This window comes from Furipterus horrens, unplaced genomic scaffold (assembly GCF_987537825.1).
Source record: "Furipterus horrens unplaced genomic scaffold, mFurHor1.1.pri manual_scaffold_10, whole genome shotgun sequence".
Taxonomy (NCBI): Eukaryota; Metazoa; Chordata; class Mammalia; order Chiroptera; family Furipteridae; genus Furipterus; species Furipterus horrens.
In genome coordinates, this window is record NW_028327180.1 from 21,755,094 (window position 1) to 21,827,182 (window position 72,089).

Genomic DNA, 72,089 nt, shown 5'->3' on the forward strand with positions numbered 1-72,089 from the left:
AAGTAATTACTGGTTCTTCTGTTTGTAACAAAATTGTTTCTTGTTGACAAATATAATATACTAGACCAAATCAGAATTCAAAATCTTTCTCTCTGAAAATCCATCCTCTTGGTTTCTGTGATGTTCCCTATCTCCCCACCCTCCATGCGCTCTCCCATCTGAATTTTCATCCCTCTTCTTTCTGTTCTTGGTCTTCTCTGGCAACATCTTTTAATGTCCCTGTTGGTGTTTCTGGACTCCATTCTCCTTTTTCTTATTATATATAATCCCACTCTCTCTCTATAATATATATAATTGTATAATATATGTAATAGATATATAATTATGTATAACCCCTACAAAGCCTTCACTTAGTACACATATACTTTCTTAAGACATTCCTGAGCTGCCGGTACTGCTGGAAGTCCTCACCTGGGTATTCAGAATGCCTCAAAGAGGACTCATCGTGGTGCCCTTGCTTGCCACATCTCCCTTTCTTCCTCATTCTGTTCTGTCTCTTACTGGATAGCACCGTCTTTCCTAATTTCTCAGTCCTCTTCCTTGAGGGCAAGGGTGGAAACAGGTAGACTTTCTGAAGACAAGGTGAGGCAATTCCTTTTCTGTGGTTTATACATGTTGTGAACGTGGTAAGGAAGGTGTGTTTGATATTGCAGGGGGAGGAAAGGCATCACATAGTGAATGCAGAGAGTGGGTAAATGAAATTACTAAGTAAGAAAAGTAGACTTTGGGGGCAATATTGAATGCTATTTGAATTTTTTTTTTCCCCCAGTGTAGGAATGGAAAGATCAGTGGAACAGTATAGAAGGAGTAGCAGTACACCTAATTAAGCAAACTAGTATATCACGAAGGTGGCATTTCAGATTGGTGGAGAGAAATGAATTATTCAAGAAAAGGTGTAGAAACAACTGGCTAACCATTTGGAAAAAGAATAACATCGGTTCATTACTTGTGACATAAACCAAAATAAACTCCAGATGGATTATAGATTCATGTTCAAATATTGAAACCACATTTATTGTACATGTCAACTTAACCCAGAAAATAGCAGGCTGGATGGTTTTCACAAATTTTTGTACATTTCAGGAACAGGTATAAGGCCCTTTAAGGTATAAATTCAGACATCTGTTTTCATTGTTTTTTAAAAATTTTCCCATATTATTTGACCCATTATGGTAAGTGATTAAATAGTGGGGAAGATACTGGATAAAACCAGAACAAATATTTATATTTTCTTACTTTTGAATTTATTCTACTTATATATGAAGATATTTGCTGTAAATTTTGTAGTCCTTAAAATTTCCCTATTACTATTGGAACAAAAACTGGTAATTACTGGGAGAGTCATTGAGCAATTACATAATACACGGGGGAAGAAAGAGAATACTGAATGGGACGTCTTCTAAAAGAGCATTTATGTTTCAGGACAATGTGGAAAAACACATAGATTATAATCAACTTGAATCCTCAGGAGAAATCTTGATTCAGATGTCTCTCAATGTCTTCATTATATTCTTATATCTATTGTGGTGTGTAATCTCTAGGCATAGAGGCATCATTTATTGTGTAGCAAAAATACGTGAATAACATAGAGTAGTGAGATCAATCACCTGAAATATTCAAGTAGAAGCCTGATTGTGTCAGGCCTTTTTAATTTGTCCCATTCATTCATGCCATATACATAAGTATTGAATAACTACCACATGTCTTTCCTTTTGAGGGCTTGATATACAAGTGATAAAGTCAAAGATGATGCAGTGTAGTAATGCTCTAATAGGAATAAATGATATGGGAGCACTAATATAATACTGGAGAGTAAAAGAGGGCTTCCCTGATGAGGTACCAAAGTTGAATCATCAAGGATGACCACAGTTGTCCCCCCAAAACAGGTGGGTGGAATGGGAGGAAAAAATACGTATTAAAATATGTATTTTAATTCATTCTGAAAAGATGAACTATTTTTAAATTTCCAGAATAACACATACTTAGTTGGGTATTTGATTTAAGCTGGTTTAAATTTGATAATTTTCTATTTAGAATTTAAAAATTTTATTCAAAATTACAATCAGTCTGTGGAATTTTGACTTTGTTTCCTTTGTCATATTTAGTATTGAGGTAATTTTAGTTACAATGATTAGGGAAGTGTTCCATATTCTTCCGCATTCTAGAATAGTTTTAGATCTTTATTGGAGTTTGATAAGACAAAACAGCTTTCAGTGTGAAAAAATATTTTTGGTGGTATTTTTGACAAAACTTTTTATTATTTCTAGTATATTTTATCTATTTTGGTTTTTATTTCTTCCTGTATATTTATCTAAAAATGTTCTACTTATGAACATATAATTTTATTACAGAATGAATTTCTCTTGTTTTGAAAAATGTTCACTTATATATGTAACACCTTTGTTTTATTTCATAGTATTTTTGACAGAAGTGCTGTACTTTATTGTTCTTTCAAAAGAGCCCATTTTTTAAAAATCAATTCCACTGTTTTTCTTTGTTTTCTAGTATATTAATTTATGCACTTAAAAATTCCTATACTTTGTTTTCTTTCTATATTTTAATCACTGATTAGTTCAGTTAATTATTTTGTTAAAATATTTTAAATCTTGTATAATTTTTTTTCAGGTTAGTAATTTAGCTGCATTTATTAATTTTTATATATTCTAACATTTGGCTTTTTTCTCTGACCTAAGAGGTATATATATATATGAGGTCTGTCTGGAAAAAGTCCAGCCATTGTTATTATAACAAGGAAGGTATGTGTGACATTAATGTAACTTGGTGGCCAAGGAGAGTGGACTGGAATGTGCATCTGTGAACAATGATGACTTCACTGTACTAGTCAGTGGGGGCAGTAGATGTCGTTGAGTGAGCATGTGTACTGTGTGGCTGTCACATTCAAAATGACTGAACAAGTAGAGCAACAAATTTGCATCCAATTTTGCATTAAGCTTGAACATTGCTTTGCAGAAACTATTTGGATGATTCAGAAGGCCGCAGCTATGGGGAACTGGTGATTGGCAGCTTCGTCATGACAATGCACCCACTCATGCATCACACCTGTCGTGCAGAGTGTTTTTGTGAAACATCAAGTCACCCAGGTGACTCAGTCCCCTACAGCCCAGATTTGGTGCCCTGCGACTTATGGCTTTTCCCCAAACTAAAATCACCTCTGAAAGGGAAGAGATTTCAGACCATCGATGAGATTCAGGAAAATATGATGGGGCAGCTGATGGCGACTGGGAGAACTGTGTGAGGTCCCAGGGTGCCTACTTTGAAGGGGACTGAGGCGTCATTGTTCTATGTATGATGTTTCTTACATCTCGTATCTTCTTCAATAAGTGTCTGTTATTCATATCACATGGCTGGATACCTTCTGGACAGACCTCAATATATGTTGCATTTAAAATTATATACAATTTTATTAAACACTTAAAAAACACTTTAATTTTCAGGTAAAGTAGAAAACTGATCTATGTTGACAAAAACTATAAATGGGCTAATATAATACTAGCTGTGTATATATACATATGCATGTGAAGATTTTGGTAAATCTGTGTACATGTAGTTTTTGTGTGGGTGGGGGGTGGGGGTGGGTCAATTTTACCCTTCCCACCTCATTGCTTACTCTAAATCCTGGGGGGTGGGGGGGAGGTTGGGAATACAGCAACCAGATTGTGTGAATAAAATGTTGCTCTGGGTAGAGAGCCAAGCAACTGTTTAGTTTTAACTGCTCCATGTCCACATTTTTTTTTTTTTGTATAACAGATTGACTCCCCAAAGGAGTTCTTCCATGTTGGGTTTTGTCGTATTGGCTAGGGTTTCAAAATCTCTCGCTAACAAAAGAGAGACAGAAGAGTAATTTTGTCTGCTGCTACTCAGATACATTGTATTTCAAAAAGCATGCACTGAGGCATTGCTGATAGGTGCTTATGAAAACATATCATATGTAACTTCCAATCACACTCAGTCACTTTTAGAAGATTTTCAAGGATAAGTCTGGCATAAGCTAACATACCATTTAATTCAAGAATTTCTTAGTCTTTGATTAATGGGTGTGTGTTTGACATATAATTAATTTTGTGAATGCTAAAATAAATCACAACTTAATTAGGTTCATTTAGTGGCCTGGGAGAAAGCATTTAAATTTTTTTCTTCTAATTTGTTGCATTTCTTCATATTTTTAATTTATTTTACTTACTAATTTAGAGTCTTCCTTTTTAATGATGGTTCCCCTTAATTGGGAACTAATGTGAATGGACTATAGCAATTTGGCCAGTTTTCTATAAATGATCCCTGCCATCCTGGTTTAAAGGTATATCACTGCTTTTTTTTTTATCATTCATTCCACAAACCCTATTAACTACACCCAAGTGCTAGGCACTGCATTAGACACTGGACAGATCAATGATGAGCAAAACTAACTCCCTGCTTTCAGTCTAAAATGTAAAAGTTGCAGTTGTGATACATGTGACATGAAATACCTGTTGATATATGTGAACATACTGTGAATAAGCTGGGTGGCCAGGGAAGGGTTTCGGGGGGAATGGATCTTCTACTGAGATTGCAAGTTGATTAGGGATCCACTAGGACAAGTTTCAAGAAGGTCCTTCTAGGCAGGGCGTATGCGCCCTGAGATGGGATGAAATGGGAGTATATAAAGAAATGAAGAAAAGTTTAATGTGGCTTGCATGCTGAAAGGCAGTCACAGAGTCAAAAAGAGGCTGGGGAGGGAGAAGAAGGTTTCTACGTTCTGTTGGGTCTTACAAGAGAAGGTGTGTTCTCTATTCGGAGTGCAATATGAAGCCAAAGAAGTGCTTTCAACGGGTAGTGTAATCTGATGTAAACTTACTACTTCCTTTACCAAGTATTCACCAAGTGCTGCTGTCTGTCAGACATTGCTCTAGGCTCTGGAGATACAGAGGGACTAAAACAGTTGAAAAACTGTCCTTTGTGTGGCTGATAATGTGATGCAGTGTGTTTAATGGATCAGAGAAGTCCTCGCAGGGGAAGTGATATGTAAACAAGTCTGAGGAAAGTGAGGAGATCCAGGAAAGAACCAGTGATGCAAAAAGCCCCATGAGTGCAAGCCCACCAGATAAGAAGATTGTACTTGTCCTGACTCTGATCAGTCTGCTGCTCAGAGGAGATTGATAGGCAGACACGCTCATGTACACACCTGTGCACACATGCACGTGTCTGTGTGTGTATAATGTACAGCTGCTTAAGCAGTGGGCGTGGGTAAAATAGGCTACAGAGATACTGTAGCGTGTAAGGCAAGATTTTTATTGCTGAATGGAGGAAGATGAAGTAGATCTGAAAGAAAAAACCCACAAGTGTGCTGAGTGACAGAATTCAAGGAACAAAGAAGGTAGTGGTTACAGCATTAAATGCTGCTGAGAGGTAAGGAAGGATGAAAACTTCACCATATTTTGGGTTTAGTGAGCATTTGACTTCAGTGATTCACTGCCTCAGTCTTGCTTCACCAAAGATAAATTAAACCTACATATTATATACCTTTACAACACATGACAGTTTATAAATAGCTACATTTTAGGACCTAATATGGAGTACCTGAGTGGAATTTAATCAACCATTAATCTCTTTCTTATTTCTGGGTTATTTATCAACTCGATGTCAAGGGACAAGAAAAATTACCCAAACATTGTTTAGTACAATTATCATTAATTAGTTAACACTCATCCAGAAGGGTTTTTAACCTTTTGCTTCCCCAAGGATTGTTTCAATGTCAGAGTATAATACAAATATCTATAGCAACCCTTAACTCTTCCAGGCTTAACATTTATCATAAGTCAATTAATTCTCTAATAGAAGCCAGGGGGTGAAGGGCTGGTTGTGGGAGTATGTGCACCAACAACAGAATAGCAGTAGAAAAGGAATACAAGCTTCTAGGAAAATCCTCCCTAATGCCTCTTTTATAATTTTTAATTTTCGATGTGTTTAATAACCTATACTTTATATTTCCATTTATTTTTTCAGAACTCTGTTGATATTAAGTTAATATATTTAGATTAAAGGCAAATAAGCATCATCTCTTATCATAGTTTTACAGCTTTTCAGAATATCACCTACTCTTAACAGTGGGCTCCAAGGCCCACGCTGTGTGTCAAGGAGAGAGTAATATATCCTGGCCAAATGGTGATATTTGAACCTAATCAACACTGGTGTTCTTTACTTGCACAAATAGCCGTGAATGACAGGGGATTTGAAAACGATCTTCTCACATCTAATATAACTTTCAAATTGATTATCCTTTTAATAATGTTTTTCCTGGCTGATCGATATGAAACCCTCTTCTTGAGAAAAATAAACAACCCAGGACTCACTAAATAATCAAATAACATCTTATTAATTGTTCAGGGAAATGTTGTAGGCTTAAGCAATTTTAGATGCAGCTCATGAACCTACTATTTGCTATGAGCAAATTTTAAAATTCGGACAAAGCCCTATGAGTCACCCTCACGAGCTGAAAGGATGGTTCAGGTGCATGCACACAAAAATGATGATGTGATATGCACTTGCTCACCAGTAAGGACAAGCTCCAGATAAAATAGAACCTGAATAAACAGGACACTTGTTTCTTTCATTAGAAAATAATTTACCATCACTGTCTAGTTAGTTTTAGGTGAGGTAAACATAGTTTTATGTTTAAATGCCGAAGATACGTAAAGTCTCACGTCAAAAGGAGTGATTGTAAGGGGTTGGAGGCCTTTTGTAAATTACTTGCAGATCTGGCAGTTTGAGCTCAATATTGATTTTTTCTATTCATCTTTTTAGAACATTTTATTTATTACTTTTTCAAAAAAAAGCCTTTGAAATAGCTCTCATTTGCCTTTTTCCCCCTGTGGTTTTAGTGGTCTGGCTTATTCCTATGAATAAACTGACACATCTTCAGAAATTGTCGTATTAAAAAGCACCACCAATGGAGACTTATTAAATATTTTTATTATATAAGTTTTCAGGTATGCAGCATTATAATCTGACATCTGTTTGACTACAAAGTGACCAGCACCCGAGGTGTAGCTACTCTGTATTACCCTACAATTGACCTTCTTCACCCCTTTGCTTTCTTCTAACCTCTTTCTCTCTGCTAATCACTAGTCTGTTCTCAGTATCTCTGAGTTTGTTTTCATTTTATTTGAGTTGTTTGTTTTTCAGATTCTACGTATGAGTGAAATTATATGGTATTTGTCTTTTCTCCTTCTGACTTATTTCCCTTAGCATTGTATACTCAAGTTTCATCCACATTGTCTCACATGGCAAGATTTCACTTTTTTTATGGCTGAGTTGTATTCCATTGTGTGTATCACATTTTTCTTCATCTGTTAATTTTGTGAACGCTGTCCATACTGTCTTGCATAGTAGTTGCATCAATTTACAATCCTACCAACAGTGTATGAGGAAGAAGAACAAAGCTGGAGCTATTTCACTCCCTGACTCAAAGTATCCTATGAAGTATAGTAATCAAAAGTGTATGATATTAGGGGAGAAAAACCCAGTTGCGCAGACCATGGAACAGAATTGAGAGCCCCAGAAATAAACCTGCACGCATGTGGACAATTTATTTACAATTTAATTACTGATTAAAATATAAATCACAGACTTGTCTTCAAAATATGAATGAGATTTCCAAAAGGAGCGTGAGAGTATATTCTGTTGTGGTGCTGTATAAAATAGTAATGATGAATAGGGTACTAATCAATTTATCAAGTACAAAGCTATGAAATAAGTCAGAATTGGCAACAGTTCTACAATATTAAAACTGGATTTAAGTGTAGCTCTGAACTCCACAACAGTGGTGAAATTCGCAAAATGACGGTGACAGATCTTAATCACCACTTTGACACTAATTCTTCTTTAGTTTCCTTATCAGTAGAAAGGAATGAATAAAAATAAAATATTTTTCATATTATCCCATAGATGATAAGAAGATTTTAATTTTTTATAAGTTTGTATTATTAATTTGAGTGGCCTCATTCTAATCTTGGTATTTAAAAAATTTTAAATATATAAAGATACATGCATTTTAAACATTTATATATTTGCAAATACCAAATATAGTTTCGTGGCTTATATTCACAACACACAGTGAAACTTATTTACTTCTTCACTTTTGCTCATTGCTTTCCATTTCCGTAAGTATAGGAGTTTCTTCTGCCTCAAGTTTTCTCTGATTAAGATGCAGAGCTGCAATAAATATTAGGCAGAGAACAGATCAGCAGTTTACACTATCAAGTTTCCTGCTTTTTTGAAGAATGGTGAATTTTTGTGACTCTTGATGTAGGTATGTATATGTAAATTCTATGTGATCCTTGAAACAAGTGCATGGACATAACTCCTGGCATTTGCATGGATTTAGTTATTCTAAAGTAACTAGTAGGTTTCAGATGTTCAGCTCATTGGAGATAAGCTAGGCCATTTTTACTTGCCGTTCTGTAATATGTGTAACTTGCAGCTATTACTACCCTGATTGCCACGGGGAAAATCTCTGATATAACAATGGTCCTCAGCCTTGGCTGCCATTGTTCTTGGCCTTATTTTGTTGATTCATATTTTCTTAAAAAGTTATCTATATAAACTAGACTTCAAAATTATTTTAATTATATTTTCAATGACTTTTTACATTGCTTAAAGGTTTTCTCAATCTCTCTAGTTGTCTCCTTTTTTTCACAGTGCCTGTTTTTGCCTTTTCCCCTGTTTGTATTATTCTTGTCTATTCACTTAGTTTTTTGAAAAACCTTGTGCTTTTTATTTTGTCAGTCAACTCATCATTATTTTTGTTTTTATTATAGTCTTCTTCTCTTTTTGTTTTATCTCCTAGCTTCTTGTATTATAAGTAAGTGCATATTTTCAGTCTTTTTGTTTTCACCTAAATGTATTTAACAGTATAAATTTTATTTTGAGCATTACTTTGGATATATTTAAAGTTTTGGGAAATAGTGATATTATTTTCATTCAACTCTTAAGTAGTTTATAATTCTCTTTTATTTCATATTTACATTATACAATTTCCAAAACTTGGATTTTTTTGACTCATAAGTTCTTTTTTAAGTATTTTGTTGTGGTCAATGATCATATAATGTCTTTTATGATATATTTAAAATTATTTTTCTTTGGAAATGCCTTTGTAGTCTATTAGTCAAATTTTATAAATATTCCTTTAACATATGATTAGAAGATTTACTCTATCTGTTGGAGGAGGCATGAAGCAATTAGGTCCTTTGTTAATTATGTCATTTACAACCTCAATGCATCATTGTAGTTTTATGTATTTGGTCTATCAGTTGTTTAGAGTTAAAGTGTTCCCTCACTTACCGCAGGTGTTACGTTCTAGACGCCCCCGCGACAGGTGAAAGTCCGCGAAGTAGGAACCTTACATTTATTTTAGTATTTATATACATTTTAAGTCTTTATAAACCCTTCCCACACACTTATAAACTGTTCCCAGTCCCTTATTAACCTTTCCCACTCCCTTATTAACCTTTCCCACACTTTTATAAACACTACTTATGTTCTTAAACATATTCTACACTCTTAAACCTACGTAACTTTAACAACATACATATACAGTACCACAAAATCCCACGATATAGTGAAAAATCCGTGATAAATAATTAAATATAATATTTAAAAAAATCCCACGATACAGTGAGGCCACAATAAGTGAACCGCGATATAGAGAGGGACTACATCAAGTTACCAAATATAGTTTATAATTAATGACACTTTTCTGAAGTTATTAGTTTTTCTTTATATATTTTAAGGCTGTTCTATAAGGTGCACAAATATTTGGGACTCGTATCTTTATTTGTTAATCACGACTTTCTCTCCCATCTCTGGCTACCACGAGTCTGCTTTCTACCTCTACAATTGTGTGATTAATGGAATAGAAATGAAATCATACAGTTTAGGTTTAATCAATATTCTATTCTCCCCCAAACAAATCAATATCCTGAGTATACTAAAGACAATTTTTGTTGTAATCCACAAACACTCTTTTTGGAATTTTAGTTTCAACTTCTTATTAAAAACATATTTGGTACCTATTTAACTATTTAAATAGATTATATTAACTTAGTTGCTTTAATTTTTTTGCATCTTATTATATCCTTCCAGATTCTTTTTCTCCTTGGTGGGATATAGTTTTATTGAGAAAACATTTTGTGCATGCTCTATATTTCAAGTCCTCAAAAGTCTGAAGATGCCTTTACTGAGCCCAATTCTCTTGAATGAAAGTAGGACTATTAGAAATTTCTAGATTTAAATGATCTTCCACAGCATTTTAAAGATATTGTTTCAATCATTCTTGTATTTAATTTTGCAAATTATAAGATTGAAGTAATATATTTTCTTCATTTAGGATAATCTATCATGTCTGTTTGAATCCTTTCAGATTTTTTTTCTTCATTGTTTTCAAGTTTTATCTAGATTCTATTATAATGCCTTCTTGTTTTGTTTTAATCTTTTCCATTATACAGTGGCCTTGATCAATTGAGGACTAGGCCTTCCCTTTCCCCCCTGCTTCTGGCTTTGGAAAATTCTCAGGCATTATCCCTTCAAAATAGGTTAATTTACATTCTCACTTACATGATCTTTTCCGAAGTTACTAAGAGAGAGATTTGGGAAACTTCCGAATCTGTATTCACTATTTTCTTTTTTAGTCATTTATTTTTTATTAAAAACAATTATATATTTTTTATTTTTAATAATTTTTATTACTTAGATTTTTATTGTATTACCTTCTATGCTTATTTTATGTAAGTATTTTCTTCCTTTTTCTGATGGTATGAACTTATTTAATAAGTTAATTTTTTGTTGTTACTAGAAAAATGTTAATTTTTTTTAATATGCTTTATTGATTATGCTGTTACAGTTGTCCAAGTTTCTTTTCCCTTTGTTCCCGTCTACCCAGTGACCCCCTTCCCTCCAGTTGTCCCCCCACTTAGTCCATGCCAATTGGTTGTGCATATAGTTCTTCTCAACATCTTCCTGTCTATTCTACTCCCTCATACTATGCTTCTTAATTCCTGTATCAACTCCCTTCCTTCCCCCTTTCCCCCTCCCTGCTGACCTCCCCCCCAAATGTTCCCCATACATATAATTCTTTTCCTACTCTCGTTGCCTGCTTAGTTTGCCTTTGTTTCAGTTCCCTAGCTTCTGTTCTTGGTTGTTGTGATACAGTTTTTATTTTAATGTTCATAGTTTTGATCCTCTTTCTCCTAAACAAGTCCCTTTAACATTTCATATAACAGTGGTTTGGATCTGATGAACTTCTTCAGTTTTACTTTGTCCTGTCCTTCTATTCTGAATGACAGCTTCGCTGGATAGAGTAATCGTGGTTGTAGGTTTTTGTTTTCATTACTTTGAATATTTCTTGCCAGTCCCTTCTTGCCTGCAGAGTTTCTTTTGAGAAATCAGCTATAGTCTTATTGGGACCCCTTTGTATGTAATTTTCTTCTTCTCTCTTGCTACTTTTAAGAGTCTCTCTTTATCCTTAATTTTTGACATTTTGATTATAATGTTTCTTGGTGTGGTTCTCCCTGGGTCCAGTTTTATTGGAACTCTCTGCTTTCTGGACCTGTAAGTCTATTTCCTTCCCCAAGTTAGGGAAGTTCTGCTTCATTATTTTTTCACATAATTTTTCAATTTCTAGTTCTTCTTCTTCACCTTCTGGCAACCTTTGATTCAGATGTTGGCCCGCTTATAGCTGTCTCATAGGTTTCTGAGCCTCTCCTTATTTTCCTCACTTCTCGTTTCCTCTTTCTGCACTAGTTGACTGTTTGTTCCTTCCCTATGTTCCGATTTGTTGATTTGATCCCTGGTTTTCTTTCCCTCACCACTAGTTTCGTACGTGTTTTTGTTCATTTCAGCAGGACTAGCCTTCACTCCTTCCCCATCTTGTTTAAGATCTGCTGTTATGTCTGTAAGCATTTTTATAACCAAAGCTCTGAACTGTGCCTCAGAAAGATTTTTTATCTGCTGCTTCGTTAGATTAGACATTTGCTCTCTGTTTAGCTGCATCACCGGGATCTCTATCATGGTCTGTGCCATCCTGACAGTTTTGTGTTTACCTTTGCTTTCTGGGCAGGGCTGTTACACCTCCTACGGTATAGGGGACAGAGCCCCATGTACTCGTCACAATCGGGCGACCCTTCTCACCACACTGTGGCATTTTCTGTGGCGGTGGGGGTTCAAGATGGCCTCCTGCCATTTACTCTCCACTGAGAGACTGGTGACATCCTTTTCTGTCCCCACCCCCTCCGGGCCTCACAGCCTAAGGCAATGGGGGTCTGCCTTCCATGGCATTGGAATCGCAAGCTGACAGGTCTCGCCTGCACCTAGGGGTGCTCCCCAGGCTCTTCTAGTCTTCCCTTAAATACAGGTGTCTGTGCTTACTGCCATCCTACTGCCATCACCATTGCTGCTGCCACCAGCATAGCTTGACCTCTCTGCCCCAGCTCCGCCCCTCCTATCCGTCCGGACGAGTACCACTTCTTTATAACTTCATATGTTGGACTTCATTTATTTTCTGGAACTTCTGGTTATTTCTGGTTTTGCAGTAGTTTTATTCCTTCTTAGTTGTGCATGGAGATGGAGCATGTCAGTCTAGGCCTCCATCTTGGTCAGAAGTCTCCTGTGTGTTAATAAGTTAATATTTATTGGTTTATTAATTCTATTGTGTTACATCTAAGTCTTATGATGTGTAAAATTTGTTGATTCTTTTTGATAGTGTTGGTCTTTCTCAGGTGATTGACCTCCCAAATGGCATGGCTTTGGGCCATGACCACACAACCAGGGCTGTTTCTCAGTACAGATGCAGGTGCTAAGCATGAGCACAGCATTGGGGAGTGAGGTACTCTCAAGAAGAGATTTTACCTGGAGGAAGCTTCCCAATGCTTCCTGAACTTTATTGCTGGGGCCTTATCTGTTTTCTTTCCCTGTGATTACCTCTAGTGATTTTCTTTTCCTTTTCTTTATTTTGAGGATGTATACACTTATTAATTAAAAAAAACACAACTAGTATCATTCCAAAACTAGTATCAGGTGGGGAAGAATGTAGCATGTGGTTAGTTTTTTATAAGCTGAAGATTTCGTTACATATATGGTAACATTGGCCTAATGTATAATGAGTTATGTAGTGAATGCTCTTTTATTGTATTGCTTAAGTTATTATTCAAGCTAATAATCTCTTTTAGGACTTTTTAAAAAATATCCATATATAGGCAGGTTTAAAAAAGGTTTAAATCCACTTGAGGTTTAGTAATCCTATTATCTCTAGAATAACTTGAGTGTTTTTCTTCCCAACCAATGATTTTGTGATGGTTTGTCCAAGATATATTGTTGATTATTAAACAATAAAATTAATTAAAAATATTTATTAGTGCTTTGTGCCTTTCTGGATAAAATTATTTAATTACTTTTTACATTTCTTCTTTGACTAAAAATTGAGCTATCGATTTGTAATTTTCTCAGTTTTGAAATCTATCCTTTTAATTTACAGATTGATTTCCATTCTGTTAAAATTTTATCTATTAGCTTGCAGCTACGATGTGTTGCGTTACTGTCTGTGTAGAGATGTCTACTGGATGAGTTAGAAAGGAAATTCAGAAGTGTTTTCATTTGAGCCAAGTCCTGTGAATTATAAAGGAGGCAGCAATAAAAAATTTCGTTCTATCAATACTACATGAAGTAATTTACCATTGTCCTGACACATACTGTAAAAAAACAGCAACACATAACTGTTTACCCAATTGATAAAACAACAGTTTAAAAATCAAAAGGGATAATTGTTTTCTTGTGAATTTCCCTTCTGGCCTGAGGCTAAAATTTGGCATCTGTGGGCCTTTGCAGGATTTGATTAGGAGAAGGGCCAAGAAAGAAAAGCTGCCAGGCCAAACACTGTATTACATTACACATAAGCATCCTCAAATGGTCTGTTTCGTAGCTGTATCTTTTCTCTATTGATTATCACATGAAATAGAAGTAAAACATTGTAAGTTTGAGTTGGGTAAATATAATTATATGTTCTATGTTTGAGATGATAATATACCATAAAACTATGGAAAGAATGGCATTCTATGCATTAGGCAAAGAGCAAATTCAAATAGATTTTGCTAGGGAAATACCTTTTACTAATGAATAACTTAGAGAAAAGAAGAACATAAGTCTTCTATTAAATATTTTACTTTATATAATGACTAGCACATTGTTGACTGCATTAACTTACTATGCTATTAATAAGTGTTCATGGTAATATATTTCTTGATCTTGGTTGTGTCTATTAAATGTTAGTAAAAAATGACATCATTCAAGTCTTTTCAATGGTCCCTTCCCAAATTAAACAAACAAACAGAAACAGGTAGAGAATACTGAATTAGCTCAATTAGCACACATTCAGATTCTGCTGGTTGATGGGTTTGAAGGCCTTGGTTGATTCTTCGTCTTCATTTCCCCTTTACATTACATTTCCTTCATTATTTTTTCTAGTCAGTGTTGTTAAAATGGTTTATCATCCTATTTCTATAGATTCTAGTAATTTTTAATAATTTAAATTGCTTTAGTTATAACAAATGATGCTATTATTAATTAGAAAAAAGCTCCAATTTATCATGCTTTATAAGATTTATGATTTATAATTGAACTATTTATTTGTCAACCTGGGATGAGAAGTAAGTTCTCTAAATATAATTAAAATAAATAACATTTGTTAATATAATGTATGTGGTGTTGGTTTTATTAATTAAGAAATCTTGAAGTGGAAAATTGAATTATCATTTTTTCTCAAGATTAACTCCCCAGTTTACACAATGAGCTCAAAAATAATACTGAAGCTATTTTCCCTGTGCAGTTTCAGTGTTTATATTTTATATTTTTTATTTTCAGAACATCTTCTCTCTTGGCTTTGTGAGAGAAAAATTCTGAAATCTGATAACAAATGAAGATCTGTAAGATAAAATGGTTCATTTGAATATCTACTCAAAGTTGAATTCTTTGACCATCTTTCTTCCCTTATTGTTTTAATGCTGTGTTCTTTCCATTAATATTCTGTAACTTAATGACTTATTATGCAGGTGACTTACCCAATATTTGTCTTGGATCTGCTGCTCTCTGGAGCTCCAAACTTACTACTCAGTACAATCACCTGCATTTTGCATCCTTCCTTCCAACTCTGTATGAGACTGATTGTCTTTCCTCAATTTGTCACTCACTAATGCTGTAACCTTAGGCAAATCACCTTAGTGCCCCAGTTTCACTATTGGGAGGTTAAATGAGATAATATGGGCAATATGCTGAGAATTGTGTCTGAGGGTATTCAGTTATTGCTCTTCTGGCCTACTTTTCTCTCTCTGACCTTCTGTCTTCCAGTTTTCCATTTTTGTTAGGAGAATCTCCATCCAGACCTCAAATCATGTTCAGTTTGCTCTTTCCTTGCCACCCATATCAATACCATTAACTCCTATCAATTGTTTTTCCTTTGATTCCAAGTGACTATACTCTAGGTCAGGATCTAGTTGCCTAGCCCCGTTTATAGAAGGCTTTTACTGTTCTTCCTGATATCTGGCTCTTCATACATTTAGTTCTTCATGCATTGCTTGGAAAAGCTTTCCGAAATACAGTTCTGTTAGTTATTCCCCTACTAATAACTTTTCAATGGCTTTCCCAATACCTACAAAATAAAGTCCAACTTACATTGTTTTAAATTCAGGACCCTCAATGATGAGGTGATTAGTCATTATGCTCTTTATCTTTTCTGTTGTTTGCAAACCTTCTCTCCTGTTGCATTAAGCTGCTCAATTGCATATACATACCACATGTTTTCCTTCCTCAGAGTCCTTGTTGATGCTCTTTCCTGCCTCAGTGGCTCAGAATACTTTTCTCCTCATGCCCATGTGACAAAAATCAAACTCATATTTTAAAGGTACAGCTCAGGGATTTCTCCTTCTCAGTAACTTCCAATAATCTAGTCCTTTCTCAATTTAAATTCCCACTTCATTGGAATGTTTCACTACTTTCTGCCTCTTTGTCCATATGTCTTTAAGTTTTTTAATGGCAGAATTCATATCTTCATTTTGTATTCACTTAGGGATGGAAATAAAACTTTTCATATGGTACTTCATAATTATTTGTTGAATAAATATATGGATATGTTTTGAATTAGTTACTGCTCATGTGATTCCTAAAAGGATTTAAGAAAATTTATGAGGATGAAATTAATGAATACAGCAATCCTTGCTATAGATTTTCTGTAATGTGAGAATAGTCTCAGCATTTCCCACTTACGGCTTATAAAGTACATTGAGACTCTGAGTGAATTTATCTTTACTGTGGTTTTGAATTTATATTCAAAAGTACTGAGATAGTTGCATCTTAAAAACTTAGATGCAAGTCAGAGATGTTAGAAGCATTTCTTTTTCCTTTGCAAGATATTAAAAAAAATAAGATACTTACTAAGCAACCTAGAGAAAAGTGGTGTTTCTCATTCAGTAAAACACTTCAAAGGAGAGGAAGTATTTTAATTGTTTCTAAATACATAAACAATATTTCTTTCTGAATATCTTATGGAACTGGGGTTTTCCCAATTTTTGTGCTATGCCTATTCAATGTTCTTTTAACAGTGCTTTAAATTCTTAACAACTTTACTGAAAGATTCTTTATATTTTCAACTAAAATAGGTCATGTGATTTTTTTAATGTGTTTTATTGATTATAATATTACATTTGTGCCAATTTCCCTTCCCTCTGCTCCCCTCCACCCGGTGGCCCCCCTCCCTCCAGTTGTCCCCCCCTTTTAGATCATGTCCATTAGTTGTGCATACAGATCTTCTCAACCTCTCTCTGTCTATTCCATTCCCTCCTACCATGATCCTTAATGCCTATATCATCTCCCTCCCTCTCCCCATTCCCCCTCCCTGTTGACCTCCCCCCAATATGTTCCCCATATCTATAGTTCTTTTTCCAGTCTCGTTGCCTGTTTAGTTTGCCTTTGTTTCAATTCCCTAGCTTCTGTTGTTTCTTGTGATGCAGTTTTCATTTTAGATTTCATTGTCTTGATCCTCCTTTTTCTAAACCAGTCCCTTTAACATCTCATATAACAGTGGTTTGGATCTAATGAACTCTTTCAGTTTTATTTTGTCCTGGAAACACTTTCTCTGTCCTTCTATTCTGAATGACAATTTCGCTGGATAAAGTATTCGTGGTTGTAGGTTTTGGATTTTCATTACTTTGAATATTTCTTGCCAGTCCCTTCTTGCCTGCAGGGTCTCCCTTGAGAAGTCAGCTGATAGTCTAATTGGGACCCCTTTGTACATAATTCTTTTCTTCTCTCTTGCTGCTTTTAAGATTCTCTCTTTATCTTTAATTTTTGACATTTTGATTATAATGTGTCTTGGAGTGGTTCTCCCTGGGTCCAGTTTTTTTGGAACTCTCTGTGCTTCCTGGACCTGTAAGTCCACTTCCTTCCCCAAGTCTGGGAAGTTCTCCTTTATTATATTTTCACTCAATTTTTCAAGTTCCAGTTCATCTTCCTCGCTCTCTGGCAAACCAATGATTCTTATGTTGGGCCTTTTATAGCTGTCCCAGAGGTTTCTGATCCTCTCATTGTTGCTTCCCATTTCCTCTCGCTGCATTGGTTGACTGCTTGTTCCTTCTCCATATTCCAGTTTGTTGAAATGAACTCTGGATTTTATTTCCTCACCATCTGTCTCGTATGTGGTTTTGTTCCTTTCGTTATGAGTGTTTTTCGCTTCTTTCTCATCTTTTTCCAAATCTTTTGTGAATTCTGTAAGCCACCTGATAACAATGGCCCAGAACTGAGCCTCTGACAGGTTTCTTATCTGTTCATCTGTCAGGTTCTCTATCTGTTGTCTGGTGAGCTGTGCCACCGGGATTTCTATAGTTGTCTGCCACATTTTGACAGATGCGTTTTGTTTTCTTGGGCCGGCTGTAGGGGGCAGTGCCTGTGTATGCGTCACAATCCAGCGACCGGCGCCTGTCTGAGACCTATTTCGCAGCCCTGTGGCGCTTTCTTTGGGGGCGGGGGTCCAAGATGGATTCACACAGTTATTCAGCTAGGAGACCGGGATCCGTCCTCCCGCCCCCCTGGGCCTCACTGTTCAAGGCGATGTGGTGGCTGCTTTCTCCAGCGTCGGGGTCGCAAGCTGCTGGGGGTTCGACTGCAGCCGGGGTTGTTCTCCCCGCCGCTGTCCCAGGTGCGACCGCAAACAGCGCCGCCCCCTTTCGCTCCCCTTACCTGCCCAAAGAGCGCCGCTGGTTTATAAGGTCATATGTTGGGCTTCCGTGTAGTTTTATTTTCTGGAATTTCTAGTTATCCTTTGTTTTGAAGTAGTTGTATTCCTCTCTAGTTGTAGAGGGAGACCTAGCGCGTCCGTCTAAGCCTCCATCTTGGCCGCAAGTCCCCGGTCATGTGATTTTTTTAAAGAGGCAACAAAGTATTCAGAACAAACTGTTTTTAAGATGTTTTAATGAAATACGGGAAAGGTTATAATAGCCAATGTACTTAGCATTCCTTTAAAAAATATTTATTTATTTATAGAGAGAAGGGAAGCAAGGGAGCAAGAGATGGAGCGGAACATTGATGTGTGAGAGCTACAGTGATCAGTTGCCTCTCACATGCCCCCAACTGGGGACCTGGCCCACAACCCAGCTGTCTGCCCTGATTGGCAATCAAACTGGTGACCCTTTGGGTCTCAGGCCAGTGCTCAATCCATTGAGCCACACCAGCCAGCGCAGCATTTCTTGTCTAACGGATGAACTTAAGAATTTTTGAGAGTGTTTCTTAAGACATAGTTTTCAGTGATTCAGGTAGTCAAAAGATACTTTGAAAGAAACGTCTCTGTCAATCCTCCAATACAGTCTATAATTTAAGCTTCTAATTAGGAGCTTTACCACACAAACTTTGCATTAGGATTTTGGCATAACATAAATATTGCACATTCTTTGTTTTTCATTTTCCAAGATGTACAGTTAGCCATTTTATTTTGTGTGTGTGGAATTTTTAAAAGTAACCGATAGTTTCTCTTTAATTTACTTTAAAATAACTATTGAATGTCCTAATTTTCATTACTGCTTGGGTTTGTCATTAAGTACCACTGGCTCTGTCTGTGTGGGCTTTATATCTGCAGATTCAACCAATCACAGGCAAAAAAAAATTTACTTTTTAAAGTTATTTGTTGCTGACAGGTTAGGCCTATGATAGTTACATCTGTACAGAACATGTACAAACTTTTCTTGTCATTATTCCTGAAATAATATAGTTTAACACCTGTTTACATAATATTGCAGTCTTGTTAAGAAGAAATAAATGTAAAGGAATCAGTGACAATTCCTTTAAAAAGAGACATCCCCACTAATACATTTGACAAATGTTTTTCTGAACTTACATGGCCAGTGGTAAACATTGGACAATTCATCATCTCCAGGAAACAATGCAGAATACATGACTGAATTTCTTAAAAATCATTATTCATTTATTCTTGTTCTGTTTATTTTCCTCTAGGCATACAGCAGAATTATTTTCCATATGGGAGTTTAGGTTGAGTTTCAGAAGCTGCTTGAGAATTTGTTTGAGCCTTTGATAACATGCAGCAAAACTGTGAGAGGCGCAAAAATTATTTTCTGAGAGAGCATTGTAGTCACTTTTATACTAGGAATCACTGTCACCATCGTTACTATAATCATCATGCAGCCATTACTGTGCAGGCATTAAAAAGCTTTAATGATGGAACATTTGCTCTCACAGTGTACCTAAGGATTAGTGCATATATTTTCATTCTTTTATTAAATGCATTTGCTGAAATTCCAAGATGATAAGACTTACTGAAGTTCACACACAAAGAAATTAGTAATAGAGAAAGAACTCATGGAATTACATTACTAGGTCAAGTATATTAGTCACTAAATAACCTTATTCTTCCACCAGTGTATAATGGAAAGATTGTGTTCCACAATTTGCTATACAGGTAGTATTGAAGCCATAGTATTATAGGTCAATTGTTCATTTCCTCTAGGTCCTGATCTTTGTGTAGCTGTAAGCAAATCACTTTAATCTCTTGATCTTGAAGAGTAATGATATCGTTTACCAATGACATCCTGTGTTTACCAAGTGTGGAATATTATGCGGTGATATGGGTAGATTGTATTTTCCCGTATGGCCTCAACAACATCTTGCATTGCAAGCGGTCTTGACCAATGTGACTGCCATTCCCCTATCAAGGGTGGAGGTCTAATTCTTCTCTCCCGAAATCTGGGCTGGTCTTAGTGTCTCACCTGGAACCAACAGCACGCTCCAAAACTGATGTTGCATGAATTCCCACACTAGGTCAGAAGAAGCCCTGAAGCATCTGCCTTGATCTCTTCTCAGATTCTCTTTCTGGGAACCCTGGCTCATCCTGAGATTCCCAAGTCAGCCTAAGAGGCGCCATGTAGCATTGAAAGTCCTGGCTGAACTCAGCTTTGAAGTCATCCCAGTTCTAATGTCACACTTAATGAGAGAAGAAGCCTCCAGTTCTTTGAGTCACCTTCATTCCTTCAAATTTTACCAGTGGAGTCCCCAAAAGTGTCAGACTAGATGCAAGCCATCTGTGCTGAACATTGTCGAAGGTCCTAACCTACAAAATATATAAGCAGAAGAAATGCTGCTGTTTCTGCTACTAAATTTGGGGAATTTCTTATGCAGCAATAGATCATTTGAACAGATGATATAAAACTCTTTGGACAAGATGAAATGTTATATGAGTAACATCTATCTCTTGATATCTCTGCTGGAGCAGAGAAGCTTTGATAATGCAAGTGTAAGACAGGTAACTGCATCACACCATTCATGTGTGTTGAGCGATTGCTATGCACCAGGCCTCCTATTCCAGACTGTCAGCAGCCTGACCAGTCAAACACCCTTGCCAGTGACATTAGCTGTCTCCTCGACAAATTCTACCTGCTCTAATCAATAAAACCGAGACTGTAAGCACTGATCTGTAAAGTACCTACAGAGGGTGGGCAGTGGTCTTTGATTTGGGACATGTCCATAGTGATTAAAGTTTCTTGTAGAAAGGTCAGAGGTTGGAGTTGATTCTGAGGGTGAGGCAAAGCATCCTGGTAAACAAAAACCTGGGTCAGGAAAGGGAAGTCCTGGCCCTTACCTGGAGAATGCCTTAGGGAGCTATCTATATCTAACTGTTTTTAAATATTTCTTCTCCAAGGAATTAATTCAAATAAGAGTAAAAGGATTAAAATAAACCTCTGAAAAGAAAATAGCAAGATACTGACAAATACATGTATAATCATTCCATTTTTGTAAAACGTGTGTGCGGGTGCATGCATAATATATACGTGCATAAGATCTATGAAAGAGAAGAAGTCATTTTTTAAGGGAATGCAGCACCTTGTTGAGAATGGGTAATTATCTCCATGGATCAAACTAGAACAGTGGAGAGGGCAGGTTAGAAAATGAGAATTAAATCTGTCTCTCTCTGTCTTCTTTTCACTTCCTCTATTTCTCTCTTCCATTCTCCCTCTTTTTCTGAATATGGTAGGACCAAATCATTACAGCATAGATCTCAACATAGATCTTGTGGATCAGTATCATTAAAAACTTGGTTTCCTAAAAGACATGCATGTTTCCCGTTTTATCAGACTTCCCTCTCTTATCACTGAAGATGCTCTCTGTCTGTCTTGTTTCAACCATTGCTTAGTCATTCAGCGCTGCAGAGGCTCCAGTACAATTCACTGAGGTGCAGCCTGACAACTCCTCACCTTTGCCTCTTTGGGAAAGGGCTTCTTTGTTGACTCCAAATGTGGGCTGCTTAGCACTCATGCAGGTAAAGCCCAGAAGTGTGAGGGGTTTCACAGTCCATCACAGGAGATTTTGACTAGTAGAAAAGAGAGGCAGTAGATAAAAATTTTCCCTTTTCTTGGCCCAAATGGAATGTCCTAAGGCGGAGCTTATGTGGCCACTCAGAATACAGTCTTATGAAATTGTAGTCATGTTTAGTCATGATCAGTTTGATAAAACATGATCACATCATCACTTCCTTTTGTTCTTTTTCACTTCCCTTGTCTGACACTCCTGTTGGCTGGGATTGCATTTCTTTATAAAGTAAGTAGTAGCATATGATTTATGCTTCAGGGTCTGCTGTCTGCTGAACCCTGTATAAGATACATAGAAAAGAGAAATTTCTTAATTTTTTAAAAGGCCTCTTAGCCAAACCTCACACATGTCTCATCTTGATGAACTGTTGTCAAAAAACTCATTAACATTGTGGACAAATAACAATCAAAGGCTTGAACTCAGGGCATTGATGTGTGCTTCGTGATCACTGGGCCGAAATAGAAAATGAAACCTTTTGTACAAAGACATACAAATACAAAGGGTAAAAATAAAAATTTCATTATAGTGGAAGCCATTTCTTGGCAGCGTATTGATGAGACGAACCTGAGACTGGCTAGGGAGCACTTATTTCTAAGGAATGAAGAGGCTGACAGAGGAAGAAGTGAATGGTTCCTATTAAAAATGAGAAGTGGGAGGGCAGGGTCTTCAAATGGCTGTGGGGCAGCTGGCTCCTGACCTAAATGAAAGTGATGTCGGGTTAAATTCTGAAGATGAAGCCACATGAGAGAACTCTAGATCTAATTTACAGGAAGAAACAAAGATCAGACCATTGCAAAAACAGATATCTTAGATTTCCCTACAGATGAATCAAACACTGAAGCAGAAACCAATGTAACTGCTCATAAGAGGATCCTTCTGCAATTCCCTTCAATATGTGGATTACATATCAAGGGCTACATAAGAAACATTCTGACCAAAAAAACCTCAAGATTCAGAAGGATAAGAAAGAAAATGCTCCAGAATAGGTAAAGTGAAGACTAAAGAAGAATCTAATAGTGAACAGTTCTAAGTGAGACCCAGTGGAAGAAGCTTACTCAGTATTTTGGAGTCAAGGTTGTGCCTTGAAAAGACCATAGTCCAGGCTGTGGAGTGGGATATTGGGAAGGCTGAGGAGCTCAGCCACCAGCTTGCTGTTGGAGAGCTTAGTATAAGAATTGCCAAAACAGTTGCCTGCCACAACTTTGTAAAAGCCAAAAAGGATGCTGCAGATTTACAGGCTGCTTAAAGAAAAGAATGAACTCATGAGGGTTTGACACAAAGAAGAGAAGGGTAACCAAAAGCAAGGCGGGATATATGTAGCTTGCCAGAGTTCTTCAACTCATTTGACTCTTTACTTGACTTTTTACTCGAGTTTTCAATTGCTCAATTTACTGAAAATATTTTCTTGCTTATGTCAGGAAATTAATAGAAGTAGAAAAAATAAGCATAGATTTGGGAGTTGATTATTGAATCTTTTCAGTCTTTTTTCTGAAGAGTTGATCCTGTTGAAGAGAGCAGAATGGAGCATACTGTGATTTGTATAAGAAATCTAAGCATGAATACAAGGAAAAAAATCATTTTATTTCTTTATTTTTATAGATCCACAGTATAAAATCAATTTTCTTTTCATCAATTTGGCATAGCATAGCCAATGAGCTCCTTGTACTTTCTTATTTGTAATCACTGTAACTGCATGTACTCTGGAATTGTGTTTTTAAGATTGGCATTTGTTTATGATGGATTAGTCCTAGGTGCATGGGAGTTTTAATTGCTATTATCTTTACAAAGGACTTTATCTTGATATTATAAAAGTAATTATTGGTTCTTTATTGAAGGTAGGAGAGCTCATACTTTACAATCATATAATAAAAGCAATTAACTAATTCTTGTGTACTTTCAGATAAAATATTACAATAAGAAAGGACAGAATGTAATATTTAGAGTGTGATTTAAATTCATCTCTGCCTGGAAAGGTCTTCCTAAATATCTCTCTTAGCCATGCCATTTTTAAAAATTGAGATGACTCTTAGAAGAGAAAATAGTATAATTGTTTTAGACAGTTTTAACTCAAGGGAGTTATAACTTTGAACCTTTTAAAAAAACGAGCAGTGGGATTGATGGGAGAAATCCAGGAGGGGTTGAATATCTGGTAACAGAATTCAGGTGATGGAGACAGGCAGAGCAAGATGAAGAGTAAAAAGTCTCATTGGAATTGGTCCTGGAAAATAGTCCAGACACCAGTGTTTATTGGGGAAAGTCATCTCTAAAAGGTAGCTCAAGTCCTTTCAAAGTAAAAGTAAGTATAATAATAAAACACATCCACATTACCCCACATGGTGGTACTTAATGGTCATGTCTAATGAATTGTTTACTAATATTCCAATGGAAAAATTCTGGAATTTATGAGCTAAAAGTGAGCTTCAGAACATCATTGAAGGAACGGGGACAAACCAACATGGCTAATCAGTGGCAGAAGTGGGGCAAGAATCCAGGACTCTTGGTTCTTATTCTGTATGTTCCTTGAGGTTGTACAGTCCTTGAAATGACCAGTTTGGTATTAGTTGTCCTATGTGTCCAGTGACTACCTTAAGTCTTAGCACCTAGAAAGTACCCGATGGGCGTTTATTGAAGTAAAGAATAGCACGCCATAAATGATAAAACAAAGGTGCTCCCTTGCTGTATTTAAACATATACTTGACAATGCAAGAAATGGAAGAAAGAGATTCTTTCTGTAAGATAATAGTGTTCAATTAAGAATGTTTTCTTGCTGTCAGAAAGATTTTCATCAGTTTGAAATCAACAGTAAGTTCGATGGAATTGCTGGGGAGGTCAAAGAGATGGAATAAATGAATGAAACACACACACATACACCTTTTAAAAAAGAGTTCTCTGAAGTTTCAAGTTTTCAAGAGCTGGTCTATTTTAGCATCAGTGCTTACTTCTGTTATCATAGGATTGTAACTGGAAACGTTGAAGAGCTCATGATTTAGATGGATTACCAAAGTCTCTAAGTACAAGGCATTTTCAGATTTTGTCAAAACACTTTCCTGTGCTCAAAGCATGTTTAAATTACTGGAAATGTACTTCTGTCTGACAAAGCCATCTATAATATGGCAGGAAGATCAAAGATGTCAGGGACGGCCTCACTCTAGTTAAACCACGTGATAAAGATCTTTAGAGATGCATCTTTTTCTACAAACAACTGAAGTTTTAAAAAAGTCTCAAATACTGAAGTCTCATAATAAAAAATTGGACTATTGGCAAATTTTGAAATAATGTTTTTTAACACTATGGTAAAAGGCCTCCAGTATCTGGCATACAAGCAGCTATTGATAAATAAGTAAAGTTATCCCTTAATCCAAATGAAGTGGACATTCCCAAGTTCTTACAGTAAAGCTAATGCACTTAGATCATGACGCAGCCACTTTGCCCTTCATTTAGAACTTATTCACTTTTATTGATATACAATTTAATAGAACCTCAAGATAAAAATTAAGGCAGATGACAGGAAAGCTTTATAAAAGAAATGGTTTGACACTAATGGAAAATCTCTCATTTAACTAGAAATACAGGCTGAGGCAAAAGTAGGTTTGCAGTTGTATGTGAAACAGTTTATTCTTGCATTATTATTTATTAATTTTGTATCATTTTCCATATGAACAACTGTAAACCTACTTTTGCCCCACTCTGTATACGTCACAAATTTGGCTAGAATTTGGCTAATTAAGGTTTTATTTCATTTGTTTATAATTACAAATTACTTCATTAAAGACATGGTTTCTTTTTTATAGAAACTCGGTAACTCTGTTTTCAGAATCAGTTGTAATATTGTACTTTAAAAATATCTTTCTTAACCATGTTTTTGTCCGTGTTAGAAACATCTAAACCTGTAGAGAATTTTTATTAGTTTACTTGAGCGAGCCAAACTGACAACAGTTGCCAGAAAGCAAAATCTCAATGGATTGAGAAAATGCTGTGGAAAATGGCAGTTCTGTAACTTATTTTATACCTTATTAGAATCAAAGGAAGAGATAGAATGGGAGGTTACGTGAAATTCTTTGGTGGCAGCTTCAGGAGGCAGGAGAGAGCAAAGTGGGTGCAGTGGATGACCCCTGAGGGGTGGGGGAAGGAGACAGCTGTGCAAGGATGTGCTATTGTAGATCCAGGGAGACAATAGACAGGCTCAGTAAGGTAAAGATTGACCTTTGTCACAGAGGGTAATGCTGTGGGACATGACTACCTGCCATGACCTGCTTTTAGTTAGGAAGTTTTCATTTCAGACCATCCTACGTGGTTACTCAGGTCTCTGAGTTTGTAAGGCCACCCTGCAGGCCTCCCCTGAGCTTGGCAGGTTTAATATGTGGCCCTTTTCTTCCACATTTTTTTTTTAAAAACCATGAAATGGGTAAATAGAATTTTTAAAACTTCCTTTTTAGATGTTATTTAATTTCATGTCTACATTCTGAGGAAGAATTAGAGGTATAAGTAAATACAAATTTACTATGTTAGTGCTTAAAATGTCATGTTGTTCAAGGTTGTCATATTCTCTTATGGAGGACTGAGTTCTTTAAAATATTTGAATATCCCTGGTGTTAAAAATACGTGCTGATAGTGGGGAAGAAGAAGAAAAGTCAGTTATAGAGAGAAACTCAGCAACACAGCAATGTAAAACAAGCAAGAAAGGCACGATTCATGGAGTGATCAAAAAGAATTAAAGAGCGGCGGTAAGTGCTTCATGTTCAAGTGAGAGCTAAGCCGAAGCCATCAGATGTGGAGGGAAGGAGGTTTTGGGGGAAGTGAAGAATGTAACTTTCATTGGATTTTGGATGCAACAGCCAGATTTTTAAGGAATTAAGGGCTAATAAGGAGATGAACTCATCAGGGATGTGATTTACTCAAAGATTTGTAAATAAAACAGAAAGAAAATTAGTAATTGTTAAATAACATGACATGGTCTAGGAAAAAGTTGTCCAAGACGGTAGAGTGTTGAGTCTATTTGGAAAAGGTGATTGGATGTGTAAATCTGAAGAACCGAACGAGAGATAGAAAGGCAGAAAGTTATATAATGCTGAAAGCCAAGGTGAAGTTTTACTGGCATGGGGCTAACAGAGATGAACAATGACCAGTGAAGTGGAGGCAATCCCAAATAGGAGAATCCATTGTCAGGACTACATGAAATTAACCCAGTTTGCAGGAGTCAGAGAAAGATTACTGTCTTTAAATTTCAAAGTAATCATTTAAAATGTCTTCTAGCTCAGTTCTCATTATTCACAAATTCTGTGTTTATGAATTTACCTACTCACGAACATCGATTGGTAACCCCAGAGCAATACTCAGCACTTCCACTGTTGTCCACACGCACAAGGGAACAAAGTATTTGAATCACTGATGCACATGCTCCCAGTTGGTGTCAAACAAGGGGACACTGCATTCTTGTTTCAGTCCCACACTGTGAACAAGTCTCCTTTTTTGCAGTCTAGTGTCATATTTTTACTTTTTTTTTTTTTTTGCCTTTTGTTGGTGTTTCACTGTTTAAAATGGACCTGAGAATAGTGCTGAAGTGCTGTCTAGCATTTCCAAGTGCAAGAAAGCTATAGAGAAAATTTGTGTGTTAGATAAGTGTCATTCAGGCATGAATTATAGTGCTGTTAACTGTGAGTTCAATGTTAAAGGATATATATTCGGTAAGGTGTCTTTCAACAGAAACAGACATAAAGCAAAGTTATTTATTGACCAGAAACTCACAGGGATCTAATCCAGTATTTCCTCTAGAAACAATGGTTCAATAATTGCAAATTCATTGTTCACAGTGACTGTTTAGAATATAACTATTGTGAATGACAATAACTGACTGTATTTTTAAATAATCCATATTTAAATTTATTAAAATTGAATATTGATAGTTCTTTAAAATATTTTTTAGTTCTGTGTTTTATTCTGCCATAATATATATTTTTGATAGGGGCATGGTAATTAATAAAACATTTTTATAAGTTTCTACCCTGAAGCAAAGAAAATCTATTTATTGTCTTTCCATAAAAACCCAAAATGACAATTTAGAAGAAGTTTGGTAATAATTTCAGTTGTTATGGATCTTTCAGATAATGAGCCATTAAAACTGGCTTGTGTGTTAAAATGAGTCTTAATATCTTAACAAGCACTTTAAATGTCTTTATCACCTTACATGTCATAAATAATGTAATATTGGTATGTATCTTTTCTCTACCTGAGTGTTATTTCTAGTAAAAATTCATTTATAACATTTGATCAATATGGACGATTCCTGAATGTTTCCTAAACCTTCTGTTTTATTGGTTCAACTGTCTGTTTTTCCTATAAACATCTGAGATAATGCTGCTGTTTATATCATCAGCTAGAAAACCCAATAGAGAAGGAAAAATATTTCAGGAAAGTGAGATTTAGAGTAGTTTTTGTAGGCATATGGAATACAAATGATTGAGAACAACCGTCTTCTATCTATGCCTCTGGTGCCCTCCAACCAGAGATCACATAATCACACAGTGAAAATAATTCTTGTTTGAATTATAGGACTCAACACATGACAGCATGCTTAATATTTAATACAGACCCTTCTGAGAATTTAACAGATAAGCACAGACTATTCATCAGTTTAATGGGCACTTAATAAACCATATAAGGTTCAGTGGAATATTTCTGTGATAAAAAGAGAGAACTGATGGAAGAAAGAAGAGATCAGATGAAGACTGCAAACTCATTAGAGGCCTGAGCCAGAACCATGTAGCTAAGCCACTCCCAAACTCCAGACCCTCAGAAAGCATGTGAGACCATTAATGCATGTTGTTTTAAGCAAAATAATAAATAATACATATTATTATTACTTTGGATCAAGCATTTACATGTATCTTAGCTTGTATTGCTCAGTGCAATTTATAAGAAGGCATAATTGAAACAAGCTGAAATTCCAGAATTCTCAGAACATTAGGAAGATGCTTAGCCCTGAGGGCATTGCTACCTAGATATCAGGGGACAATAAATACATAAAAATAGAATACAGACAACTGACTAGAAGAAATAGAGTACTTGCTATGTTGCATCCCCTAATGTAAAAAGCCAGGATGTGAAGTGGAGGGAGGAGGCAAAAAGAAAAAATGTATTTTCTTTAGGCCAAATTTTGTGTATCACTGGGTTTCTTCACTAATAGTTTCCTATAAACTTGATGGAAAAAGAAGACCAGTAAAGAAATTAAACTAGAACTTAGGACATAAAGTACAACTTAAACTTTATGAGGAGTTCCTGGATCTCAGCACTTATCATAGTAATGGGAAAATATTAGGACTAAATTTTAGGTTAGGTTCACATTTTTTTCTGAAATATATTTACTTCTATAGTGGATCTAACACAAACTCATATGAAGTAGAATGAGATATTCTAAAGCCTGAGTTGATGCTTTTGTATATCTTTTGTCCTGTAGCATGATCTAAGATTTGGAATTTGAGATACAGGGAAATAGAGACTATTTCCAGGGTCCTTGTATATGGAGAAGACAGGAAGTGAGCTAGATATAACCAAGAATATTTTCTTGGAAAGTTTACAATGTACATACAAGGAAAGAGTGTTTTGGGGGCTAGAAAGCTTAAAATGAGAGGAAAAGTTTTAGAGAATGTTCTTATTTAAGGAATATGAGGAGAAGGGTGTGAAGGATGGCAAATCAGAGGTAAATTGTAGCAGGAAAAACAGAAGATAGAGTTTTACATAAGTATGGATACCTCAGTGTGACTTGAGCTAAAGTAAAACTTATTTTGGTATGAGACCATGTTTTTTTCTCTCCATCACGTCCCAGTAAAGACTGTTAGAATCTGTTTAACTCAGTAACACTGCCGAGTGGATATTTATTTGCTGAGGTAAAAACAGACTCTGGTGAGGGTAGTTCAAATGGAAAATTTTCCCCTTTTATCTGATACTGAAAATCTTTTTAAAAATTCTATCTCTGTCTTTGCTTTAAGATCTAATGGTGCTTCAAAAATCACATCATTTTCATGGTATATTTCTTGGCTTTAAGAGATTAAGGAGAATTAGTTCTAATACCAGGGCATAACTTGAAAAAGCTTATTGCAAGTAAATCCATTATAAAATTTCATCATCTTTATCTTTGACTGTTTCCCTTAGAAGAGCATTAAAATACAGCAGTCCCCCCTTATCTGCGGGGGATACGTTCCAAGACCCCCAGTTGATGCCTGAAACTGCAGATAGTATTAAGCCCTATAAATACTGTAATTTTTCCCATACATACACACATACCTCTGATAAAGAGTAATTTATAAATTAGAGTAGATATTAAAACAATGATAATAATAAAATAGAACAGTTATAAAAATACACTGTAATGAAAGTTAGGTGAATATGCTCTCTCTCTCTCTCTCTCTCTCTCTCTCTTCTCAACATACTGTGCATTTTCAGGCAGGGCTGTAACTGAAACCATGGAAAGGAAAACCGTGGATAAGAGAGGACTATTTGTAATACACTTTGTCAAGGAAAAAAGGAAAAGTAGGCTGAAACCTGGCTTGGTCATTGATTATAACTATCATAGATGTGTCAATAAATAATTTCACCAGCTAAAAGCAAGGTAATAAAGGTTTTACTGTTGTTGTATGCTCATCTCTTGTACATTTTATTTTAAAGTTTCTGACAACATAAGTTATAGAAAAGATACGTACATGTTGTATTATATCCTTGTAGGCTTGCCCTGTAAGTAGCTCTTGTATAGTTTATTCAGCGTATGATAAAGGTTTTATAAAGCTATCAAATGAAATGTTTTTCTATTGTTTATTTGGATGTTAATCTAACTTGTCAAACCATTTTACATCATTCAGAAGGTAATTTTTATTCTTCATAGTAATTTCAGATGGGAGACAACTCCAGGGTGAGTTTCCCAGAAATCATTGAACTATCACTAATAGAATTCAATTGATGGAAACATTTCAGAAATAAACATTTATGGTAGATAAGCATACATTCTCATATAAAAATATTTCAGAAATAATTTGCCATCTGATTTGAAATTCAATTTATAATATTCATGTGGCAACTAAATCATAAGAAAAACTTAGTCCCAGCAATAATATGTAATAATTATGAGGAATTTGAAGTGTTTTATAACACTGGTCATAAGTGTAGTATAATAACTTTACATTACCCTTCAAAAACTAGCAGTCATTTCTGTTAAGCATTCAAGTAAAGATAATGATTAGAGCCAAAGATGATGAATGAAAATGTGTTGCTTGATTGAAATTAGCTTTTACTAAAATTAGTACTGACTTTGTTCTTTGTGAACTAATCAAGCTCATCACAGAAGTGGTTGTCTTTTTTCCTTTAGAACAGATTCCATGTAAATGAAATAATGTGATGACTGAATCCTAAAATTTCCCACTGGTCAGTCATCCTGTTATGCATTTTATGATAATGTTACATGAGTTAACTCAAGACCTTTTCTGATAATATGACTAGGGGGTCATGCAGTCATTTTCATTGTAATTATAGAATTAAATCATATAAGTTCTTCATAATCAGTCATAAGAGCCTGAACGTAGAGTTGGTTATAGATGTAAGAACTTATTCTCCTGTCAAAATGTATTATTCTCACGTACCTTTGTGAGTCTTACCTATAATATGAGTGTCCAGGAAAAAAGTACAAAAGAAGAGAATATAATCTATTGATAATTTCATCTTGAGTGTTAGTATAACTTGGGTTGAGAGCTGGGAGCAACAGACAGGTCATGTGGCCTAAAGCCATGAATTTCAATCCTCAGCTATTAGTCCTATCCTGCATATCAAAATGCCTACACACATTCATAACTTTTTATTTCTGTTCTCCTTCTTAGGATGTGTGTGTCAAACACTTCAGAGTGTCCTCTTCACACATCTCTGCTAAACTTAAAAGTGACATCTCTACTGTTCCAAAGTTTGAAGGATTTACATATTTGTTCTATTTTGATCCATGCTGCAGAAGTATGTCCAAGGGTAAAGGGAGATCCTAACCTACCGAGAATCTAAAATTGGGGTGTCTAAATTTGGGCATGCTTTAAAAAATAAATTTACCACTTCCTCAGCATTGAAATTATGAAAAGAAGGAGCCATATTGTGATGTGCCAGGAATTCTATGGGAGAGATTTCTGTGGACACTGGATTGGGAGATCTGCATTTTTATTCTACCTAAAAACTTTTTCTCCTTCTTCTTTTAAACATCTCTTTTATGTTTTTTTCCTCTGTCAAAGCAACATAGAATTGTGGTAGAGAGAGTTTGGACAGAATTTGACAAGGTGAAGAAGATACATCACTTATTTTTATTCCTTACTTTAAGTCCCAGACCCTTATGACCATCCACATCTTGTTCACTAAGCTAGGACACTATTAGTTGAAAGGAGAAAGTAGGATTCCTTAAGCATTTGTGTTCTATTTTAATACATGTATTGTTCCCATATTTCTAGGTAGCAATGCTTTCAGGGGTAGGATTTTTCTGATAATCCCTGGAAAGAGATTCTGAAAGTTCAGTACTATGCTTGTTTGAGTTAATACTTCATTATTGTCCCACAAATCAATATACTGAGTAATAAAAGTAAATGCACACTCAAACCCTTTACCAAAAGTAATAATAGTTACAGGTATTATTTATTGCTACATAACGAATTACTCCCAAATTTAGCAATTCAAAACAATTTATGAGTGGCTTAAGTGGGTGGTTCTGGCTAAGAGTTTTTAATGCAATTGTAGCTACAAGGTCAGTCTGAGCTATAACCAGCTGGAGGCTCAACTGGGGCCGGAGGTTCCACTTTCAAGAAGGACCACTCACGTAACCGTTGACCAAGGGCTCAGTTCGTCATTAACTGTTGGCAGCTGGCCTCAGTCGTGTGGACCATCCCATGGCGCTGCTCGCAGTGTGGCGTTAACTTTCCCTAGAGTGGTGATCGAAAGATAGAGAGCACCATGGAAGGTACACAGGCACAGAGTTGGCTCTGATGCCCTAGTCTCTGCAATTGCACACTAACATGTCCATCTTATCCTACTCATCAATGGAAGCAGGCACTAAGTCTCCCCTACCCTCCAGGGGAACGGGAGTAGGCGCTACCTTTTGAAGGGAGAAGTAGCAGAATTTGTGGACATTTAAAAACTACTACACAGCACCGCTATTGATAATGGGTACCATTCAGTGAGAACTTATAAATTTGACACCATTTTCTCTAAGCACACAACTATGTAACTTCCCTTTCTACTTCGAATTTGCCTGATGCACTCAGATGCCTGGCCTTAGCATATACTCTCAAAGCTGTGATATTTCTCTTTCCTTTCTTCCTCTTACTGTCCTGATTTATATACCAACTTTATTTTTGTCTGTTGATTTTATTACAGGGTTCCTTCACATATTACTCTGTCATCTTCTCTCTTTGTTAAGACCGGGATTTGGTATGCTACCCCCAGAAATATCTGTTTGTTTTCCCTTACCAAGAAGGCCAATGGTTGTACACCCATTTGTTCACATGACCCAAAATTTCTCAAGCAACTCTTAGTAAAAGGACTAAAAATAAAACTGTATCTTCTCCTATTTTATACCTGAAGGCAAGGGGATTGTGGAGGGCCATGAATTTCCTCAGGTGCTCTTGTTGTGATAATTAAAATATAAGAAAAAGTCAGATATATATGTGTACTCTGAGTTCATTCCTGGTGTGTTAAGATAAGGCACACACTCCCCCCTGCCCAAAGCTTATAGATTTGACCATCATTCAATCTCGCGCTTTTTGGGAAGTCAGCTTCATGGTACACCAGCGGTTCCACAGGCAGATTAAGTGTAGAGGTAACTTTTCAAAGTTAAGGCTGTTAACCATGATAACTAGTCAAAAATAAAGCTACTTATTGTAACATTCCATTTAACCCAGTTACAGGAAACTCATGGATTTAATTGAATCTATAGTTATTCTCTAATAAATTTAGGTTTTTTTTAAGCTAATAGGGCCAAATAACTAATATATAGTGATTAGCAAAGGAAATTCAACCCTCTGTCATCAAGAGAGGGGAATCTGTACCTCTAAGCCAGCATTGCTGTGGAATCTAGACTGCGTGGTTTGGTAAACAAAGTGGGTTCTTGCCCTCGAGTGGACCTGTGGTGTAAAGCAACATCATCATCATTATCATCAGTTAGTATTTATCCTGAATTATTAAGTGAGTGATATTTTTCATCCTGTAACTTAACTATAAAAATATGTATAAATGAGTCCCATTAATATATTCATTTTATAGATGAAAACACCGAGGCATAGAGGGATTAAGTGACTTGTTCAGGATTACATTTCCAGGAGCCAATAAAAGGGGACTCGAATCCAGGATTCCTATGTTGTTAACTCACCACGTTATATCATCCTTGGACTCTTTCCTAGTGCTCCCACCATGTATGAACTGCCTTTACCAGCCATACTGCCTCTACTCCCCCATCACAGTGTAATAAGATATTTTTTAAGTCTCCATGTGATTTGGATGGACATTTTGAATTGACAATCATTGGCCTAAAAGCTGAAGAGAATGGATAAAGGGAGGGAAGGAAAAACAAACAAACAGGAGTGTAAAAAAGAAAGGAGACCAAAATTGGAAGCTAATAAATGGTGAGGTGAGATGGTTGTATGCAATGTGTTATGTAACAGGTGATGGTGTGAAACTCCTCCTGCATTTGTCATTTCTTGATTTCCTAACACTATTGCCATCAAAAATCTCTCTGCTAGGTGAAATGATTTTGAAATTTACTCAGAATAAGGAAAGATTGAAAGCATAAAGTAATAGTTATGCTTAAATTTATGCATGCATTAAAACTAATGGGAAATATTTCACATGAGTGTTTAAGCCTGGACACTTGGTGAAGAATTAGAATTATGTTTCATTTTTAAGAAGCTACTAAACTGGTTTTCTATATGGCTGTACCATTTTATAGTCTCTGGTTCAAAGTAGACTGTGAAATATACCAGGAGAGATATATACCACAGAGCTCGGAGTTGAAAAACAAAGCAATGACACCTGGTAGGGAGAATTAGAGAAGTCTTGACAAAAAGAAAATTATTTTGGCCCTGAGAATGCATAAATATGTTAATTTTGTTTTGATTTTACTTATATTGTTTAAAATCCAGATGCTTAGAAAAGTTAAAAAATACATCTGAGATTTCAACACTCAAAACCATAATTAACATGATTATATTTCAGTTTACCCTTTCTCTCTATTACCTCATATATTTGAGAAAATAGTATATATATAATTTTATATGCTGCTTTTCAAGTTAATATTATATTAACTTAAATACATAACTTAGAGTTGTAACATGTTAAAACATTTTTATAATTATTATAAAGTTAATTGCTATTTATTCCCTAATTTTAAATATTCTCAGTACTGAGCCAGCTTCCTTCTATAGGATTCTTTAGGTAATGTCTTAGGTTTTGCTAATATAAGTTATGTATTGAATAACTTTTTATGTAAAGCCATTTTCTACATTTTCAGATTTTTATAGGGTAGATAATTAAAGGAAAGGCTGCTGGATCAAAGTTTGTGGAAGTTTTTAATGCTAGTGATATGCAGATAGACTGGGAAGAGAAGCTGGGGTTAGGGGTCGTCGGCAGCCGTCCGTCTTGAGAGACGATGGTGTAGCTTCTTAAGAGTCTATCTGCACCGCCGAGAATGGCTGTGCAGTCCAACTCGGGAGTGACACGGTATCTGTCTCCTCCCGTGTTGAATCGACATCTTTCGATGACGCTGGAGTGTCCTCTCCAGTGAAGCTGAAGCTACAGAGCCTGGGCAGGGTGATATGGAGGGTGTGCTGTTGGCCATGCAGCAGACCCCCCCTCTCTTCGCAGCTGAAGGGTCCAAGGGAAAGACGGAGTCAATACAGCTTGGCTTCAGGTGCGCCGCAGGAGTTGCCGGTGTTGACTACAACGTCAAACCGCCTTAGGGACTCCGGCTCCGGATTTTCTGTCGGGGTTTACTCCCTTAGCCTTTCCCCTGAAGAGGTATGCCGCAAGGCAGCGGAGGTTTTTTGGAGTCAGAGTTTTCCTTCTCTGATGTGCCCTGACTGGAAGATCGAACCAGCGACACTTAGCTCGCAGGCCGACGCTCAATCCACTGAGCCAAACCAGCCAGGGTTAGGGGTAGATATGCAAAAACAAGACAGGAGCATAAAATTAAAATAGCAGGAGATAAGAAATCTAAGATTCCATGTGAGTGAGATCATATGGTATTTTCTTTCTCTGACTGGCTTATTTCACTTAACATAAGGTTCTCCAGGTCCACCCATGCTGTCGCAAAGGGTAAAATTTTATTTTTATGGCCGAGTAGTATTCCACTGTGTGAATGTTTCATGGCTGTTTTATCCACTCATCTACTGATGGACACTTGGGTGGAATCATAGAGAGCAAAATGATAGCTAGTGGTGGAGGTGAGGGGGTGGAGGGATTGAGCAAAAATGCAGAAGGACTCACGGACGTGGACAACAGTGCGGTGACTGCAGGGGCAGGGGAGAATGAGGGGACTAAATGGTGATGGAAACAATATAATAATAAAAAATTAAATTAAGAAAGAAAGGAAGTAATCTAAGATACGTATGGAGAGTATCTAGTTCTTGACTTTGAACAAAAGATCCTGCACGTGCTATAAAAGACAGTAGTTGAAATGTCCTGAGGCAAGACCAAGCTTCTCAAAACTGGAATATTATTTTATTTGGATGCCAGTGGGCAACACTAGAGAGTGCTCTGGATGCAAATAAATGCAAAAATTTAATAACCAAACAGAGAGTTTTTTTGCAGACATTTTAGCCTTTAATATGTTAGTGTGAATCATTATTCTCTAAGTGGAGAATATAAGGGGCAGGGTTTCCTATAAATTTACCAGGGGCACTGTTTTTAAAGAGCAGGAGTGTATTTCATGAAACACACTTTGGAAAATGGGAGGCTATGGCAGATGGGATTTGATTGCTATGAAATTTAAACTTATTTTGATGGGCAGGAAAATCATTAAAGAGAGCCTGTCTGCTCATGTTTACAATAAATGGTGAAATTTTTATCTTTGGATCTTCTTCCTAAAGTATTGGACTTGACTCACATAAATATCTGTTGGTTGAAGAATTAATGCAATCAATATTTTTCATCTGCTTTTCCAATAAGTTTAAGTTATTGCACTCATTATTCAATCTTTTGACTTTCCTAGAGCCTTTTGAAAAAATGCTCACGTCCTCAAATGTTGCTATTAACAGCCACTATTGTCACCATATGTATGTATTTGCACAAAAGCTTTCAACCTTTCCCTTAACTATTTTAGTTAATTCAGATAAAAAACATTAAAATAATATTCCTCCCTACAGGTTTGCTTTTGTGACTTTGTATTTCTGAAACATCATTCTTAGTTCAGCTCTACAATAGTCCTCTTGAGAGTTCCCCTACTTTAGTATTCCTATATACTTTATTATTCCTACTGTGTGAACTGATACATAGTTCATGCCCTCGATCAAATAATGCCCTTAAGGCAATTTGACACATATCATAAACACTGAACAGTCATCATTTGTAAAACTGTCATCAAAATGTACAATCTATTCTTATTGGTTTTGATTAGTCAGACATTGGTTATAAATAATATCTATCCATCTGTCTCCCTCCTTCCCTTCCTTCCTCTCAGCTTCTCGCTCCCTCCCTATCTCTTCCTTTTACTATTTGGCAGACTGTAGAGACCCACCTGTGGGAAACGCTATCTATCAAAATGCGGGTGAAATGTATCTTGCATGCATATACTAATAGGGGTAATCATTTCTGTTGTCTCTCAAATCTACCCTAGTAAACTCCATTTCCTTTTACAAAATTATTTTATTTACAATCTAATCTATCTTCCTTCCTAATATAAACAAGTCACATATTTCCTGCACATACTAAAAGAGTCACCTTTTTTGTGATGCCTTTCTGAAATATTTCCTGCAAATTAATTACCTTGTACACATAAAGCATTAAAAAAACCCCAATCTAAATGAACAGCAAGGCAGAAGAAAAGAAAAAGACACATGTTCATTTAAAATTTAAAATGCAAAATATATCAGCTGCTATTCTGAAGAAAAATTTATTGACAGGTGGTATTCAAATACATATTTTTTATTAAAATGACAACAAAACAGTTTATATTTATCCTTCTAAAGTTTACCTGCCTAACATAAAATTTCAATCCTTTTAGATTATTAAATTATAAAGAGCCAATTTCTGGAGGAATATACATTTTAGAGAGAGAGAGGAAGGGAGAGAGAGAGAAACATCAATGGGTTGCCTCCTGTATGCGTCCCAGCCGGGGACTGAACCCACAAACTGGTTATGTGCCCTGACTGGGTATTGAACCTGTAATCTTTTGGTGTATGAGATGACGTTTCAGCCAACTAGCCCCCAAGCCAGGGCTGGATGATTTTTATAGCAGATACTGACTATTTTCTCACCATCATCTTGCCCCATTAGGTCTTTTTCTTTGCTACCTGAACCCTGATTTCTTTAGATACTGGCGCGTCTCTTGAGTTCAGGGAATGTGGCTCAGGGAATCATGAAAATAGGTCCAAACCAGTCTTGGTAAGCTCATTTTCCTTGGCCTGTGATCGCTCAGGAAGTAGACACATGACCCAGTTTTGACAAAGAAAATGTCAACAGAGCCACTTGGATAGCACAGCCGTTCTCCCTTTCCTTTTTCCTAATCCTGTTTCTGGCTCACTTTTTGCTCCTGTGACTGCTGTCATTTCACCCGTTTCTTCATTCTCCAGCCTCATTTGTGCATCACTATGAACTTAAGAGTTTTCCTGGAGGACTGGGAGTGAGACAGAGAGATTGCAGCATAGACAAGAACAAGAATACTGCTTAACTCTAAATGCTGATCACAACTATTCTTAGACTTTCATGGTCCATCCTTATTGCAGAACATTTCTTACTGTTTCCAGTAAGATCTCTCCATTGTCTCCAGATATTTCCTCATTGTTCTACTCTTATTTTAATGCCAAGTACTTATTTCCCTCTTTATAATTTCGTTTGCTTTATTATAGGGGGAAACTCAGCATTCTCTTACTGTTTCTCATAAAGGCTCTGATTGTCCAGTGAACCTTTCTTTTTTGTAACAAAATAATTTTAGAATAAATCCTGAAAGAAAAAGCCTAAGAAATCTATGATGAGAATGCTTCCCCACCCCTAGAGAGCAGAAGCTAGGCCAGCTTTAAAAAAAAATAGTCAAGGTTTTATCATTATTTTTTCCTCTTTCTGTTATAAAATTATGCCTTCACTAAAAACCTTTCTCAACACTCCGCCTGCTCTGTGAAGTTTTCTCTCGTATTCACAGATGGAACAGGAACACTGACGTGTGTGGGACCTCTTTTCAGGTTTCAGTTGGCTTCCTGGAGATGGATGTGTTCTGGAGCTGAGGAGTTTGCTCTTCCCCTTGGTCTTTGAAGAGCTTTTAATAATCCTTACACATGGTCTGGGCAGAATATGCTCTTGAGACAGAAGGAGACCATCAGCACTGGCATCTGGCACAGAGTTACCAAAGGTGCCATGCTGCCTGGGGGACCCTCTGCTCTTAGTTGTTTGATTATGATTATTTAAAAATGACTTGTATTTGGAAAACAAATCATTTTTCTGTTCTAATTGGCTCCCTTGACCCTTAATACTATTAGCTGGCACTTTCCCCAAAACTTATATAGAGCTTTTAGCATGTGTTTGATGGTGAATGAATGATAGATGAATATGCAGAATTAATTTTTTGTTTGTTTGCTTAACAAATGTCTAAAAACTTTTGCCTTTAAGTGAGGTCTTATTTTATTTAAGGCTAAATCAATTAAAGCCTACATCAGAATCTCAGCTAATGGGATGTAGGCAAATGATGCTTGTCCCCAAATTGTTTTGAGAAGTTATCTGGTCTGATTGAGTGAGGATATCAAGAAAAACCAGGCTAATCATAAGTGGGTTGTAATTTAGTAATAATAATTAGTTAGGGGTAATGGACTTCTGGTCAACAGCAGAATAGAATCATTGGCAAGCAGTTGAGACATTGACAAATTGGAATCTCTAATAAAGGAGATTGAAAAGGTGCTTCCTATGAAAGTTTCACTTATTCCTAGTAGTTCTAATTCTGCATTTGTATGCCAGGCTATATTTATTTTCATGCCAAGGGTTAAGGTAAAAACATATCTTTATTATTTCTAGAATATTTGTGTAATAACCTTGGTAATTTATAATTATGGTTTTAAACATTAATAAAAACTGATAACATTCTTGGATTTCAATAATTACTAACATTTGTAGAGAAGGGTGTATATTGTCATGTTTTAGAGTCAGGCATTTTCCCTGCTGTAGAAGAGACCCTCAAAGAGTCCAGCCTTTATATGGTTGTCTCATGGAATGAGACACCTACAGGTTGTAGATAATGCTTTTACTTTTCAAACTGGTAAAAACTTATAGTATGAGCTCCGTATTCTATCACGAAGCTCAAAATAATTAAAATTTAAATACATTTCTTCATAAATAATTAATCTAATATAAGAAGGGCTTTATTAATTGAAAAATTAACTAAACTTAATCATTCCTTTGTTAGCATTTGGGTTCCAACTAATTAAATTTTTACAGAATTATTTTTCAATCTGCTGCCATTTCTTGTAAAGTATATATACTTTTTTCTTTTTCATTATTAGCGTCACATACTCTTTCACCTTAAATTGGGAGATTTAATGAAATACTAATGAGACTTTCAGATTCAAAAGAATTTTAACGTTGTTATTTTCCAAGGCATTTAGAATAAGGAGTTGTAATTGCATATCATCTTTTCTTTTGCCTACCTGACAGTTTTCCTTAACAGACATATTTTTATTTTCAAATAAATGAATCAGTTGCCAATGTTAATACTTAGGATGTTTTCTTAGATAAAGGTCAAGGGTAAAAAAGACAAAGCCATAAAGGGAAATAACTTTCACGTGTTCAAATGCTGGTAATATCATAAATACATTTTTCTTTTCCACAACAACTTTCAATGCATCTTAGGTTTGTTCTTTCCTATGTTGCTGACCCCACGCAAAATTGGGTCCCAAGTATCCTCATTAACTATATAGGCATTATATAAGAGCCAACTTAAGCACAGATGTAATATTTTTAATGCATTTTTACTGTTTATTCTTTGATCACTTTTAATTATACTTTAGCAGGTTTATTGTATTATTGTTTATAGAGAGAATAGAGCAATAGCTCAGAATTTTTTTCTAGCATGGATGATTGAAATTGTTTTTACTGTTGTTACTTTACAAAGGTATACTTCATCTTTACAATTCATCACTCATAATGCTAGACAGTTCTTTAGGACAGTTATCAGTCCTCTTAATTTTATCTTAGTGTTCTGCCTGTTATTGCTCAACCTCCTCTCTTCCTCCTCAGTCCCTTAAATTTTAGGTTCTTTCCCAACTTCACTGAATTTTGTTGTTTGAAGTTCTTGGTTAGATTTAGTACAATCAAATTATTTCAAGAACCAGATAGTAATGGGAAAATATGCTAAAGGATTAAGATAAGATAAATTCATGAGGATCGTGGTGAATCATAGAATGTGTGCCTTTCCTAAAAGGCATTAAAGTTTTAAAAAATATACTAAAACTTTCTGCCCACGATAGGAAACAAACCCTTGGCAGGAAGTTGACCAATAATCTACCAATTTGTGACCTGTCTGAAAGTGACAAAGAATCTGAAGAACAGAATATTAAACGCCTTGTCTAACGACATAGTACTATGTATGGTAGAGCTATGAATTGGATCTAGATCTGTAATTTCCAAAATCTTTGATCTTAGCTTGATATTACATTATCATATCATTCTAGGCATTTAAAAAGTAGAGACCTTTTCTTGGGGATAATGGGGTTCAATGAAGTGAAATGATATAAACAGAAGTGTATTTTAGGAGGAACTTTTGTTTACACTAAAAAGAAAATTTGATTGTAGGCTTGAAAGTATAACATGGTTTCATGTTAACCAGATTAGGAAGTTGCTAGAAATCTGTACAACAAATTATCATAAATTTAGTCATTTAAAACAACTTTCATAAATTATCTCACAGTTCTGAGGTCAGAAATCTGAGTGGCCACCACCCAAAAGTACTAGTACAACTTCTGCTCCTAACACTACCACCTTTTTCTTCATTTTAGGACCTTACTAAGTACCATATTTGCATTAGCTCACTGAAATCTTGTAACAACTCTATGAAGTAAGATTTTAGTATGGTGCCCATTTTAAAGGTCAGGGAACTGAATGGTGATGGTCATTCAGATCAATTCTATCAGCAAACAAGTGTATCTCCCACTGTTGTTTCTTTTCCCACCTTACTTAAACATGGAAAGTAAAGGAAGACTTTCCCAGGATGAAAAAAAAAACATAGAGGATGTCCTTGCTCTTCTGGGGCAGTTTCTCTCCCCTACTCTGATGCATTAATGATATCACTTTAATTTAGTTAAAATAGTGTGATCCTGTTTCCTGCCAAAAACACAAGAGCAACCTCTCATGAAAAACCTTCCAGTGTATCACTAATCGTCTATGCAGGAAGACAAAGACCATTATAAACATTGCAAACAAATACAGAGACTTTGTTGTGAAATTTTTGGGTGGTTTGGAGAAGGAAGGAAGCTGATGCACCCCTGATATTAATAGCTATCGGGCGCCCTTTTTATCCTGTTGAGGCATACAAGGAGAGAGTCGGTAGACCAGAGTCCAGCAGTGCTGCTGAGGGCGTTCACTGCTGCCCAAATCCACTGTTCTTCTGCAGAAACTTCAAAGGCGCCTCAAGTCTTGGGCCACACACTGCTGATAACATGACTGACACACACCACTGGACGCAGGCAGATGAAGAGAAGTTTCTCTCTCCCTCTTCTCATGCTTTTTATTGGCAGAATCCAAACTGATCCAGCATGAGAGAAAGTCTAAGAAATGTAATTTGTAGGTTTCCCAGTGCCTTGAGATGTAAAGCAGAGTCTAGAGGAGCTGGAGAGTAGCTACAAGCAAACAGTCAAATGAACAGCATGCTGGGAACAAATTGGTGTACAGACAGTTCCCAACTTAGGATAGTTAATCTTATGATTTTTTAACTTGCTGATGGTGTGAAGGCAATTCACACTCAGTATTCACCATATTTTGAATTTTGATCTTTTCTTGGGCCAGTGATATGTGTGGTATGATACTCTCTTGTGCTACTGCTCTGTGGCAGTGAGATGATTTTTGTCCAACTGTAGATTAATAACAGTGTTGTGAGTATCATTAAGTTAGGGTAGGCTAAGCTATCATGTTTGGTAGGTTAGGTGTATTAAATGTATTTTCATCTTACCTTGATTTTATTTGGATATAACACCATCATAAGTAAAGGAGTATCCATAGTTCCCAAAGTTCTTGTTTTCTCTTTATACCCATTCACTACCACTCTTCTCAGTTTACCCCGGGTCCTCTTTCTCTGTTTTGGAGGCTTTAGTGGAAGGAGATGTCCATTTGTTTTCCTAGAGTCCTTTCCTTTGCTTGTGTTGAATTTCAAACCTTTCTGAAATTGCTCGAGTCTTCCTGCTTCATAATTAAGTACAGTTACAATTTTTGGTTCTGTCTGCAGTATCTACCTGAGTGCCATATTGCTATTGCTCTTATTGTCTTTAATGTGGGAGAGAAGAGCAGTAAGTTAGTGGGATTAGTTTGTTTTCTTAAAATGAAAACATATTGAAAATTTTAATATGCAAATGTTCAGTTGTAAAGATATTCTTCCACGTTTTCCCCAGAAGCTTTACAGTTTTAGCTTTTATGTATAGGTCTATGAGCCACCTCAAATTAATTTTTGTTTATGGAATGAGATAAGGGTCAAGACTTATTTTTCCCATAAATATATTTTTATTGTCACAGCATTGGTTTTTGAAAAGATGTTCTTTTTTTCCCATTAATTCAGCATGATATTTAAAATATTCCATTTTGTACATTTGATAGTCATTTACATATGTTTAGCTTTATTTTTATGCTTGTAATTTTTAACGAGAATTTAAATTTTTTCTATTTTTGTTTTGTGTTTGTCAGTCATAGAAAATCTAATAATATTCAAAGAATATCTTGTCAGTAGGAATAGCATCTTCTGAATAATAATGACTTATCCTTGTAAATTTATTTCAGAAGAGCTGTGTTTAAGGACTAGTTGATCCTATATAATCCCAGAAATACTCTGCTGGACTGGTAAAATAAGATATCACTAATAAGTGACAACAATCTTCATTTTAATTTTTATCAGATTTCAGTAGTCACAGAGAATAATCCAGAAAGTCATGTTAGACATTTTAATGTATCTAAGTTTAGTGACAGGATATTAAGATTTCTTCCCAACCTTCTTTTTCTTTTATGATTTTAGTTATTTATTTTTAGAGAGAGAAGAGAGGGAGAAAAAGAGTAAGAGAAACATCAGTGTGTGGCTGCCTCTTGCATGCCCCCAACTGGGGACCTGGCCTGCAACCCAGGCCTGTGCCCTGACTGGAAATCGAACAGTTGACCCTTTGTTTCACAGGCCACGCTCAGTCCACTGAGCCACACCAGCCAGGGCACCAACCTTCTTCTTCTTCTTTTTGATAATTAACAATATTTATTGTATTTTTTTTTATTATCACTTAGTTCCCTTATACCTCAACCTCCCCAACTTTCTTAAGTCTCCTGAGTACTGGCTTTTGCCACAGGTAACTGTCTCTCACAAAATATAAGGAGAAATGAATTGTAGAGTGTTCAATGTAATGCCTAGAGTCGCTCTGGATTGCTTCAAGCCCAGTAGTATCTCAACATTTCTGTTGGATTGATTTTTAATATGTACATCACATTTGCCTCATCATATATGTGTGTGTGTGTGTGTGCGTGTGTGTGTGTGTGTGCGTGTGTGTGTGTGTCACTACTCCTTTACTTTTTGTGTTCTATTTTTAATTGTTTAACATTTTTAAAAGTAACTGAATGTCATAAAATTATAACTAATGAATGTCATTCTCAGGTTTAGTCATCTATTTATTCTTATGTGAATATTTAAGTTAGAATATATTTATTAATACTGACAATATTCAGAAATTCTTTTACTTTTGGTTTCAATGATTAAGTTTTCTGGGGGTAATGTCACCTCCATTCAGTAGAAAGAGAACGGACAGTATTAAGCTTTAATTTTGTCCATGTATAATGAAATAAAAATATATTTTTCATTTTCACTTTTTGCCAGGGTAGGTGGGGTTGGAGGTATCATGTTACTTTTAGTCTTCAGAAGCATCAATGTTAAGAATATGGAACAGAATAGTGAGTCATTTATAGTTTTCAGTCTTGAGCTTAATTTTTACATTTACATTATTAAAGCTGAGCCTGTTTATAATGGTCATTGTTGATGAAGTATGAATTTAGTTGTAAACACTCAGAAGCTATTATTATGAAAAATATCATGAATAATATCTAATAGTTTAGTGTGTTGGATTTTAGTTTCCATTGGCTACTTTACAATTTATTTTTACTCTTTCTTTATGATTGTAGAGATATACTACTTTAGGTTAAATGAATTGCAAGGGTAATTAGAGAGAGTTTTTTCTTTTTTATGTTGAGAATTCTGGCTGACCATATTAGTTGGGCAGTTAAAGCATAGAGACATAGAAACATTTGATTCCTAACAAGTTTTTCAAATAAATCAAACAAACAAAAAATCATTCATTCATACCACCACCAGATCTCCAACTGATAGATGTGATGAGATTTATGTGATTTTGCATTTACAACATTCTTGGTTATTTTAAATTAAGTGAGAGACTTAAAATTTTTCTCCTTATTACATAATCTTAATCCAAGAAGATAAACAATGCTTTCTTGTTTCATGTCATTTCATTTCTTAACAGAAAGAGGTAGCAGAATGATTTAGAACAGGGACTTTGCCATTGGCGAGACCAAAGCTCAAGTCCAGATCTTCCGTGTGACCCTACACAGCTTATCCTTCACAAAACTTAGTTTACTTTTTCAAATGCAGATGACAGTAGTGACCATATCATTAATTTGTTACAAATATTAAGTAAAACAAGTAAAGTTCTTTGCACCATTTGGGGATATATTGACTGCTTAATAAATCTAAGCTCTCATCACTACTAAGTGGTAAATGTAACCTGCTTTTATACACATTATTCTTTTTCTTTAAAAAATTAAAAAGAAAAGATTTTACTTATTTATTTTTAGAGAGCGGGAAGGAAGGAAGAGAGAGAGGGAGAGAAACATTGATGTGCAAGAGAAACATTGATCAGTTGCTTCTCAGTTTGGGGACTGAATCCAAAACCCAGGCGGGCGCCCTAAATGGGAATCAAACCTGCGAACTTTCGGTTTACAGGAGGACGCTCAACCCACTGACCCACACGAGTCAGGGCAGAGATTATTTTTTTCTGTCAATGACTAACAATGAAATTAATGCTTAGGTATCAATGTTTTTATACAAGATTAAGTATAAGATTTTTATTCAGGATTAAAAATAGATGATTTTAAGTCATTTGATTGAAGGAAAGAATATGGTAAAACACTAGATAAAATTAAAATGAGTCCTCAAAGAAAATGTTCACTGCATTTGGAAAATTTCAGTGTTAAATGAATTAAATACTGTTTTATGTAACTTTGTTCTCACTTAAAAAAATTAGATTTCTTGATTGTACGGAGACATCTAAATACTGAAATGGTAAGGAGAGAATTTCATGCCATAAATGTAAAATTAAATATTTAATGCTTTCATTACAGTTTACAAGTCCTTGAGGAAATTGCCTCCTGACGAAAATGAGTGAGGCTGGAAGTGTGACTGCAGAGGATATCCTTATAACTCTGCTCTGAAGGTCTTTTGACACTTTCAACATTGCCTTTGACATTCTTTTCACGGCCTCAACTCTTACTGGCTTTCTGATGCCTGTCACAGGATGCATTTTCAGCATCCCGGAGTTTCTGAATCAGACAAGCTTCTTGCATATTTTATTACTCACTATGTTTTTTAACGCAGAATGGTTAGATATAACTGGGTCATTGCTACTGAACGCTGAATGACACATTTAATGCCATTTTTTACTGACAAAATCTGCTCTGTACTTCCAGTGGAATGTGACTCACACAAAGTGAAAGACTCATATTATTTTTCTTTTGCCTGGCTGTCTCAAAGAACAAAAAGTAAAATCATGATTTTTAAAAAAACAGGTTCCTTTATAGAGAGATACATATCTAAAGTCAGGAGAAAAGCGTTACTTATCCCACACAATTTCTGTAAGCGAAAAACAGGTGGTTTTATTTGACTACTGTTATATATTGATTTGTAATTTTGTTTTTATAGCTACATTCAAAATGCTGATCAAGGTACATCATCTTTTGCTTTGAGGGAGTGACATAAAAATCTGGCATTCTTTTGACTTTTAATGACACTTCATGCTTTTATTTAACACCTATCAATCGTAGTATATAAAATATAATAGAACTTCCTCATATCTAGTAGGTAAACAATCACATCAAAACAATTACATTTGAGGTACTAGGTGCTACTAGAGTTATGTTCAAAGCATTATAGTGAAGTAAATGATTTTAGAATTATAAGTCAGATTTGTAAACATACAATTATTTTATTGCTTAAAATAGAAATCAACCTATCTGTGGACCTGTATTTAAATATGATTATTGAATAGCACACATTTTAATCAATACTTCCTATTTATAGTCCAGCTTTTTTGTCTCTTTCACTTTCTCCCCAATGTCCTGCACCAAAAGGAGAGGGTGTGTTTTGTTTCTTGTTTACTCTGGGGCTCCAGGTAGAAAGCCAGGCAAATCTTGATGACTCTCAAAATTACCCACTTCTGGGTAATTATATATATAAATTTGGCGGGGCCACCGTTTTCTGAATTTAGTCAGACATTATTCTTGATGCTTCTGTGAAGGTGTTTTTTGACTGAAATTAACATTGAAATTGGTAGACTTGGAGTAGAGCAGATTGCCATCCATCAAATGAGAGGACCCTATCCAGTCAGTTGAAAGCCTTAATAAACAAGGACTCGCCTACCCTGAGAACAAAGGAATTTTTCCAGCAGACTGTCTTTGGGTTCAAATTGCAACTCTTTTCTGAATCTCAACCTGATGGACTCCTCAAGCCTCCATAATCACATGAGCCAATTCCTGAAAATAAATCTCTCGTATATAAGGTCTGTTCAGAAAAAGTCCAACCATTGTTAATATAACAAGAACAGTTTGCACAACATCCATGTAACCTGGCAGCCAAGTTGAGTGGACTGGAATGCGCATGTGTGAACAATAATGACTTCATTGTACTAGCCAGTGGGGCAGTAGACACTGTTGAGTGAGTGGGTGTACTGTGTGGCTGTCACATTCAAAATGACTGAGTGAGGAGATCAATGAATCTGCATCAATTTTTGCATTAAGTTTGAACATTCCTTCATGGAAACTATTTGGATGATTCAGAAGGCCACAGCTATGGGCAACTGGTGAGTAGCAGCTTCGTCATGACAGTGCACCCACTCATGCATCAGGTCTTGCGCAGAGCTTTTTGGTGAATGTCTCCCCCCCCCCCAAAAAAAAAAAAAAAATAGGACATGGCTGGATACTTTCTGGACAGACCTAATATATACATATCCTTTTGCTTCCGCTTTTCTGGAGAACCCTGACTAATATACCTCTTCTAACCAGTTTAAGTTTCTATTTAGTTTTATATCAACTCACCCTCACCCCTTGACCCTGAAGAGGGGGCACACAGAGCAGGGTCCTGCCAACATTTGGTGGCAATCCTCTTTCTCTCCGTATCTTATACAATCCACAAAGCTCTTTCTTCCCTTCTTCCCTCCATTCTTTGCTCTCTCCCCGTTTTTTCTCCCTTCCCTTCCTCTGTCTCTCTTTTTTTCTTTTTCCTGAGTGTCCAGAAAGAAGTAGCTTTTAAAAAGATTCTCCCTTCTCTGTGGTTAATTATAAGCTTTTTGCTTGAGTCTGAAAATCTATAATATGACATTTTTTAAGTAAAGCTCTTGTAACTCTAAAAATCCCATAAAACCCCAGTTGGTGCCTGACTCTAGGTGTTGAATGAAATACAGGGCTTTCATGACTGTTGTCCATATCAAGAGGTAAAAGAAAGAAAGAAATAGCAAACAAATCTAAAATCAGAAACTCAATCTACTTTGTTCTGTGTGTGTTACAGTTTTGGTTTAATGGTGGATGAGAATAGGGCAAAAGGACCTAAAAGAATGAAAATTACTTCAAAATGTCCCACCGCCTTTATTATAGTTTGTCAAAGGAAATTCAAAGGAAGAACATGTGACTTAGTTTCAAGAATCACAAAGAATATGTTTATGTTCTGCAAATGACATAGGAAACAGTGGCAGGTATTGGGGAACTGTGATTATTGTTATGTGGGTATAGCAGGAGGAGGCAACAGAATATAAAACAACAATGTATGGTGGAAAAGTATGGACTTTAATCAGACACTATTGGATTTAAATCCTGGTTCTAACACCAGCTATGTGCCTTGGACATGTTTATTAACACACACACACACATATATATATATATATATAATAAATACTTCCCTGATAAAGGCTTTTGGAAAATTACTTTTAACACACTCTAGTCTTTTCAAAGCGCCTGTCAAATTATACTGCTCTCTGCTTTAAGTATTTTGTCTCCTTAACAAGGATTAGAAAACCTTATTTCCTGTAACAATAACCCGTAAACCCCTCTTGCCTCTGCAACCATATTTCGCCTCATTTGTACCCCTTATCCTTCTTGATTCAGCCATGTGGAGTCTTTTTAGTTCATGAAATCTACCATATTCTCTCACCTTTGGGTTTTGGTGTAGATTGTGTCTTCTGCCATTAGTTTAGGTAACTACTATTTATCTTCTATATCATCTGAATTTAGTACCATTTTCTTGAGCAGGCTTTCTTGAACCCCTAATCAAGTCAGCTCCCAGTATATGGACTCGTGTTCTGAAATTTATTTTTACATAACCCATGAAAATTTTGATTGCATATTTCTCTTTCCTGGAAGTTGCAAACTCCAGTATAGCTGAAATATATTTGTTTTGTTCACTACTATATCCCTAGAATCCAGCAGTCTCTGCCTGTTAATGCTTAATTGAGTAGAAATACAAAGCACTTAGTTCAGTGAAAGAAATAATTCTTACATTTTTCCATCTCTCCCTAATATTTTGAGAAATATACTATATATTGTATTTATAGAAAAAAGAATTAAAGCCTTCTACATTATACTAAGACAATTGGACATTAAATTCAAACTAGCTTTTCCACAAACAAAATTCTGAATTTCCCTCCCGCAAATTGTTCCTTCCTATTCTCCCCCTTTTAGATGGTGTCACTATGTCAGTTGTTCAAACCAAGAATGAAGATGTTATTCTTAATGATCTCTTTTCCTTGCTTCTCGTATGCAGTCCTTCACAAGTCCTCTTAGCTCTGCCTCCCGGGTCACCATTTATTTCTCTTTTCCAAACCACTAACATGTCTTCATTGCACTTCTGCAATAGCCTCCGAATCTTGTCCCAGTAAAAATCTCTTTTCTCATTGCCATCTTTGAAAACATAAAGCAGATATTGTACTAAGACTTCATTATCTTCTCATCATGCGAAGATAAAATGGAAATGCTTCTTCTCGATTTGGAAGGTGAGTATGAGTTTCAGCAACCTTACTTTCTCCCACCACTCTTTTCTTTTTAACCAAACTGAGCTGGCCTTTTTCTTTTCCCAAACAAGGACCTTCCCACTGGCTGTTCCCTCTGCCTGGAATGCTCACAGGGTCTTAGCTCGATTGTCTTCTTCACAGGAAAATCTTCCAACCATTGATCTGTGTGAATTTCCAATTGCTCTCTATTACATCATTTTTTTTCTCTTCCTATCACATACTATTATTTGAAATGATCTTTATGAGTTACTTATTATTTTTAAAAATTTACTCTTACTGGGATATATACACTCCATTAAGGCTGAGATCTTTCTGACATATTTACTGTTGTAAACTCAGTGCTTCGATTGCAAAAGACTTTTTTTTTTTGGTAGTTGAATGATTGAAGAAATACATACCTTCTTTTTTGGTATAAACATAATTGTAGGAGCAAGTTAGTTTAAAAACATTTGTTAAATATCTGTCAAACTGTACCTTGAAAGATAACTAGAATTGAAGTGATTAGGGAAGAAGTCCACTGCCAGGAAAGAGGTATAAGATATGTTAAGAAAATGCGAAGTCACCATCTGAGCATAATTCAGAGCGCATGTTGGTGGGTGGAGAGAAAATGATGAAAGTCTGGAACTCAATAGTGACAACAGGAATGTACAGAATGGAAATATTTGGGAAAGTAAACTAGGGAAATTTATCAGAGATTTAGTTTTTGAGACAGTGTATTTGCTATTAGATTATTTCAGTATTTTCATGCTTATGTGGGTGTTATAGGATTTGAAACATATGATCCATCTAAGCACAAAAAAGTCAGCAATCTGAACAGGATTGTTAATATCCATAAAATTTTTACTGTGGATCTGGGATAATTTCTTGTTGCTGTTTCTCATTTCATTTGAATCTATTGCTCATATTCTTATGGTAAGGGTTTCAGGAAATGCATTTCTGTTTGTCTAGAATTGTTAACTTTCATTCTGTGCTTCTGCGTTTTGGTTGCGGTACATATTATGAGATGGGACAAAATTATACTTATATTCTCAGTTCACTGGAAAATAAGATTCCCTCCCTGCCCCCTCACCCGCCACCCCCCCCCCCCCAAAAAAAAAGAAACACTATCCAAGGCTTTGGAGTTACTGATCAAATTATGTCTCGGACACAAATTTCTTAATGCTTGTTTTTCAAACTCTTCTCATTAGACCACCACATTAACTTATCTTCTCTTTGAATATCTTCCCCTAAATCCCATATACCTGTAAAACAATTATTTTAGGGAAATATTCTCTTTTAATATGCATGTTGAATAAATATAGGACACATGCTTAGTACCTGCTGAAAAAATCTCATGATCCTTGTATAAGACCTAAATAAAACCAGTAATATTATTTTCTTTGCTTACTAAAAAATGAAGTCTCAAAAAAGAGAAAATTATTTTTCTCTAAACAGATATATGAATTTAAAATTTTATTTCTGTATTATTTGCCATGTGTAAAATTGGTTAAATGTTTTGGTTTTAGTTATAATTTGATAGAACATATACCACTGAGATCACATTTTGGATGAGAAATGGAAAATTTATGATATTTTATAATACTTTAATTACCAATTACAAGTCAGGTTCTTTATTTGTGAGCTTTTTGAAATCGTTTTGATGTAAAGATGGCCTTTGTTATGAGATGTTTTGGAAAACACATTAAAGGATAATTTAGCTTTTTAGATTACTTCGGTATTTAATCTTTTATTTGAAAGGAAATCTCACCAAAAATGTCTCTTTTTTTTTGTTCACTGTGTTATTTATTGTCTGCTATGCATACACTCAGGATACTTTTAGTCTAGTGTGTAGATTCAAAGATACTCATCCTGTTCCAGGTCTCTAAAACTGAAAAATGAAATAGGTACTTGTGAAGTGACTCTGACAACAGGGTGCAGAGGCGTTCCTTGTGCATTCACAGGTCATCATCACCACGGGCATCAGAAAAGTTTTTCTCTTTTTCCTTCATGGTCAGTCACATATAGCTTCTTGCAAGGAATACCTATATGCTAGAATAATATTTCTGCTTGACTCGTGTTACCTGTCAATTTCTCCACACATAAGATAGGTGAATGTTAACTAGGATGGCAGCTTTCTAGAACATTTCTCTAACAATTATCTTTTTTCTCTCCCTCATTCTATTTTTGGTGTAATTTTTGGGAAAAGAATATTGTGCTTTATACCTAATTTTATATTTTAAGACAAAGATTAATAAACTTAAGCAACTCACTTATTTTAATAGCATGTTGCAAAGTATTTAGATGATGCAAAACCATTGTATAGAACCAATAAAGTCCTTGGGGACTTTATTTATTTATTTATTTATTATTAAATTTATTGAGGTGAAATTGGTTAATAGGGTCACATAGGTTTCAAGTGTACATTAGTATGATGCATGACCTGTATATTGCATTTTATGTCCACAACCCAAAATAAAATAATCTTCCAGCACCATATGTTTGGCCCCCTTTACCCTAACTACTATTCTCTGCATCCTTTCCCTCTGGTAATCTGTTGTCTGTCTGTGTCTCTGAGTTTTAGTTTTATATCCCACATGTGTGTGAAATCATATGATTCTTAGCTTTCACTGACTGACTTAGTTCACTTTGTATAATATTCTCTAGGTCCATCCATGTTGCAAATGGCAGTATTTCATCTTTTCTTATGGCTGAGTAGTGTTCCATAGATCTAATCCCCTATCGAAGGACACTTTGGTTGTCTTTATGTCTTGGCCAGCGTGGGTAATGCTGTAATAAATATAGCATAATCTTTGCAAATAATGTTTTTGAGTTTTTTGGATATACTCAGAAGAGGGATTGGTGGATCATATGGTAACTCTATTTATATACAGTATCCCCTGCTTTCTGAACATCTGTGGAAGACCTACATTAGTGTCTGTTTTTGCTAATTGAAAGAAATCCAAAGAGAATTTTTCATTTTATGAAAAAAGCCATTATAGTGCTAAACATAGGTCTTTTTGTAAAAGGGAAAATTCTCTTCCGATATCTTTTTGGTTAGCTAAAACCAATGTAGGCCTTCATAAAAGTAAAGTTGCTTAATGCGAACTCTCAGAAAGCTTTATGCCATTTCAGCTTATGAAAAGTTCCATAGTACACTCTACTTTTGGATAGTGGGGAAAATCTGTATTTTTAGCAAAAACAGTGTGAAAAGGACATATTCTCAGAAAGTAATAATAAGTAGCAGCAATCAATAGTAAAAAAATAACAGTAATTAAACACTATGATCTAACTGAGGGCATCATCAGTGATACCTTTATCAATCAAGGCATTTATCAATATATTGATTGCTGAGAATTGCAGCATTACAACTATATTAAAGTTGAATTTTCAGCTCTGACTGATGTCGTTATTATTAGCATATTACAGACTTAGAGACCTGAATAATTCTAGTTATAAGCCAATTTTAGTCATTAACCCCAGAATTCAGTAGTACCTAAAACTCACTTAAGTTACACCATGTGGGAAAATAAAAGTTTATAGAATTTCAGTAAAAACTCAAAATAAGATTTATATTTTTTGATTGATTTGAAGCCCAGTAAGAGGAAACTAAGGTGACCAACAAGCTAAGAACTGCTTTTTGAAGTGCCACAGGTCTATATTCATAGAATTTTATTGCTGCTCTAGATAGTCTGTCAGGTCATTTTAGTTCTGAAATTTTCTAATTTTTTAAATAATGGAAACAAGCCTGCAAGGGTTTGAATTCTAATTCCAGGGCACAGGCCTGAGGGTTGAAGATCCAGGGTGAGGGTCCAGATCATAGTCCAGGGCCCTTTGTGCTGCACAACAGCAGAGAAGTTTTTTCTTTATATTTGTTATGTTGGAATAAAAAGATTGTGAATCTCTTGAGTTATGCTTTTACTTAGTTTTACTCTACCTTGTAAGTCTGGTTTAAATATAAACCTATCACATTTCCATGAAGACATTAATATAAAAGTCTATCTCTTTAAATTTTTGTTATTTTTTTCACAGTGGCACAAGAATCCTAAGCTTTTACATTTGAAATTATATTTGGAAAAACATTTCCCTTTTATTTATTTAATAAACATCAATGCTTGTTACATGGAAAACAATTAGCTAGACATGGGGGGGCATTACAAAGAGCTTAGAGTAATGGAGTGATTGTAAGGAAAATACATCTTCTTTTCATAAGTCAGCAAAGTTTTCAGGTTTGTATATTGGTGCATTAAAGTTTAGTTTAACAGAATTCATTTTAGAGTTTCTGAAATATTGTTTCTGAATTCTATTATTTGATATCAAATGGTTAAAACCATGCTTTTCTCCCTTCATGTGGAAACCCATTAAATGCTCATAGAACGTGGCCTTAACATTTTGATATTAGTCAATAGTAACCTTGCTAGATTTTACTGTGGAATGACAGCATATAATTAAGAGATGCAGACTGAGTGTGAAAAGTTAATTAACTGCAAGATTTTGACAGACACCAGATAATTAAAAATTAAAATTAAAACAGCTTTAAAAAATTTTAATTATGTTTTATTTTATAATATGATGCTCAGCAAAGTGAAAGGGGACGTCTTCCATTAGCTTGTTCGTCCATCACGGTAGTTCTCACATTATGCTCCCAGTGAAGTCATAATGCACTTCCCACCTGCCGGGCCCTTAATCTGTTTCCGAAAGTAATTTTGGAAATTAGCATACTGCTGTGGCATTAAAGTTTAATACTTTGTTGGCACCATAGGCAGAAATTGCTAAAAGGAAAAAAATACCCTACAAAATTGAAACTAAAATTCTTTTTCTTTCTCTTTTCATAAAGAAGTGGAACTTATGTGTTCTCTAATCATGAGGACAATTTAATTTATAACACTAGTGCCCTAGGTGCATCAGCTGTATCTAACTAGGTCTTGACTGTAATTTCCTGCTGTTTTTATTTTATTGATAATTCTGATTGGCTTCACTTGTTTTTGAAAGAGATAGCTCATTCTTACAAATCATAGACCATGATCTTTGAAATGGGATTTGGGTTCATGCGTATTATAATCTTAAGACCACTAAAGCCACTCATTTAGAACTTTTAAATACAGACATCAAATATCTTGAAGAATGTGAACAAAATCCAGTTGCTTCTTAAAAGCAGCTTGTTTATTATAAGGCTTTCTGTTTGTTGATTATCTGACAAACGTTGGGCTACTGGCCTGAATGTTATAGGTCTCCTTATAGGACTCTAGTTGACAAGTGTTGGAAAATTCATACAATATTTATGCATTCACCAAATACTTATTGAATGTTTATGATGTGATGTTTGTAATTCTAGTACTGAAGATAAAATAACAAGCAGACATGGTAACTGGCCTCATAGGATACTGATTAGATTAGTAGGTGGACGAAAGCCATCTTGATACATGAAGTGAAAATCATTTGCTCCTTTTAAAAAGCCAAGTTGAAGAGGTATTCTCCCTGTATCATTCTCAGATAATTTTGTCTAGAACTTTTCATAAGGAATGCTTCTTCCAGTAAGTGTTCAGTGAATGGTAAAAGTAATTGGCATTAGCAGCTATACAGGGTGGGGCAAAAGTATGTTTGTAGTTGCGAGTATGCAAAACACAGAGTTTATTCGTGTGTTATTATTTATTAATTATTATATTATTTTCTATATGAAAACTGCAAACCTACTTTCCCCCACCCTGTATTTCCCTAGTGTAGGCTAGTGCTCTGAGCAATTTCTTAGGGAAAAGAGACGCTCTTATTATGCCTGGCCTTGAATCTTTCTCTAACAATTTTATTAAACGTTTTGTATTTTAAAAAATCTATAATTTATTATTTTGAAAGTATTAGGTGGCTTTAAAGGGAAAAAAATCAAGAAATATAATCCTCTCCTTATTAATTTGAAAATTAAATTAAAATACTTTACAAAGAAATCATGTTTTGTTTTTAGCAGTCACTGTGCTCTAAATCAGTGTGAACTTACTGCAATGTCAGTTTTCTCTTTTATTTTTACTTAACACGGTGCAGTTGTCCTTGACTATGTTTTTGGCTTTTATTAGGTTTTTATTAGTTTTATTCAATTTTTACATTTTGTATTTTACCATTGGGTTGTTTTCTATTACCAGTTCCTTCAAATAGATTAAAGCCTCAAAAGCAATTCATTAGTCATAATTATAATAAGAATAGCGAGACTTCCGGTCAAGATGGAGGCTTAGACGGACACGCTAGGTCTCCCTCTACAACTACAGTGGAATACAACTACTTCAAAACAAAGGATAACTAGAAATTCCAGAAAATAAAGCTACACGGAAGCCCAACATATGAAGTTATAAACCAGCGGTGCCATTTGGGCAGGTAAGAGTTAAAGAAGGCAAAGCTGTTTGTGGAGCGGCGGGGCGGGGCGGCGAAAAATCCTGGAGGCAGTCAAGCCCCTGGCGTGCGTGACTCCAATCAAGCCCCTGGCGTGCCCGACTCCGGCGCTGGGGAGCAGCCGCAGCATCGCCTTGAACAGTGAGGCCCAGGGGGGCGGGAGGACGGATCCCGGTCTCCTAGCTGAATAACTGTGTGAATCCATCTTGGACCCCCGCCCCCACAGAAAGCACCACAGGGCTGCGAAATAGGTCGCGGACAGGCAGGCGACTCCGATCAAGCCCCTGGCGTGCCCGACTCCGGCGCTGGGGAGCAGCCGCAGCATCGCCTTGAACAGTGAGGCCCAGGGGGGCGGGAGGACGGATCCCGGTCTCCTAGCTGAATAACTGTGTGAATTCATCTTGGACCCCCGCCCCCACAGAAAGCACCACAGGGCTGCGAAATAGGTCGCGGACAGGCAGGCACCGGCGGTCGCTGATTTGTGACGCGTACACAGGCACTGCCCCCTGCCCCCGACAGCCGGCCCAGGAAAACAAAACGCATCTGTCAAAATGTGGCAGACAAATATAGAGATCCCGGTGACACAACTCACCAGACAGCAGATAGAGAACCTGACAGATGAACAGATAAGAAACCTGTCAGAGGCTCAGTTCTGGGCCATTGTTATCAGGTGGCTTACAGAATTCACAAAAGAGCAGGAAAAAGATATGAAAGAAGCGAAAAACTTTCATAACGAAAGGAACAAAACCACATACGAGACAGATGGTGAGGAATCCAGAGTCCATTTCAACAAACTGGAATATGGAGAAGGAACAAGCAGTCAACCAATGCAGCGAGAGGAAATGGCAAGCAACAATGAGAGGATCAGAAACCTCTGGGACAGCTATAAAAGGCCCAACATAAGAATCATTGGTTTGCCAGAGAATGAGGAAGATGAACTAGAACTTGAAAAATTGAGTGAAAATATAATAAAGGAGAACTTCCCAGACTTGGGGAAGGGAATAGACTTGCAGGTCCAGGAAGCAAGGAGAGTTCCCAAGAGACTGGACCCAGGGAGAACCACTCCAAGACACATTATAATCAAAATGTCAAAAATTAAAGATAAAGAGAGAATCTTAAAAGCAGCAAGAGAGAAGAAAAGAATTATGTACAAAGGGGTCCCAATTAGACTATCAGCTGACTTCTCAAGGGAAACCCTACAGACAAGAAGGGACTGGCAAGAAATATTCAAAGTAATGAAAATCCAAAACCTACAACCACGAATACTCTATCCAGCGAAATTGTCATTCAGAATAGAAGGACAGAGAAAGTGTTTCCAGGACAAAATAAAACTGAAAGAGTTCATTAGATCCAAACCACTGTTATATGAGAAGTTAAAGGGACTGGTTTAAAAAACAGAAGCTAGGGAGATGAAACAAAGGCAAACGAAACAGGCAACGAGAGTGGAAAAGGAACTGTGGGTAAGGGAAACATAGTGGGGGGAGGCCAACAGGGAGGGGGAGTGGGGAGAGGGAGGGAGATAATATAGGAATTGGGGATCATGGTAGGAGGGAATGGAATAGACGGAGAGAGGTTGGGAGGAACTGTAAGCACAACTAATGGACATAATCTAAAAGGGGGGGACAACTGGAGGGAGGGGGCCACCGGGTGGAGGGGAGCAGAGGGAAGGGAAAGTGGCACAAATGTAATATTTTAATCAATAAAACACATTAAATCTGGAAAAAAAAAAAAAAAGAATAGCAACACACTGCTACAATACACGTGATGTTTATTGTGAACAGGATTCAAGTAAATATATAGAATGTGAGTATGTATCCATCAATGTGTGTATTCATGGTTATTTTAAAGAATTCTGTTTAAATATGGGGCAAAGAGGAAGTATAATTATCACTATCTAAAAAGTTAACTATATTGGTTTACAATAATTCACTTGCTTCAAGTCTCTAATATATTACCTGTTATAAAACTTATCGAATAGTGATTTTTCAGAAGAAGTACAAAATTACATTTCCAGTATAAATTGGGTTAATTCTGTACTTGTATATAGAGAAGGGAAAAACCTTAGAGTCATTGTTCCAAATCGTACTCCTCAAAGCAAAAATAAGAATAAATAACACCATTTCCAAGAAATTTGTAGAAAGAATTGCAGAGATAATTACAAATATTGTACTCTGAGACAAAGTAGAATGCATTTTTGATAAAATTTCTTTGTTGAATGACACTGTTCAGTGCCACACTATACTGGTATACATTGTAGAAAAGTAACTGTTTTTCAGTGTGTATTCTAATAGATATTTGATTTTATAGTTGGATTAACCAACTGATGTGCAGATTATGGATCAGCTATTAGCATATGTGCTGTGTAGAGTATGAGGGAGAAGTACTCAATGGTGGTCAGTTCCACCTGTATGAAGGTAATGAGAGGACGTGTTTACTCTGAAGGGAATGTATTTGGCACTGAATTTTAATCCATACTCTGAATCTTATCTATAGCACTTATATTGAAAGAAATAGGGAGAATTATTATGATGATCCCATCACTACCACAAAATATTCTTTTCAGTATGTTGAGACATACTTTGATACCTACTCTGAGGTCAGCTGACCGTTGAGTGTAAAGACGGTTTCTCAAGTGTTGAAAGGAAACAAACAAAATGGAAATCAATTGCTTCTTGGCATCAAAAACACAAGTCAGGAGAAGTTTCATGACTTCAAGGGACATGCCCACATAACTATTCTAGTGAAATATCCCAAGCTCTTCACAGCCTGCACTCATTGCTTCAAGAAGGAAGGAGAAAGATTTCTTATCATGTGGATATGGTATCAGGATTAGGAAGATAAAACTCCATAATGCAGAATTGGACATTCTCCCGAGATACTCCTTCTAAGAATTCTTCTTTTGAGAAGTATTTTATATATATACTTGGATATATGTAAGAACCACAATGAAACGTAGCAAAAGCAGGACGAAATAATTTCCAGTGCTGTAGGCAAAGTAAGATTTGAATTCCATATAGTGCCCTCTCCCCTAAAATAAAACACTCAGCCTTCTGTTTTTAAATGTGCCTTTCTCAGTGACTTTGCTCCTAAAGAAATGCTAGAAATGGCGTTTAATGAGAGAACACTCATAATTTCTGAATCCATACTGAATTTAATATTCTGGAGGGCTTGATAGTGCCAAAAATGATTGGCACTTCAGTAATTTAATTGAGAAGATTAGGTTTTCTAATTTTTAGAATTAAAGAGTCATAAAATATGTGGAAACTAACATGCAACACAAGTTTTCAACCATCAAGGAGGTTGAAAGTAATTGTAAACAATATAATTTTTATCATTATATGAAACAATTGTGACTTTTAAAAGTAATTGAAAAGGATCGTGCTTTGTTTTTATTGTTAAACGTTGTGTTAATTTCTTTTAACAAATATAATTGAGATCTATGTTGTCAAGCACTCGAGCAGGTCCTAACATCATCATGTACACAGCAGCTGCTGGTTGGGCCTGCCTGGCTTCTATAGATTTAACCCATGAGGAGGCAACAAGCCCAAATGATTCAGACACTTTATGTCCCACAGCACAGCAGGCAGCACAAGCTTCCCGTTTGTATTAGTTCTCCATCTGGAGGGGGTTCAGGTAGCTATTGTGCACAAAGTAGGTTTGTGTCACAGCTGAGGGCCCCAGAAAGTCCCTGACTCATAAGGGGATCGCTACCATACATGCTTATTCTCCACTTCAGACAGAGATTACCCATATTCTGGTCAGAAAACCAATCTGCTCTCAGACCCAGAGGAGACACTTTCTTTATTTCCCTGGAACGTACCCAGGAGAATAGGAGGAACTTAACTTTATTACCCTCGTACAGGAGCAAGTCTGTTCCCTGACCCACAGCAGCTTTGCAGGTGGCCTTGAGTGCACTCTTCGGCATCGTGGCTGAGACAGAAGAGACAACTCTGGTCAGCGGGCTCTGTTCTTTCTTGTGTGTGACACGTGGTCAGCTCAACCTTGGAAGTCTGTTGTTGCTTCAGGGGCCATACCGCCAGGGAGTTAATGTTTGATCATGCCTTTGTTTAAGTATATTACTCTATACCGAGTTTTTTTTTCAAATTAATTAATTAATTAGTTTATTTATTTGTTTTATTTTTAGAGAGAGGGGTAAGGAGAAAGAGAGGGAGAGAAACATCACTGTGTGATTGCCTCTCACTCGTGCCCCCAACCGGGGACCCGACGTGCAACCTAGTCATGTGCCCTGACTGGGAATCGAACCAGCGAAGCACGCTTGGCTCACAGGCCGACGCTCAATCCACTGAGCCACAGCAGCCAGGGCTTATACTGAGTTTTTATCTCCTAATTTCTAGGGAACATTCTGCCTTTTATCAATGGGCTAGGCAAACATCTGACTACTGCTCAGCATTGGTATAACCCTTTTTTTTCTGGCAGAGTCAGAGTTCTTCAGTGCAGATTGTGTCCTTTTGAATATGTTACAATGGATGTAACTCTGGGTAGAAAGAGTGACTTTCTCTTTGATGTGAAACTTAAAAGTGGATTCTCAAATTTCCAAATTGATAATGTGGGAAGACTTTTTTCCCACAAAGGGTTATAAAGAAATAGAACAACATCTCAGTGAATCAAAGAGCACAATTTTGAATAAATAGCTCTTAGAGATCACTTGTACACAGCACCAGGAAAGTTCTAAGATTTATAATACATTCTTTTGTTGTAACTCTTGGGCAAAGGCATTCTCATATCTTCATGGAGTGTGTATTTGAACATTCCCCATAGAGGACAACTTGTCAATAATGTTTAAAATTGTAAATTAACTCAGTAACCTCACTTTTGGGAATTTAACATAAGATGAATTATGCAAATGAAGAATAACATGTCACTAAGTTATTGATCTTAACATTGTTGTTAAGAGAAGAAGATTAGAAATAAACCATCTGTTCATCATTAGGGCACAGATTAAATAAATTGCTGTGCACCCCTACAATTATATACTATGTATGAGAAAATGAGGATGCTGTCTGTTTTAAGATAAACAAGTTTTCACTTAAACAATTTTATTGTTTAAAAGAAGTTTCAAAATTGTATGTACTGTATAGCATGTTATCTTAGGTATAAAAAGTGGGTATAATTATACATTCATATTTGGTTAGTTTGGATAGAGCTACTGTAGAAGAATATAGGAAAAAACAGAACAAAACAAGTGCAATTACCTAGAGGGAACGGAGGGAGTCTGGGTGGATGGGAACAGGGATTTCATGTGAGCTTTTCACTGTATACTGTTTTATATATTTTTAGTTTCTGAACCCTAAAGTCATTCATATTCCCTATTAAAATTCAATAATAATTAAAGAAGACAAAATGTTAAAAGTTTTAAAAATATAAAGTATATGGAGGTATAAGAAATGAGAGTTGTTAGCCCTGGCTGCTGTGACTCAGTGGATTGAGCGTTGGCCTGTGAGCCAAGTGTCACTGGTTCGATTCCCAGTCAGGGCACATTACTAGGTTGCACATCAGGTCCCCAGTTGGGGGCGTGAGTGAGAGGCAACCACACAGTCATGTTTCTCTCCCTCTCTTTCTCCTTTCCCCTCTCTCTAAAAATAAATAAACAAATAAATAAATAAATAAATTATTTTTTAAAAAAAGAAATGAGAGTTGTTTACACCAAGCAGAGGGAAGTTAAAGCTAAATTGTAAAGTTTTCTAGCTTAAATGCTTTGGCTCAAAAAATGAGGGTTTTGACCATGAACTCATGCTTTCTTCAAATTCTGAGACCTTATCATTTGACGTGAAGAGTTTTTATTAGTAGTGTTATTTCTAGATATTTTCTATCTCCATTAAGAATAACACCAATCAATATGGGCTTAAATTTTCAAAGGAAAAGTATGATGTGTGTCTGGGAGAATTACAAATTATCCATTTCTGATAACATCAGTCGTGATTTGCACATATTGGATATTACTATGCATTTGACTTTGGGAACTTCCTATCTGTTTAATTTTAAATTAATTAATTTAATTTTAAATGACATATATGATTGATGTAAATTTCTAGTGGTAAATCTCTAGTGGTATAAAAGTAAATAAAGTCAGAAAAAAAAAAGGACTCCAACTTCTTTAGTCCTACTTTGCAGAAGTAATTATGATATCATAACTTTTTTTTTTACATATACATCAGATATTTTTATAATTGTACATCTATATGCTAAAAAAGTGTATATTATAAAAAGAGAGGGGAGAAGAAGGGCTGGGAGTGAAGGTAAGCGAGAGAGGGATGAAGTGATAGAGAACAGAAGGGACAGAAAGAGATTTTCTTTTCAGAAGGAATGAGCTGACATAGTTCTTTGCACATTGATTTTTTTTCACTTAAAAATATGGCTACTTTAATCTTCCTGATACCTCTACATCTACCTCAGAAGATATGTTCTGTATGATTTTTGCTTTTTGAAATCTACTTATATATTATTTGTACCTTAAGGTGGTTGATTTTATTTTTGCAAATATTATATGGCATCATTAATAGATTGAAAGTTTGCTCTTCATTTGCCAAGTATATTGATTATATGTGATTATCCTCTTTTTATCATCCTTGCCTTATTGATTTCATTAATGTGTGCCCATCTCCCACTACATAGTCAGTGCCTCTAGGGGAATGCTCAGAGATGTAGGGGGAAACTGACTTGGTGTATATTTTAGTGTTTTTATGATTAAATCCTTAGTGTTTTGTAACTGTTAATCATTTCACTGTCAATGTTGTGCTTTATTGGTGGATTTTGTTCTTTATTCATTTTAATGAGTTTCAGAGAAAACATACCTTTAACCTGAGGTCCTAATTAGATAATACATATCGTCTGTTGTAGGTTTGTATGCATGATTGAGTTTCAAGAGAGAAAGCTGGTAATGGTAATGACTTAATTCTGTTTAGATTCAGGGAATTTGTAATGTATATTAAAAATAGAATTTCAAGAAACTGTGGCATAGTCCTTAGGTAAACTACATTAACTTGACACAGATTGTAAAAACTAATACTAATTCGTGAATTATCCTGCAGCAGTGTATAAAGAGGTTGGCAAATCTAAGGAACAATAGTCTATTTTATTTATAGTAAACATTTGCATTAGGACTATATTGTCACATTCTAAGCAGCACTTAGCATATCTATTTGAAGGTACTAAAAATACAATAATCTTCTCAAAGAAACATCATAATTTAGCACTGTTCATTATAGAATATTTACCAAAAAACTGTCACGGAAATAAATAACTTGGAAATGATTTCATTTGAATTTGTATTTTGTTCGTCGGCAGCTGTCCGTCTCGAGAGACGATGGTGTAGCTTCTTAAGAGTCTATCTGCACCGCCGAGAATGGCTGTGCAGTCCAACTCGGGAGTGACACAGTATCTCTCTCCTCCCGTGTTGAATCGACATCTTGTGATGACACTGGAGTGTCCTCTCCAGTGAAGCTGAAGCTACAGAGCCTGGGCAGGGTGATATGGAGGGTCTGCTGTTGCCCATGCAGCAGACCATTTGTATTTTGTAAGATTTCAGAATTATCTTATGATGCCTCTTCTGTGCCGTCAAATTGGAGTCCTTTTATTGGCATCTATTTCCTACCATAGAATTAGTTGTAGTTCTTGAACATAGTTTGATATAACTTATACTTATTGGGCCTTAGTATGTGCCAAAAATTAGGCAGGGAGGTAGAGATAAAATTATGAACCAAAAATAGATACAGTTTCTGCCTTCAGGAAGCTTGCAGTGTACAATCATTAAATAATCTCACACACATTATATATATAAAATAAATATATATACCTTCCCTTAGATAACACACTATATATAGTATGTGTTTGTATAGTATATATAGTGTGTGTGTTTTGTGTATACGTGTGTTTGAGTGTGATACACACAGAAATGTGTGTGCAAAAGAGATAACACAGGGTCACGTTGGAAGCTGAAATTGAGGATTAAGTGGTAGTTAACTAGTCAAAGAAGGAGGCCGACGTGCACTAGGCAGAAGAAGTATCCAAGCAAATGCTTCATGAAGAAAAGTTGGTGGGTGTGAGGAGCTAATTCAGGCTTAGGCGTCTGATGTGGGAGAGGGGAAGGGGACCCAGCCTTATGTGATACTAAAGCAATACTAAGGTTTTGCTTTTATCCTAAGAACAATGGGACTCTGATAAAGGATTTTAAGGAGGAAATAAGATGATGAGACTCTTACTTGATGAAGATTTCTCAGGCTGCAGAATTGAAAACAAGTTTTAGGGAGGCAAGTGAGGCTAGAATGGGTTTAATGGGGAGAAGACAAATGACAGGATTCAGGTGAGAGATGGCAGCTTGGACTAGAGCAGTGAGAACAGAGGAGGTAAGTGGGCATTGCAATTCTAATGGTCTTTGCCCCCTAAGTTTTATTACTTACTTACTGATTAATTACATACTGAATCTTACGTAAGATTTAGAATGACTTGTAAGAGATTTAGTAACCTGACCTATCCCTGAGAAATAGGGTGAATTTAGGAAATCTGAACACATATTTGCTCTCATAATGTGAATAAAATGTTGGGTAGCTGCTGAAAGATATAGCACTGTCTCTTCTGTTACATAAGTCCCTTTATGTAAACTAAAGATGCATTTGTGCCAGTTATATTTTAGTAAAACTTCAACCTCAAACTATTTTGCGTTTACAGAGTGCCGTATAATTTTGACAGTCAATGCAACTCTGAATTCTAATTTAAAAACTTTTAGATGGACATTAAATGGACAGGTAGAGTATTATATTGCAATTTCATATAATTGAGCTTCATGAAGGGTTAGTTGCACTAATCTGCTTTAGATGAGAGTATTTTACAAACTCATGTAAAAGTTTAAATGATAAAAATCCATCTTTTCTTCAAGTTTAACACATGCTGAATTGTCTAATAAGTCTGTATTTATTACACCTAATAAAATTCTTCCTAGAACAGAAACCATCATTTATTATAAATTATTAACTAAAATGTTTAAGTATGGGTCTCATCATAAAATTTTTGACAGGTATACTTTGGAAAAATATCATTTCTGCTTTTAATTCAGTGCTCTCACCACTGAAGGATGTAACCTTTATCAATGTCCAGGGATGTCAATTTAGAAACAGGTATTCAGAACTCACGATATATAAATACTAGTCGCTTTTGGAGATTTAGGGGATGAAGCAAAATAGCCAACACTGAGAGTTTTACCATTTACTATGGAGTTGTGTTTTGCTGGTTTATCCTTGCTGTAAATAATCAGCCAGCACTCCAATTTTCCTCCTGTTGAAAATTACTGAAATATTTGCAGGTTAAACAAAACTTTCTTCCCAGTACCTTTTCCATCTTGTTTCATCTCTTTATAGGTTATAAAGTGACTAAGTGTTTTTATGCAAATCAAAATTTTATTTTGAGAAAAAAAATCTAGAGGTTTTGCCAGATGGAGAGTAATTATCTGCAAATGAGAAGACATAGTAATAGTATTTTATGAAGAGGACATTTATCATAATAACCTAGAAGAATGAATGTGCAGTTTTCTCATTACAGTGCCCTTTGTTATGTGTGTGTGTGTGTGTGTGTGTGTGTGTGTGTGTGTTAATTTTAGGTAATTTATTTTTATAGTTGACTTTTATGTTATACCCTATTATTAATTAGGAAAAATGCACTTTTAATTGTTTCTCTACCACTTTGAGGACACATGGTGACTTTGAACTATTTGATAGCATTTTTACTAATGTACTATTTCATGATTCATATAAGGTTGTTACTTTTCCCCCTTATTTATTGCATATATTACATATTATGCCATGAGAACATGGCTATGAGACATTGATGCCAAAAGGAATAATACAGGGCAAGTGACAAGTGGTGCTTATTAATTCTTAATAATTTTAGCTTAGATATAATGAGACTTTACTATGGGCAGGATCCTGTGTGATTTCTTACAAACTATTTTTTTCGATTCCTAAAAGAAGAGGGCATGGCTCCTTTTTTAGCTTCTCTTCTACTGCTTTCAGTCCCTGGGGATATGCACCTGGTAGCCAGTGGCTGAGAAACCATTGATGGATCCAAGACTCCTTAGGGATAATGCCAGGAGGAGAGCATCCTCTTCCTAAAAACCACACCACCAGCTAACATACTGAAGGTGCTGTGTGCTTTTCTTCTTCACTGTACACTGGGGACTTGAACTTACACTGTAGATAGCATCATCTCATCTTAAAAAAAAAAAGCCAAAAAACAACTATGATGTAAAGTTTTTCAATTCATAGAAGAAATGGTTCTCCATTTCTTTGTAATTTTCATTTTTCCCCAACCTATAGTATGATTATCTTCTTACCACACTGTCATTATTTTCAGCTATAGCCATAATTCTTTCTTTAACCTCTTATAGTTAAATAGACCAGTTTTTGAATTAAGTAAAAAATATTATCATCTGATATAAATCTTTATTTCCAAAGAGAAACTACTAACCCTTCAAATATGGCATAGTGTTAAAAACTGTAGTGATGTTTAAGTATTTATATACAAGCTAGCATCATCAGTAATCACTGATTTATTCTAGGAGGCATAGAGCATACATCACTGCTTGAGCTCCTTAGGTCTTATGGGGCATACATAAATAATTATATTGTTTCTCTGTTACCTCATTAGTTCAAATTGTTAAAATCAAAGAGGGTGAGGAAGCCTCTCTCACATTATATTCAACTTGAACTCTTTCCTGCAGCCAGGCCAGCTTATTTATTTTCTTCCAGTGAACCCTGATCTCTCCTGGGCTCTTGAGTTTGCTCCTGCTCTTCCTCTTTCCCTACCTATTCCTCATTCTGGCCTCCAGGCAAATATCACCTATTTTCCAGGCAAGTATTACATCTTTTCCAGAGGCTTTCCTCTCTATTCCAGCTGTCTTGGCAAGAGGGTTGGCATGTCCAAGTTAAGGTTACCTTGTATAAAATCTTTATTCCTATGCTAATAAGACTCTGCACAATACTTACAAGCAAGATGGGGCAACTTTATTGTAGAGGACAGTTTGAGTTTAGAGACAGATACTGTTATTTGATTTATGAATGTGAAATACATCCTTGGGTTCAAGGATATGTTTTCATAAAATCGAGGAGTTATTTGAAAAGTGTCACTGCTCATCAATGCCCTATTTTAGATCCATAAAAGAAGAGTTTTCTGTGACATTCCCCCTAGGGGCAGATTGTTAGAGATGAGGGACTCTGATGATGGAATTACATCCGAGAAGTGCCAGGGTACACTTATAGTCATTCATGTTTATATTCTCTCTCTCCCTCTCTCTCTCTCCTCTCTAAGACACACACACACACACACACACACACACACACACACACACACACAGAGCAATTTGCATTCATGTTAGCATAGGATGTTACCTAAAATTGTGAAAGGCGTAACCCTTAGTTTCCCTTGGGTTTGAGGTCATCCATTTTCTCACTTTAAGAGCTGTGACGCTTACTACGTGTCAATATTAAAACTTGCTTTCATTTCACTTGCATCCTGTGAATCTGTAATCTTCATTAAAAGACCTACCTTGTTACAGGGAAAAGAACTTATGCTTGGTTTTACCTTAAAATGTGTATGTATTGAGTCATTAGTTTTTATTTTATTTTTTTAGTATGGATGTCAAGAAAAAATTACTTTTAGGGTTAAAAAATTAATCTCTTCTGGAACTTAAAAAAAATTCTTCAAGAAGTCCAAATGGAGATTTAAACACAGAACCTAAATATTTAGAAATCAACATTTGGTTTCTCTTTTACTCATAATTTGCATTTTGTACTTTGCCAGTTTTCATTTCATTAGATTTCAAGTTTAAGAATTCTGTGAAATAACTATTATAGTAACACTAAAAAATATTTTCCTTTACATAGCAAACCATCAAATACAGTAAAATAATAGAACTTTAAGATATCCATGTATAGATTTTTTACTTTAAATTTTTAAAAAAGATTTTCTTGTGTGTGGGAATGGTGATAATGAAATTGTGTGTCCTTTATATGTGATGAAGAGGGAGGGAAAATATAACTTTCTACATAATTTGTAACTTGCAAAGTTCTTTCTTCTATGATCTAATATTCTTTCTTGATGTAAATTACAGACGTGGAGGAGGTAAGTTGACTTTTAACTCCAACATTGATTTTTGTGCTCCTTGGGAATTTATTATATTCTCAAAATAATTTACAATGCTTAGTCTGTATATGGAGAGATTTGATGAAGAACAAATATTTAATAAGCTCAACGAGTTTACAATTTCTGAGAAGCACTGGGCAAGGCTGCAAGTGATATACTAATTCCTTATGCGAGAAAAATTAACTCAGGCCCCTGGTGCTCAGAAAAACGTCACTTTCTAATATTCATCCTCGCTTAAACACTGAAGTGATTACTAGAAAAGATATATTGTGTTTGCTGTCCATAAAGTGATTTTAGCTTCATAAACAATAATTTGATTTTTTTTTTTTACAGGTTTGGAGTTTATTTTACTTAACTGATTTCCTCATCCTCTCTGTTCTAGACACTAGGGAAAAGAGTGAAGCCGCAGGATGACAAGGGACTAGAGAAAGTGAGGGGTGATTTCTGAGCATAAGGAAGACAAGAAAGGAACATCTCAGAATGGGGAAAGGTCCATGTGGAACACAGGGTTCACATTTGGCATCTTAATTCTTCTATCTCATGGGAGCCTGGTGGCAGTTGGAGAAAGTTCTATTATGCAGGGAGCATGGAGCAGGCCAGATGGAGGAGCCAATAGAAAATTCCTCTGACTAGAATGGAATATTCCCTGGTCAAAGAAGAGTGTCATTTTTAATGGAGTAATTGAAAAACTAGAGAAATAATGAATTTGTTCTAATGCTATTGTGTTCTACAACTCATATTTGCATATTGCTTGGGAAATCTGAATAACAAAATTTAAAGGGCCCACAATGCATTTTTATTTTCTCAGTCCTCATCCCCAATAGCATGAGGCATCTGAATGACAGCAACAGTAGTAGGTGCACTGAGGAACTTGATAATGAGTTTTATCTTTTAAGTTAGAATTCTTTAAAAATATAATTAAATTCTTGTTAGGCTTGGATTCTAGTAATTTACCTTTCTTAATAAGCTTTGGAAAAAATTAGATACCCTTACTTTTTCCTTTTTGATGGCACAATAGTATAAGGTTGATAAAATTTCTTACATTTTAATCATTATTTCAGGAATTATCATTCCTAGAATCTTCTAATCACATAATGTGGCATAGTAAAAATAAAAGCATCGTTATAATCTGTGGCCATTGGGCAATACACTTTAAAAGGAAGTGAGTGGACATAAACAGACGCATACCTATTTATAGTATTATTACTGTATTATGAGCATTGTTAATGTTGCTTCACTTTTTTTGCCTGTCCCCCCTCCCCTGCTCCTCAAGTCTCTATGTTCCTTCAGTTTTGAATAAATTTTCCTTTCCTACCATTTAGCTAACTTTTGTGTATCCTTTAAAATTCACTTCAAATGTAATCTCTTCTAGTAACTATAGTCAGATTTAAATGACTCCAACCTGCTCTGCTCCTATAGCATGCTTTTCCCATCACAATTATAAAAAATTGCATTGTGGTCAATGCTTGGTCAACTCTAACACACCATAAGCTTTTTGAGGACAGGAACCATAAATAAGCCAAGATTTGCTAAATACTTAGTAAGTGCCAGGCATTGGCCATAAGCATTTTCTCCTATAATAATCACAGCAGTAGTGATTGTGAACAATAATGCAATTTCTGCCCCAAGCTTGATAAACATGTGTTGACAATATTTAATGACAACAAATATTGAGCCTGAGAATATACAGGTTACAAGAAAAACTCATAAACTCCGTTATCCATGTAATAGATGCCAGTGACATAACGAACTGTAGAGGTGTTTCCATTAAAGCAGTTAATTCCTGTTAAGCTTCATGAGGAAATACACCTTTGCAACCTATGCTAATGCTTTTGACGGCCAATACAAAATAGTTTAATTCTTATGCTCTTAGAATGGCACCCTAAAATTTTCTTCATTGTATGTTTACTGTTTTCATCAAAATATGAAAATTTAAATTTTCGTAAGAGCTGGCTCATGGTATTCACAAGACCTTTCATTTTCCTCTTTTGTTTGGTTTTCCTGGCCACCTGCCTATATGGAAAGATAGCTGAGAATTTTGGCTTTGATAATACACATGACTTCAATTAAGCAGGCTGGAAGCACAGGGGCAGGAACAGTTGAGAGAAACTGGCCAAGAATTAGCACACAAGGTGCTAAATGAAGGGTAAATGCATATTTGTGGATGTGATAGACTTTTAATTCTCAAAATGGTTTTAAATTGCTTGGCTGTGCTCTCTGCCTGAAAATGATGTATAGGTGATTAAGTGAGTGAGCAATTATCATAGTAAAGATAGTAAAAGGGGAAGGTGAACCACTGAACCCAGGGACTCAGGTACAGCAGGACAGCAGTCAATGTCCGGGGTGGTCACGGTTTTATATAATTTTTATCTTTTCAATAAATGTCTTCTTTTAAATATGTTGAAAATTCTTTGCCTCTATAAATGATTTCTTGTCATGTACATTAAAAAACATAACTTACATTTCTCTCTTTGGGGTTTAGAAATTGTCATTATCCCAACAGATTGTGTTTTAAAATTAAGAACAACTTTAGAGACTTTTTTTCCTGTAATCTCTGGTCTGTCTTTTAAAAACACTGAACATTTTGATATAAGATTTTTTAAAAAGATAATATGATTGTATAAGTGAGGAAACAATCAAAAACCTTTAACTGGCTTCACGCTTCATTTGGACTTGGATGGAATTTTATCAGACTGAACAAGCTCACCCAACATGCCTGTATATTTATCATCTTGGGCATGAAATAAGGATTCCAGAGGAAAAGGCATGGAGAGACAAAGGAGCACTTCAAAGGCAGGGATCCTGATTAGGCTGATGGAACTCTATCCCCCAGGTTGATTTTTGAATAGGCGTAACATTTTTTGAAATTCTTATCCCAGATTCCAGTGAAATTGTGTCTTGTTCAGAGCCGAGCCTATCAGTCTCTGTTTCTTACATATATTAATTAAAAAAATTCTTTGCAAA

At 35.8% G+C, this 72,089-nt stretch overlaps 1 pseudogene; it reads left to right on the forward strand.

The window, feature by feature from the left end:
* Nucleotides 1-22,573: 22,573 nt before the first annotated feature.
* Nucleotides 22,574-23,169, forward strand: LOC149999357 (protein FAM204A pseudogene; annotated as a pseudogene).
* The last annotated feature ends 48,920 nt before the right edge of the window (nucleotides 23,170-72,089 follow it).